The 72089-nt window shown below is 38.4% G+C and overlaps 2 protein-coding genes across 2 annotated transcripts; both read right to left on the bottom strand.

Annotated features, from left to right (window-relative positions):
* Positions 1-21163: 21163 nt before the first annotated feature.
* LOC109111067 (ephrin-B2a-like) lies at positions 21164-40044 on the bottom strand. The gene is made up of 5 exons (XM_042763748.1): positions 39118-40044; positions 32954-33237; positions 26728-26820; positions 26195-26302; positions 21164-25182 (listed from the first exon to the last, which is right to left on the bottom strand). The coding sequence occupies exons 1-5, from the start codon at positions 39228-39230 to the stop codon at positions 24779-24781; spliced, it is 1002 nt and encodes a 333-aa protein (XP_042619682.1). The 5' UTR covers positions 39231-40044; the 3' UTR covers positions 21164-24778.
* A 3495-nt stretch (positions 40045-43539) lies between these two features.
* On the bottom strand, positions 43540-49830 carry LOC109111254 (arginine and glutamate-rich protein 1-A). Its single transcript, XM_042763747.1, has 4 exons — positions 49313-49830; positions 47543-47768; positions 45338-45421; positions 43540-44740 (listed from the first exon to the last, which is right to left on the bottom strand). Exons 1-4 carry the CDS (start codon positions 49594-49596, stop codon positions 44576-44578), a joined length of 759 nt encoding a protein of 252 aa, XP_042619681.1. The 5' UTR covers positions 49597-49830; the 3' UTR covers positions 43540-44575.
* Positions 49831-72089: the final 22259 nt, after the last annotated feature.

Here is a 72089-nt window from a genome sequence, read left to right as displayed (position 1 = left end):
TTATCTCCACAACATGGCAGCGGTGGCAACAACAATACTACAGCGAGGATCAAAGTTACTCCTTTTTTCTTTGCTTGAACATATGGGCGGTGTTATGCAAATCTTCCCACACAGTGACATAGACGTGGGGGCGTGTTTAAATGAGGCGTTTTTAGGAGGGCGTGAACCAGTCTTAACTTTTATAAAGAATATATCTTTGGGTTTGAGACTTTAGTCTTTGCAACTTTAGGGATCTTATCTTTGCTATGTATGCTTGTAACACTCCAAAGAGAAAGGAAAACTTGAAATCATATCATATGACCCCTTTAAAACTGTGGTGAGAACTAACCAGTGCTGAAACAGGGGGCTTCATAACCCTTTAATGTCTTGAAGGTCTGTTCCCTCATCTTGAGTAATATTATTCTATCCCTCTCTTGCCCTCCACCTTTTGCCTTTGCCATTCCTCCATCTCCAGATGACTGTGTCAAGATCACATCAGTTCACCAGACCAAGACTGACATGATGTGCGGAACACTGTAGCATAATATTATAGCCTACAGCTCTTATAAATGCAGTATATAAACTGTGCACAATAATATATATACATTTATTGTGCACAGTTTATATACTGCATTTATGACAATTGTCATGTAACAGTATTACCGAATAGCTAACTATATGCACTGCTTCACAATGCATTCATTCTGAGCATAGCCTGAGAGTGTCTCTCTTCTGCTCTCATTCTGTTTTATCTCTCTCCAAAACCTAAGTGATGGCGTCTTTCTCCATCCCTCTCTCCTCCTTTGGCCCTCTTGATGGTTCCCTCACTTCATCTGTGTGTCGTCGAGCTTCTAGAGTAATTGGTTCTAAGAATGACACCGCTCAACAGAATAACACAGTTCTCCACATGCACAAAACATTCTTTAAGCCATCAGGGAACCATTGATATATTCAGATGAGATGGTACAAGCGAGACATCGCTAGACTCTCCAACGAGACAATGGAGACGCTATAATGAGATACTGATGAGATCTGGGATCTGTGGGGAAACACTGTATTATGGATTATGAAAATGCGATTATTGATTCCATTGAGATTCTGGAGGTGCTGATGTTCAGACACGAAGCGAGTTGAGCTTTATCTGATGAGGTCATTGTTGAGATGATCCTGACAGAAAAAGGTTTCTTTTTTTTCTGATGGCAGTCCCTAATGACTGATAATTAAGTCATTTAAAATGTGTTGCCTTGCAAAGTGCCACATTTCTTTACCCTTTAATTTACTGTTCTGGTGGTTTATCTTTTCCTCTCACCTCAGAAGTGTCACTATTTAGGCTCCTATACTGACTTGAGCTTCCTGCTGCAGGCCCTTGTTTCTGCAAAAGAACTTTCTGAAGTTCTAGTCAGCTCAAATTAGTTATGTTTTCCTGGTCTGTTTCTGGATGATTTTGTGTGTACGCTCAGAGAATATGGTTCGATCGATAAGATCTCCTCTAACTCCATTTACTAATTGACAAAACTTCCCTTCGTTCGGGTTTAGCCACTTGAGAAATCAGTTTCCTAATCCTGAGGCCTGTATATTATTGACAAATGTGTTCTGCTGTGGTTTCACATTCAGACTTGCAGGGGCTGGTTTGATGCAGCCGATGGATTATTTAGAAATACAGTACATATGAATTTGTAGACTTGGCAGTTGAGATGTGTAAAAGAACAACTACCATTGACAGATCTTCATTGTTAACTGTGAGCACTATCAGGATGAAATAAAAATAAGTTTCACCTGATTTGGATAAGAATTTAATGTCTCCCACACAAGGTATCGGAAGATATCTTGATTCAGATGTCCTTATACATTTATAAATTTGGCAGCTGCTTTTATACAAAGTGACTTACACTGATTCACAGTATCTCTCATGCAAACATGCAAAAGTGCCCACCTTTCTGAGGAGCAATGAACCCTGTAGCACTGTAGGGGTGTGTGTGTGTGTGTGTGTGTGTGTGTGTGTGTGTGTGTGTGTGTGTGTGTGTGTGTGTGTGTGTGTGTGTGTGTGTGTGTGTGTGTGTCTGTGTGTGAGTGCGTGTGTGTCTGTGTGTGTGTGCGTGTGTGTCTAAGTGCTGGCATGCACATCAGCACATGGTCTAAAGAAGAAAGGTTCCTTTCATCATCATTAAGTCTGACGCATGCTCTCGTGTCAACAACATCCAAAATCAAAGAGAGTGAGCTCTCATCCTTTTTTCTTCCTTCATTACTTCCTCCATAATCCCTTTAAGACAAGTAAAGCCCAAAGTCTACTTCAGTTTTGACACAAACGCTAGCTGAATGCATAGCTTTTCAAAGTATACTTTACTGATAGTGTGCAAACTTTAATGTGTTAAGTGTCTGTCTTCATGCACATTATCAAATAAAGTTTGATTGTGTGTTTTTGTCATGCCATAAGTGTACTTTGAGCTTTAGAAGAATCAGACTATATGCACACTATGCACATACTATTTGTGTCACACAGTGTACTCAAAACTAATGTCATATGAAAGTTATATAAATGTAAGGACAAACCTTCTTAAAATAATATGTATGGAATGTTCTTATAACTTTATTCATACATTATCATAACATTGAGAGAAAACGTTCTTGAAACAATATTCTCAGAACATCCTTATGATGTTATTTGTACTTGATGGATGTTCTAAGAAATGTTTTCTGTAACCTTTAAATAATATTCTAAGCACAACATAAACATGGACATTTTGAGATTTTTAGAATATTAAAATAAACATTGAAATAATGTTATATTTTGAGTAAAAATTTAAATTAGTAGAACATTGTAAGAAACACTTTTGTAATCTTTGAATAAAGTTATAATCACGACAGTAAAACTGGACATTTTAGAAACATTTCAAAATAATAATGTTAATAATAATGTTTTTTTTTTTTTTTTATAACCAAAACTTTATACCTGAACGTACAGCTCCTTTCTGCTTGAAAATCTGACACAGTATCATAAATATTCATTCCTTAGACTAAAAAAATATATATTTTTAATTTGATGCAAATGTTGAAAACTCTGATCAGTGAGAAAGTAAGAGAGAGGGGTCTAGTTTTTGGAAATCCAATTGCCAGGATTTTCAGGATGGTTTCAGGATTGTCTGATTCTTTGCACACCCATAAAATGCATTATTATGCATTCTTCTCCATCAAACGCTCCTCCAGAGCTCTTATTCTGCTGTGTGAAGTGAGTTAGCATCGCAGTGTGCCAGTGCTGTGCTAACAGAGAAAACCATCAGCATCTGTTTATCATCTCTGCTTGACTTCATCAGTCAAAAGAAAAAGATCAATACAGAGAGAGAGAGAGAATGAGGGGAAGATTGAACATTTTCTGTTCAATTTGCTTCTTCATGTTCACTTATTTTACAGCGCCTGTCCATTTTTTGCCTCTCTCAGCTTCTTTCAGTCCCTGTGTGTTTTTTATCATTAACCTTTCTGTTCTGTCTCTCTCTCTCCGAGTGTCTGCAGTGGGCTCACCTCAATAGCTTTATCTTTCTTTATGTCTTGAGATGAGGTCAGGTACTGAAAGCTGAGCATCATGTTGTTTGAGCCTCTGCAAGAGAACATCTCGCTCAATATCAATTTAAACATAAACACAATTACAAACACTGACTCAGCTTTGGATGGGTTTTGCCAATGGCCCAAATGCACCACAAACACACACACACACACACACACACACACACACACACACACACACACACACACACACACACACACACACACACACACACACACACACACACACACACACACACATGCTGGAATGTGAGGACAGCCTCTTTCATTTGCATTCTGTCACAGGCTTGTCAAACTGATTGACATATATTTTACATTTTCCCACATCATAACATATTTTTGTTATTTCCTGTCGGAATAGGGGCAATGTGACCCAACAGTGCGAATGCATTTGTGTGTGTGTGTGTGTGTGTGTGTGTGTGTGTGTGTGTGTGCGTGTGATCATGCAGTAGACACAAGGAACATGATTTACCCAGTAAGTGTAAAAAAGAGACTACTGTGTGTGTGTGTGTGTGTGTGTGTGTGTGTGTGTGTGTGTGTGTGTGTGTGTGTGTGTGTGTGTGTGTGTGTGTGTGTGCGTGTGTGTGTGTGTGTGTGGTCCTGGTATTCACTACATTGTACTACATGGAATTCAATAGACAAGGATAGCAATACCTGAAATATTAGATCTTTTGGGGATATTTTTGGTCCCCATGAGGAAAACAGCTTATAAATCATACTAAATGATTATTTATTCATTTACCTATATATGTAAGGTTATGTTTAAGGGTAGGTTTTAAGAGATACACTGTACAGTTTGTACAGTATAAAAACAATTACGTCTTAGGAATATCCACATAAAACATGGAAACCCATGACACTCATTATATTAATATTTTAAAATGTATATTGATAATATAAACATGAAGTCAAAAAATGCCAGGGTGATTAAACTGTCCTGATAGGTCCATAACAATGAGAAAGCCTTGTTAAAAGAATGAAATTCTTGAGAATTTTACCCACATGTGATGAGTGCGGCGGGGCCGAGAGCCGTGGGAACGTAGCGAGGCCGGTGGAGTGATTGGGAAATGAGCGACACCTGCTCCACTCACCGGTCTCGAGTCCCACGGAGGAGATTGGGAGGATACAAAAAAGAGGAGCGACGACAGTGAAGGACGAGAGAGGACCAGGCCTGGGTTTTATTTTGTGGTTTGGTTTTTGTTTGTGCGCGGCAGTCGCTTGTGAGGGGCTGTCGCGCTGTTTTATGTTTATTTTGGTTATTAAAGTTTTATTTGAGTGTTCGCCGGTTCCCGCCTCCCTTCTTCCCGTGATTATGGAGTTTTTATTATTACACTGGTGCCGAAACCCGGGAGGAAGGAGGGACGCGCTGCCGAAGATCCCTTGCCGCTGGGGTGAATCCGCGGTGCCATGGAGCAAGGCGTAGCAGTCTGGCGCCGGGTGAACGCTCGAGGCGGTGGGCTAGAGTGAGTTGCCGGGGATGGACGAACTCGCTGCCGGCAGCCCGTGATGTGGAGGGGCGGCTGCCGTCCGTAAGGGAGCGGAGGAGTCGGCGCCGTTCGCCAGGTGGCCGGAGCCTGCTGCCATCCGCCAAGAATGGGGAGGAGCAGGGAACGGGGGACTCCTGCCGGCTGCCCGAAATCGGAGGAGCCGTCGCCGTTCACCGGGCGGCGGAGGAGTGTCGTGCCGTCCGCCGAGGGCCGTCCAGTGCCACCGCCAGGCACCGCGGAGGACTTCACACAGCCGCTGGAGGAGCGCAGTCTCGGGAGTACCCCCCCGGCCTGAGGGAGGGGTATGTGACGAGTGGGGCGGGGCCGAGAGCCGTGGGAACGGAGCGAGGCCGGTGGAGTGATTGGGAAATGAGCGACACCTGCTCCACTCACCGGTCTCGAGTCCCACGGAGATCGGGAGGATACAAAAGAGGAGCGACGACAGTGAAGGACGAGAGAGGACCAGGCCTGGGTTTTATTTCGTGGTTTGTTTTTTGTTTGTGCGCGGCAGTCATCCGTGAGGGGCTGTCGCGCTGTTTTATGTTTATTTTGTCATTAAAGTTTTATTTGAGTGTTCGCCGGTTCCCGCCTCCTTCTTCCCGTGATTATGGAGTTTTTATTGTTACACCCCATCATTAATTTTTTTTTAATTAAATATTTGCATTATTAATATTATTATTTCATTTTTTATTACAATAAACAGCCTTATTAATACAACTTTATTGAAAATTAAGTAATATATGTTTTTTTGTTTTGTTTTTGTTTTTTGCCAACACATGGCTTTACATGTTGATGATGACTTAAAAGAACTGTTGAAACATTTTTTTTTTTTTTTTTTTTTTTTTTTTTTTTTTTTTTTTTTTTTTTTTTTTTTTTTTTTTGAACAGGTTTGTTGACAAACTTGCGGAAATGAGTCAGACGTCACGTTACTAACTGTCTTCAGTCTCGTCTCTGTTGTACAGTTGACCCATCTGTTGACAGACCTCTCTCTCTTCCTGTACCTGTGCCCCAGGGGACCACCGTGTCCGATCAGAATCTTCCTCACATCTCGAGGTGTTAATGTGAAGGGTGACAGCTGTCGGTGACCTCTGACCTTTCCCAGGGTCCTCTGTTCTGATCTCCATAACTGTGTCGATTTCTCTGGTCCATAAACATGTCAGTTTTGTGTTTGTATGCTGTGAGTACAACCATATGCACATCCGCATCTAACCTTTGATGCAGCCTAAAACAGATGCTAACAGGTACAACAAATTCTGTTAACCTGTATGATTTTTTTTTCTTAAATCCCTTTTCTAAAGAATCACAGGAAGGCAAAATAAAATAAATAAATAAATGAAAACAGAATGAAAAAGTTCCAGTTTAATATGAATCACTAAAATTCCTAAAATTAAAACGGATATGAAATTAAAGCCAAATAAAAGTATTTAAAAAACTAATACAAATGACAATAGAACATTGTAATAATAATAAAAAATACAATTAAAATTAAAAATAAATAAATAAATAAAATCGTAAATACTATAATTGTGCATAAAAAATGCTAAAAAAAACTTTAATTTTAAAATAAATAATGAATTTGAATGCTATAATAATGAATTTAACTAGCTGCTAATGTTATGCAAGCCTAAAACTTGGGTAATTGGAAGGGAGACAGTCTTGAAAAAGTCTTTTTTATTCATTATCAGATCTTTTTACAGTCTTGAAAAGTTATTTTATTGAATGAATAGTGATGATCTCTCTTGATCCATTACACTGCTATTATATCTTATGTTTTTGAGGAGTACTTTTGCTCTTAACATAACAAAATAATGGGTGATTTTGTACGTGTTGTATTTTCCATTTATACATTTTAATCCCCGAGTTCTTCTCTTCATGTTTCATCTCTTCAGGTTCTCCAGTCATCTTTCTGTTCTTCCGTACTTTATCCGTACTTGACAGAGGTAATACAGATGTTGTTTAATCTCTTTAAACTTGGGTTTGGGATTGTTTGCAGGTAGATTAATGGTAAATCTTGCTGTTAAGTGCAAGGCTGTCTTGTAAGAAAATCCTTCTCTCTGTTCGTTCTGTTGGTGTAGGATCACAGAGAATGTCCAAAACAGCCCAGAACAGAAACTGTCTTGTTCAAATTCAAATTAAAACAGCCATCATGGGGTCTGCATACTTACCTATAGTAGGTGAAAATCAGTATGTGAAAACAGTAGCATGAACAAATTCACAGTATTCATAAAACAGTACCCATGAGAAGCGCCATTATGATCTACTACTTCTGGCTAGATGTTGAAATGTGCATCCAAAGGACGCCTATCTATCCCATGATGCCTTGTGAATGGCAGTGACACTATTGATGCTTTGCATGTATCACATTCATACTACACACATTCATATTATAAAGAATATACTTTTTTAACAGTTGCAAGGTAATTATTTTTTCAAAAGAAGTACCTACTAAGAGGGTATGTGATTTCAGATGCAGCCAATGTTTTTGGTGCCACCTGTGGCCATGAAATTACACACTGTAGCTTTAAAGGATAGTTCACTCGAAAATCATTTACTTACTCTCATGTCATTCCAAAACCACAATTCTGTTATTTGGAACATAAAGGAAGATATTGGAAAATGTATTTATATTTTTGTCTCTAAAGTGGAACTGAAACTATTTGGTTGCCAACATTCTTCAGATTATTTTCTATGTTCCACAGAAAGAAGAGCGTCATACATGTTTGGAATGACATGACAATGAATACAAGATGACATAATTTTCCTTTTTGGGTGAACTATCCCTTTAAGAGGGCTCTATGTATTACTCAATCAGGAAAATGCACATATGCTCCTGTCGCCTCCCTCATGCACCATAATATATGGCATGTTTGAGTCTTTAGCACATGCATATTTTATTAAATTTCTAGCTGCATTATGAGAAACTATGTAAACGGTTCCTGATCCACATAAACTCTTCTCCAGCATAGTAAAAAATTAAAGCTCTGAGGACCACTGCCATAAAAGTCTGATAGATCTCATACTGTGTGAAGATCTTCACATTTTGAAGACAATAAATACTGAACATTCACAAACCAAGAAGCCAAAGTTAACTGAAAGCCACAGAGGCAGAGGATGTGCCGTGGAGAGAGGAGACTTATGGAAATGTGTTTAGTCACACTTCAGTCAGCTTTAGACAGAGAGATGATGGAAGCTACACAACAGCAAATGTGTGTGTGGGTGTGTGTTGTAGACAGAAGTAGAGACAGTAGTAACAAACACTGCAAAGGCAACGACAAATGCATTTAAAAATGGGAGTGGATCACATAAAATTATCTTTCTGTGTGTGTACAGAACACAGGAGTCTCAATGGGTCATAGTGATATAGCAACGTTTTGATCTCTCGTGATCTAAACTTGACACAGATGGGTTTGGTTCAACTATAAAACTCATAAATCAAAATATGAGGCAGAGGTTGCAACAGCAGTTTATAAAGAATTAATCTAATTTGAACTGAACTAAAGCTGAATTAACTGCATTTAAGGTGCTATTGTTATGCAAACCTAGACTTTTGCAGTGCTGTTACTTTAACAGTCTCAGCCGTTCCATAAATTTACACACACACACACATGCTCCATTTTCTGATAATTTTAACAGTATAGCTGCACATAAATCATATGTCATATTTGGTCTTTTTCTGAGATCAGAGGTCATATAAACACAAACATACAAAAAAAATGTGGAGATGGTTACCATTGTGTGTGCATAACATTGTGTGTGTATTTCTATAGGGAATATAATACACCTGGCCTCTGCAACACACCTAAACCCTCGTGTTTATAGTCACTAAAAAATAAACACATTTAATAGAGCTGTCTGTCAAAATGAACGTTTAAAGTTTTAGAGATAACAAAGATATTTTGTGTAAAAGTCAAGAATATGTCAGGCACATCATCTAAACCCAACAAACGAAGATCGGTAATCATTCATACATCTCTGTTGGACTTGATTTTACCCCAAACATCCAAAAATGCAAGTATTTAGTTACTGGACTGAAGTACAGTCATAAATGAGTCAAGGCAAGTGTAAATGCATAGGCATGCTTGGGTTAAGACTTCTAAATAATCCCTAGTAATATTTCTAGTGATTACACTTATGCAAGTGTTAAATGTAATGTAAATAGTGTAAGTTTATCTGTCATTTTCTCAATCGCAATATTAAAGTATTTTATTTTTATATTTGAATTAACATTTATTAGAGTCTTGCACATGACTGTGCGCCGATGGATGGATGGATGGATGGATGGATGGATGGATGGATGGATAGATGGATAGATAGATAGATAGATAGATAGATAGATAGATAGATAGATAAATAGATAGATAGATAGATAAATAGATAGATAGATAATCTGTACAAATCCAGTGTATTTTTCAGATACCCTACACCCTTCTGTGATTGTATCAGATGAGAGCTTGATCAGTCTTTTTTTACCACAGTAAAGCAGAGCTTAGGACTGTAAACGACTTTAATGAGTGTTTTCTCAAAGACAACGTAATGTGACACTGGCCCTCTACCTGAAGGGTTCGGGGTGAAAGTGTGTGTTTGGGGTTTTGAATGATGGTGCATTTGTGCGTGTGTGTGTGTGTGTGTGTGTGTTACTGAACACAGCAGTTAGGTGTAGCGTTACACCGCTTTTCCGATTATTGTGACAGGTTCCCACACACTCCCACCAGTTTGATGAGTCTCACACACCCATGTATCCCTCCACCCCACATACACACACAAACACACTACAAATATGTTGCTTAAACTGAGGTTTGACTGTGTATGCTTGAAATGTCCTAGTTCAACGTCATTCTTACATTTCAGGAGTGTTCTGGGTCGGACAGCAGATATGTCGTCCTATCTTACAGCTACAGGCTGTTTAACTCCACACACACATTCAGCATTGTCCTGTTGTCATCATATACCTGCATATGTGTGTGAGTGAGTGAAAGAGGGGAAGTCAGAGAAGAGAAAAAATGTTTTCATCAGCTTGAGTGCTGCTAGAATAAACCATGCCATAAGGTATACACACACACACACACACACACACACACACACATGGTTATTTCACATATAAAAGCCTTTTGCGCATCCATACGAAAAAAGACAATGGAGACTTGTTCTCTTTGTTATGAGAGGAGATTGTTATCTCCAACACAAACACAACCACTGATGAATGTATATTAGGATGAGATCAGCCCATCCACCTGTAGTATGAAACAGACAAGTGTGCTGTAGGGCTGCTGCCGAACAGAGACGGACAAAGAAAGACACACACACAGAGAGAGAGAGAGAGAGAGGGAGAGAGTCAGTATACTATTATATATTTTATCTGCCATATTACACTGAATGAATGCAGATAGATAGATAGCTTTACATGAGGAGGACTATTTTGCGATACACACAAGTAAAATTAATAGGGTGACTGTAGATTAATAGAGAGACAGTTTTCTGTACAGCTTTCCATGTAGAGAACTGACAGTTTGGCAGCACAATATAGTTTAAAACTCTAACTGAAACCATTGCTGACTTTTGTTGTTGTTGTTGTTTGTTGTTTGTTTGTTTTGTTTTTTATTAAACCTCTTTAAACTGAAAATGTTTTAAAGCTGCTTTACAGCAGAATCTGTCTCTATAGTTGAGTTTACATAATTAATTCTGCTATTTTCCCCGATAATCCATATGAAACTGCTTTGACACAATCTGTATTCTATAAAGCGCTCTAAAAAATAAAGGTGACATGATTTGATAAAAATGTAAATCACATTTACATAGCATGTCTGAATATTATATACATTTAATATACAATTATTTTATGCAAATTAAAGCCATATTAATTTTACTATTCTTTATTCATCTGTAAGTGAGATCATAGATCTCTTTAATGTTGTTTATGTACACATGTGAGTTAAATTACAGAAATTATATGTGAATAAGAGGTATATTCACAAGTTGAGTGCGTTTTCACTAATGAATGCATGTGCTTTTAAATTGGCCCAATCGATGGGATGACAGCTGAAAGGATGAAGATCTCCCAGTAGACTAGATTAGTTTAAAAGTGCCTGTCGGCGGTTGGTCTCAAACTAATGCAACATAAGGCCTCAGTGATCGATCATTAGCAGTCAGAGATATTACATGCTGCTCCATTGATTTACAAACGCCACAGCATTTTGAAGCATGTGTGCATGTGCATGGAAGAGACAGACAGACTGAGAGACAGGCATCATTTATATGTTCATTAATGCTGTTACACAGTGTCCTTACCAGACATGATTAAGTGACAAGCAATAACATTAACAAAAATGCATAATATACTTTTAAAAGCATAAAACAATTATTATGATGAGAGTCTCTATTAAAAATTGTTAAAATTTATTTGTCAGGATCATATATCATAAGGGTCAATGTTTCAGTGACATCTTCAAGAGATATTCTTAATTCATCTGTCAGTGTTGAATGAGCTGCATGTCTTTTAGAAATGTGTTGTTGAAAATATTTTATTTTATAGAATTTGCCAGTGAATAAGGTTTCTCAGACTGCAGGGGTCGTGACATCAGCTCTTTCACTCTCATACTGTAAATGAAGAGCTAGGACTTGAGATTTTCTACACAGAAACAGAGCGAGAGGCAGATGCTTCTATGAACACATAAATTACTGTGCGAAGCATTCAGACGTGGATGATCCTAATTCCTGACCACAAAGCGTTCTCTCTCTCACACACGGGGTGAAATAAAAAGCTCATTATATTCATGGACCTGAAGGTATGGCTGTATTCTCTCATCTCATCTCAAGGCTGTGAATATTAAAGGATTTCCCTATTTTATTTCTTGCTCTCTCTCTCTTTTACCCCACAGGCTCTGAAGTGGAAATAAATTGCAATTACACCTATCCAGTTTCTTCTCCCTTTCCTTATTATTTCATTTTCATAACAACAGTTTTTGTCCTAGTGTTAAGTCTAATCCTCACAAGCTGCATGCACAATATTCATCTGTGTCTGTGTGTGTGTGTGTGTGTGCGTGCGTATTGGCTATTTACGGAGACTCTCCATAGGCGTAATGGTTTTTATACTGTACAAACTGTATTTTCTATCACCCTACACCTTAACCTACCCCTCACAGGAAACTTTGTGCATCTTTAGATTAAAAAAAATAATAATAATAATAAAAAAAACAACATTTAGTATGTTTGTTAAGCCTTTTGAATTACAGGGACACTGGAAGTGTCCTCTTAAACCACTTTCATATTGTAAAACCTATGTCATACCCATGTCATTATACAAATTTGTGTCCTCATAAACCACCCAAACCAGTGAACACACACACTCCTGGGGTGGACTCCACAGTCCTGAGTGTACCCATGGCAACAAGAGAGGTGTAAGACCCACTGCTGAAACATAGCCGAGGGTCTCGTTTGAGTGTGTCTGACTCTAAACATGAGAGAGAACACTGTGAACATGATATGATATGTTTGTGTTGTAAATCATAAAAATGAATTTTGAAGCAACCCACTGACCATATGAGAAACTTTGAGCCATCTTCTAAGGTATGTGTGTGTGTGTGTGTGTGTGTGTGTGTGTGTGTGTGTGTGTGTCTGCATGGTTGCGTGTCAGGGCTCCATGCATCAGTAACGGTGTCTCATTAAGGCCAATTTAAAAGCAGCTGCTTCAGTTTTACCGCTCAAGTCTCTTGATATAGCTAACACCCGTTTTAGCTATTAAGTGGCGTTTCTCCAGCCGAATTTATAATGCTGGTGAGATGGAAATAAAAGGAAAATGTACACGACCCTATAGATTGAACTCAGTGCTTTTGAGATGCTATCTAAGCACTGAAATGCAAGCTAAAGCTGGGAGGCATTATGGCTCTTTACTGTAAAGCTACTCATTTTCCCCCTTTTTTTCTCCATCTGTATCCATTCACTCCTGTCTGCATATATACGTGTGTGTGTGTTTGTATCTTAACAATACTCCCCACTGTGAAACTGGCATCTAGAGCCCACATTACATACAAACACATTAGCATATATTCTGTATGAACCAAGTGAGAAACAAACAAAAAAATAAACAATACGTTCTGAAAAGGAGCAATATCAAACTTACTACAATAAATAAAGTAATTTAAGCTATGAGCAATAGTGTCCTTGTAGGCCTGTGAATGTGCTGTTGATTTTATTTCATACAGAAGTTCAATTAAAAAGGAGGTAATACTAAGTAACCTTCTTTTTGACACAGTATTTACTTTCTGTATTTTATCTCCATCATCAAAAACAGCTCCAAATGAACCACAGTAGAAATGACCCTTCGCAAAGACCCGTCCCCGTTAGTTACTGCTGCTACGTCAGATAAGCCATGGCGATCTCTCACGCCATACATCATGTTCTCACATAGTGAAAAATACATAGCAGAGCAAAGAGGACAATGACAACGTGCCCACAGACAAGACAGAGCAGGTTACTTTGAAACAAAGTCTCGGCTTTCAAATTTTTTCATTTTTTAAATTAAATTCAAACAGTAAATACTGTTTTTTGGCAGTGACAGATCTGTGTAGCGCCTCAGTTCAAGCGACACGTGAACTGATCATCTCTTCATCTTTATTAGTTATAGCACAAAATAATCATGAGTGAACATGTGGAAAGATGCATCAATACACACCATTTTTCAAGTTTAAGTCCACCGATATTAATCTACTCTCTTGTCCGGTTTGTTTGTCAGACAAAATGGCAGATTTTCTATTATGATTGGTCAGATCACCTGTCAATCAAGCTTCCGGCAAGGGGTCAATTAAGGGCCGGTCACACTACAATTTTCAATCCATTGCCTTTTATATATACACATGCAAATGTGGGAGACTGGAAAGGCATGTTCATGCAAAGAATTTTCGCATTTTGCTGCATTCCAAAGTTCAAGTTTGGTGAACTCTTCGTATCACGTTAAGCAGTGTGACCAATAGAAGATTGATACGTCATGGTGTGACTTCGTAGCAGAATTAAAAGAGCATAAATTTAAAAAAGTGGAGTAGATTGTATATTTTTAAGTTTTGGATTTATTATTATCTGTTATGTGTTGAATTTAAGTTTTTAAAAAGATGCTGCAGAGTGTGATGTCATATCACGACAGTTGCAGTGTCTGAAGAAATTTCGTATGCTTAACATTTACTGTGACCGCGGCTTTATCTGTTGCATCTCCTAGCAACAAACCGCAGTGTTTCATTTGAACAAATCGCTTGATTAAATGATTCAATGACTTGGTAGTAAAGACTGTGGCTGCATCAGAAATCACATACACTGTGAGTGGGTACTTCTTATGATTAATTATTCACTTCTGGACGGCTAAAAAAGTATGTTTTATGTGTGTAGTTTGAATTTAATCCAGATGTACAACATACACCCTGTTGCCATTGTCATGTGACGTAGTCAGTTTTGTTTTACGAATACTGTGAATTCGGACGTACAACATTTTTACATGCTATTATTCACCTACTATGTAGTGGGGAAGAATGGATATTCGAATGCAACCCGTCACTTGTTTCATTCTTGAATGAATCTGTGTTTTTGAATAAATCAGTTGAATGAATTATTGATTGACTTCAGACATTCACATGTCGCCACTTACTGGTGTAATGACAAAACCTGCAGAGAGAGTCTGAGACAACTGCATTTTATATAATGTTATATAGTATAAGTTCATAATGTAAATAAGTGTTACTTTTCCTTAAATTTTTAAATACATTTTGATGCAGATTTATGCAGAATTAATATGATTTTGATGTGAGGTAATTTTAGAAAAATTGAGCTTAATTAATTTTGAATATAAAAACCTTTCTACATTATCGATTTTTACTTCTAGAATAATTTAATTAGATGTAATATAATACAGCATTTGAATTTAATACTGTGCCCTTGGATTCCCACATTTAGATCTTTCACAGGTGTCCTTTCATTCCATTAGAGTGTAATCTAGTATCATCATCTTCAGAATTCTCTCTCTCTCTCAGTCTGTCTTTTTCTGGCTAATGTCCTGTTATGATTCTTTAACCAACAGCCCTCCCATTGTTGTCCTCTCCTCCTCTCACACTCATCTTTCACTGCGTTCCCTAGCTCCGCTCCCCTCTCTGTCTCTGATTGTCTTCAGATGACTAGCCATGAGAAGACAGACTGACAGAAGTGTGACAAGAGTATGATAGTGATGTCCATGACAACAAGAATATGAGAAAATGTAAGTTAATGGTTCAAAGTACCAGCTTCAGACATAACAATGCTCGTTAGTAGTAGACTAAAACGTAAACTAAAAATATAGACTAAATGGAAACCTGATGTAAGATCTGAAAGCCAAACATTCCTATTTTTAACTTTTTTGAATAAAGGGAGAATAACAGTGTGCAGATCATTTTTTCTATTATTTGATGTACCTTTTGATCTTGCACCTGGCCAAGACTTTTTTTTTGGATGTGCGTACTTTGTCCCTTTCTTTCTGTCATGACCAATGCCACATTGTCTGAACATGACTCAACTCTTAAAGACAGGAGGAACCAGAGCTAGAAACACACTGTGGGGAGAGACAGAAGGTTTCAGATTAACTCAATTAAACATGACCATGAACAAACCAGGTTTCATTCTTTCTGTAAGAATTACAAATGAATCAACAGTGAACTTTCTCACGCCCACTCTAGAGGCAGAAGATGCAGAGTCATTGACAGATAATAGTAACAGGGTTGATAAAAGCAGCTGAGCTGAGAACAAAAAAGTGCTCAAAGTGTGCTTCTACCTGTATGGCAGAGCATCATTCATCTCTAAGATGCATGATACTATTTAGAATATTGTTTATTTCAGTTTTTTTCTTTATGTGTGTATACTGGGTTATACATTTTTTAATAAATATTTTTAGTTATTTTATGTATATACATTCAATATATGATAATATATGTGCTCTATATACATTTACACTAAAGTGATATTTTTCATTTTTATCATGCAGGTGTATTTGCTGAAATTAGTTATATATATATATTACAACATGTCTTCTCATTTGTTCTGACCTTCACTGACTACTATGACTAAACTGAAATTTCTCGTTGAGCTGCCTGGTGCACCTTCATTACAAATTAAGAACTTTTCGCCAAGTTTCGGGGTAAAGTACCAGATGGTGGTTCAAGTACTGCTGGCATCCCACCCGACATTAAAAGAAAATTAAATCAGTAAGGAGAATCTGATCAGAAAGGCCCATGTGATCTTAATGAATCCCATTCATTATTATATACATGATGGTATATTTATATCACATACATAAGTTGTTAATTTAGATGAACTTCACATGACCTTCCATGACTCTCACATCCAGAGAGACACTCCCATCTTAGTAAAAACCAGAGATCCCAGTCCCATCTGAATCAGTGCATGAAATCACAGATGTCCTCTTTTCATATGGTTACTCAAACATTATTTGGTAAACTAATCCCATCTGAATAGTGATTATGTTTAGCTTTATTGTATCGTTGATTAGTGAATCATGTTCAGACTTGCTGATGTGACACGGGTATCAAACACAAACACATAATGAGGCACATTATGGTAACAGTTTTCAAGATCCACAGCTCTCCACACATCAAACATATCTCACAGACAGTTTACTGAAACTGGATTTAGATGAATCGATACAGTTTTGTTAATGAATAATGTGCTTAAAATGAGGAGCGGACAAAAAAGTATAGAAAATATCCACAAAAATACTCTTTCATATGATAAATAGTCTATAGGACTGTGTGAAGAGTTCACACATACACAAATTGACTGTAAGAATCCAACAGGTCACTTTTAAAATAGAGTCCACATGATCAAAGTCTTTAATACTATTTAATCACAGAGGCAAGGAGCTAATTCATCAATTTATATTTATATATGCAAAGATCCACCACCGTTATTCCAACAATGCAAATGAGCGGAGAATCAGCGTGTTAATTCAGATCTTTTACACTCAAACCCCAGTGTGGCCTTGAATCCCGACCTCAGCTTTAGTCACACATGAGGGAATTCTAGAAATAAAAATGATTTTAATAAATCCATAATTCCAGCTGAATATGTGCGCACTGGGGGACAGACAGGCAGAGCGCGTCCTATGCGCTATTCGAGCAGTAGGTTGGTCTCACGGGGGTTTTAGAATCCGGTTTTATGATTATTGTTGTGTGTGTGTGTGTGTTCATGCATCAGCTAAAGTTTCGTCACATCAAGCTGAAATGTTGTGATTGCTATGACAATGCTTTTGATGGACAGCTCAAAGCTTCTTCAGTGACAGCTGGAAGTGACAGAGGGTGGGGTATATATTGTGACACGCCTCCTGAGAGCTGTCAATCACATTGATTGGTAGGCCTCAGTAAGCAGAAGCTCTCTAGATGTTTGGCCGTTTGACAGTCCATGACAGTGGAAGTGGAGCCACTGTAGGAATGAGGACAATAAACAGTGTAGTTATTTACTAATAAGCCCAGACGAAGTCTGTGGAGCTTTTCACATTTTCTGCACTGGCTTTGGGGGAAATCTGACTTAGAAAAAAAATATTTTTTACAGACATAAATCACATAGAGCCATTTAAATATTCATATTTTTTATGTTTTAAATATATACACTATCATTCAATAGTTTGGGGTTAGTAACATTGTTTTATGTTTTTGAAATAATGCTCCCAGTCTCAATGGCTGCATTTATTTGATTAAAAATACAGGAAAAGCACTATTATAGTGAAATATAATTACCATTTAAAATAAATGTTTTCTATTGTAACATTACTCCAATCTTCAGTGTCACATGATCCTTCAGAATTCATTCTAATATACTGATTTGCTGCTAAAAAAAACATTTCTTATTATCATTGTTGACAACAGTAGTGCTACTTCATATTTTTGTGGAACCTGGGATACACATTTTTTCCAGGATTCTTTGAGAAATAGAAAGTTCATCAACATTATGATGTTATACTATGTCTTTAATATCACTTTCGATCAATTTAGTTCATCCTTGTTGAATGAAAGCATTAATTCCCCAATCCCTGGCCCCAAATTTGAAAATATGAAATTATGTATAGTATGTATAATCTGAATCTGGTGCTATATTGTCATACTTACAAAAATCATATAAAAACAAATAAATAAATAAAAATAAATCATGCATATTGGAATCATGTAGAATAATGGAATGGGCCTCCTATAAGCTTCTACACTGTAAAAAAAAAAAAAAAAAAAAAAAATAGTAATAAATAGTAAATAAATAAAGCAAAGATTATTTGATCATGTTTCACAATAAAATAGTTTATTTTTCTACTTAAATTTTACATTAACTCATTGTTTTACTTGCTGTCCTCAAATAGACTTTTAATTCCGAGTGAAGTTATTTTTTATTTATTTTTTTATTGTAGTTATACAATAGTTCATTGGCATTGGCATTAGCATTCACCAGTACTAATCTTTCAAGGGAATGGTGTAATTGCACAAAGTTACAAATTTGAATGAGCTGTTCCCCTGATCCTATGGGATTGACTTTGGTTTTGTATTTGTTTAGTCATATTTACAGACATTCATCTGTCAGCATACTTTAGTGACAGATAATCATTTTCACATTGGCCAACCTGAAACTGCACTTGCTGCAATACAAATACTGATCCACACACACCCAAACACACCCAGCGCACCTCTCACACAGGCCGTGTGTTTTAACACACTCTACATTTGTCTCTTCTAGAAGAGGGCGTATGTGTGTGTGTTTGTGTGTTGTCATGTCCAGGCGCACAATAGCAGTTAAACAGGCTCAGGATTCAGAGTGAGGTGAATAGTTATAAATAAATACAGCCACGCTCCACGCTCCACTGATTCTTTTCTCTGTTATTGATTATTCATGCAATGATGACTCTTGTCAAGTGGGGAATTTTGACATTGCCTACATGTGTTTAGTGTAAACACTGACAAATTGTTTTGTTATGAACCATATGTGTATGTAACAATCTTTCTATTTGAATCAGCATATTACAAATATTGTGTTTTGGTGTCATTAATGCTGTCTGCACTGTACTTCTGGTCCTTTCTGAGACAATACAGTCACTGTTTCCCAATTCACATCGCATTCATTCATTCAGTCAGTCCTGAGCTATCAACACATTCAGTGATAAGAGAACTAGACACTCCTTGAATGACAAATCCCAGTGAGAAGACCTCTGGTATTAATTCAAATACAAAGAAAGAATCAACGTTTTGAAACAATAACATTATTATCTTTCTCTCAGTTTGATGTTTGTTCTATGTATTCTTCCCCACCTGACGCTTTTCTGGAACAAAGATTAAAAAAGATCCTAAAAGAGCCAGTCGCAGTAATCGGCACAGATTATTTTCGAGTGGATCTCTAGGGACTCCATGCTCTTTCAAAGCCACAGCTTCATTTTTTTCACTTATCTAGGCATATCCATATAATCAGAAGTATGCTAAATGAATGAAATGTGTAACGTGGTTTAACAGGAACAGTTTCGCCCAAGATCAAGATAGTTAAAACACGTTTCATCTTGTTTGTGACACACAGACGTGATTTCCAGAAGCTTCAACTAGTCATTGATTTGAGGCACTTTACTAACTATATGTGAACCTTAAACTCATAACCTCTTGAAAATATTCCCTTTTTCTTGACAAAAGTAAGAGTAAAAACCTTATAAAGATCTCTTTAATTCTTTATTTTCACTTCAAAAAGGAGAGAAGATATGGATGAATATGTAGAGAGACAGAAAAGTGGTGAAGAAGCTCTCCTGAGTGCTGGAGGAAGTGCTCTGGGGAGACCACCGTGTAGATACTCCAGTGCTTCGCAACATGGAAAAACAAGAAAGAGCACAGGACCACAAAACTCAGCGTGCATTCAAAGAAACGAATGTTTGTACAGCCTGAGCGATGATCTTCAGATAAACTTGAGGAGAGAGAAGGAACACATTGAGTATAATTCCTCACTTCCTCTTTTGTTTCCCCTCAAGTGGTAAAGCATGCAGATGGTACACATCAGATGAACTTTGCCTTAAATAATGACAATAAAAGTAGGTCTGCTTAACGTTCTTCCATTAGGTTTTGACATTTGACAATTGCCACTAAAAACCACAGAGGGTAATTATATTGATTTTCAGAATAATCGTGATCTTCATTTGAATGATTTTGATTCTTGTTTCTTATACTGTTTTGAATGGTGGCACAACCCACAACTTCTAAATCTACGACTTCACGGCATAGAAGATATATTTGAACTCTAAATTGAATGTGATAACCTGAAAATTTCAGGTACTCTGCTCGATAATCACAGCTTGACTACTGTGGTCTGAAACGCCATCAAATGACTTCTTTATCAGTTCTTTTCAGAAAATCAAAACCATACAGTGCAACCCATGTCATCCGGTTAATGAACACATGACTCATGAGTGATCCTTTTTAGCGGATTTAAAATATAAAGCTTAACCAGTGTGGTCTGATTCACAAACAGTTTCTTTTCAGTGAATCAAAAACCTACTGTGCAGCCAGTGTAGTCAGATTTATGAACACTTTTATATGAGCCAATTCTTTTTAGTGAATTTAGTGAAGCGATTCACACTCTTTTTAGTGAAGCAAAAATATACCGTGTGCATTTTATGAACAATTGACTCTTATGAGACAGTTCTTTTAATGAATCATTCAAAAACTTTTTATAGACATTTTACTTTTTTGTAGCTTACTCTGTAGTTTATAACTCCAAATATAAAATGTTTATGGATTCATAATTTTATAATAATTGTACACATTTACACAGCTAAAATATGCCCAAATGAATCGATAGCCTGTCCTTAACTGATTCTTTTTCTTTAGAGGATTATGAAGCACTCTGAACTTCTTGAACCTTTTTCTTACTTAATATGTTTATGGTTAAGTAAAATGATCAGAAGTTGCACCACAACATTGTTAACAGCTTATGAACCAACCTCAAATGTGTCTGGGCAGGTTTTCATTCATGAATATCAGAGAGAGTTCATTCATTTCAGGAAAGATGGTGAAAAATTAAGTCTAATTGTAAACGGATGAACTCCACCTGACACAACGTGCCGAGCCACATCGAATAAACATAAAAGAGAACCGAAAGTTCCATAGGAAAAACATTTTATTGAAAAACATTTTCAGTTTGTAACAGACTGGTGGAATGTGTGCCATTTCATTTCTATATCTTTATAAGGTTGCACGTCCTGACCAGATCTTACTGCGAGAGAAGGATGGGCGCATGGGCCATCGGGAAACGATAGCGACAGAAAGATAACAGGAAATGGAGAAGTTAGGGAAAAACTCAAGTGATAATACTGAGGTTGTGTACAAACTGGGTAGAAAAATCCAATAGAAAAAAAAGCAAAAACAAAGAACTAATTAAATAAATATCTATGGTACACACGTATGGCACAAATATGCAGCAAGCAGTCAGTTTGGCAATTCTTTATCTCATTTTCGTTTTTAAACCAGATCACCATGGGAACAGTGCAAAAGGGTTGAGTGGGAGGGGTCTGACGAGTGCTAGCTAAAATACATAGCAAAAAATTCCACTTCTATACAAAACATCTTACTTAAGAGTTTATAAAAAACAATTTATTGGGTATTCATCGTCAATATTTACACAAGTCATTTACCAAAAAAATTAGTATGCTCTCTTTTAACTGAAGTGAATCATGTTTTTTTTTTTTTTTTTTTCTTAACTTTTTTTATTTGCTAGAAATGTGAGAATAAGGCTATCGTAACAACCGGGGATCCATATACAATACAAACAATAACGTATATACAGCCTCTCACCTACAGATGTACGGTGCAAAAACTAGAGTCTCGTGAACTCAGGGTGACCATACAAGCAAGGCATTTTACAGTGGCCCGAAGACACTTCTCCCAGCGTTTCGCAAACCTTCCGCCCACATCGGTGCAACATCTTACGCTACTAGTTAAGTCATACCGCTCCTAAAATGCAACGGGAATGTTTGCAACCTGCTTGCCAGGACAGTGTCTTCGGATTCAAAGAAACTAAGGAGATTGTCATATTTAGCCCATACAGGACAGAAACCGAACAGCAATATGTTTGTAGTTTTTGTGGCATGTGTGTCTTCTATAGTTTGAAACAACTGCTCAGTCTTCAATATGTAGTTGTGTGTGTAAGTGTTCATGTTTCACAGTTTACCTCCAACCTACAGCATAAAAAAAAAAAAAAAATAATAATAATAATAATAACACACCGGGTTGTAGTGTTTTTGTATGCTGTATTATTTCATTTAATTTTCAGTGGTTAAGAACACTTTTCCATAGGTGAACGTATATCATCTTTTTTTTCTCAATTGTTATAAAAATAAATAAAAATTGCATATTTGCAGATTTTGTGGCCTCTTACAGAGGCACAAAGCTCCGATCACACAAGGCTTGGCTTCTCAGTGAGATTCAAGAACCTCCATGAACAAATGAAAACAAAATGGATGAACAGTTAATGTGCGACTATGGCAATCCACAGTCAGTTTGTGGACATTTTCAACTCTCAAAGTCCACCTTTGGTGACCAATTTTGATTTCAATGTAAGAAACAAATGAAGATAACTGTCTGCAGGCTGGCATTGCTCACAAAGGGTTTCGCACGAATGACGACACACACACACAAAAGGGGTTACAAAATCCTCTGGGAGCTGCGGGTTGTGGGATACTCTGGCCTCTGCTTGGCGACTTCCTCTCTAAAACGCACGCTAAGTCCACTTGTGACCTCCATCGATCATAATGTGTTTTTTTTCCCCTCCAGAAACCTCCCACAATTGGAGCCTGAAAGATCCCATTTCATGCAATTTAGTACATTTAGCCTGCGCTCGTTCTCATCTGGTATGCTCACTAACCCACGTCTACTGCTTTCCTTCCAGATTAAGGGGCCTAATTTCGACCCAGAGCACATCTGAGCTTCATCAACAGAGACAGGCAGGCCAGAGAAGTTGGTTTAGTCAGGACTCTGTTAAACGTGCCCTTCCTTTGGTCCGTTTCTGGCCCTTCCCTCTCATTCCTTTCGGCTATTTTAAAACCCAACATGCTGTTTTCCCTGAGGGCTCCTTCCAAAGCCGCCCCTTCCCTGGCCATGAGCGCATGTGCTTTTTGTGCGGGTATGTGTGTGTGTTTGTCATCAAAAGGCAGCTATTCGTGTGGGGATCGATGGAAAAAGCAAACAGCGAGATGGAGAAATATCTGTCAACGTAAAGGAAAACTCGAAGCTTGCATAATGTGCAGATTCACCATAAATTATTCATATTCTTGATGTTTCACACCAACCTGTCTGTGTGGTATCATAAATAAAGTCTACATGCACTCTTTCCGACCCTTTTCATCTACAGCTAAACAAATCCATAGAGAAATGCTAATTAATTCTTTTGTTTCATTAAAAACTAAACAATTATATCTTAATGTCCCTGTGCTGTTGAGCATAAACGTAGCGCACCAGTTCCTCTTTTCCACAATCTGCACAGGCTACTGGTGAACGACAATGTGTGTGTGTGTGTGAGGGCAGAAATACTAGAATAACAGGAACTTTTGCAGCGACATGCCTGGGGAAGGCGGCCATTTTGTGTCAAAAATGACAGATTTTGCTATTACGTCTTGAGTAATTTGCTCCCTGCGATCTCTGTCTTAATGTGTTTTCTTGAGTTTGTACTCCACGTGGGAAAGGTGGTGAGGCTTTCAAAGTGCTGCTAAAGTGTTCATGTGGGTCCTCCACCTTCCCAGCAGGCAACAGGGGAACAACTGTACCAAATATCGACGTTCTTTCCTTCCTTCCTTCTTTCTCTGTTTGTCTCATTTTTCCAGCCCTGGCAGCAGACGTATATAAAAATGAAATGTGTGTATGTGTCTTCCACGCTACTAAACAGCACATAAACCAGCACAAAGGGATCTCTATGTCTTCTACCAAACGAATCTGCAAGTGGACTGCACTGGGAATGACAAAAAGAAATGCATGTGAGACACAAAAAAAAAAAAAAACATACAAAAAGACTTCAAGTAAACATCGTGAGTCATTTTGTAGAGGTGAACAAATGTGGAGAGCTAATGTAAATGAAAACAGTACGAGTGAACGTGCAAAAACAGATGATGTCCATTCAAATGTCCAACAGTAGGCTCCGGAGAGCTTCCTGCTTCCTCGATAAATCCACTTCCTGTAGCTCTGGTCAGTAGGCTGCATTCACTTCCTGTTTTGAAACGGATCAGCCAATCATAGTTCATAGTTCTTGCTGTGTGATACTGTCATGTCACTTCTCTTCTCCATCTCCGTGTGGTGTGTCTTTAAGGGAGATGATGTAGTGGAAAAAAGAGGAAAGATTCATTGTCTTGACCTCTCTTCTCACGGCCACCCCCTCAAACCCCCTCTCCCCCGCTCGTCTGATTCACACACACTCCCTCGTACACACGCTATAGTATTCGTTGTAGTGCACGTCAGTCACCCGGAGGGTTTCTGTTTTCCTTTTTGTCATTTTCTATTTGTTTGTTTCGTTTTTGCAGGTGCAAGAGCAGCAAATCAGGAGAGTCACTCCACCATCAGCAACATCTATACTGAGAGTAATAATCAGCAATATTGTAAAATAAACAAGAATAACAAAAAAATAAGAGGGGGCAGAACGAGGGTGAGCTCAGGTGTCGATTCCGCCCACAGGGGGTTCTTCGAGGGCCATGTGGGGGGTTAGAGTTAAAATGTCCGAAAGAAGCGTGTCCATTTTCACACTTTATAATAGATGTTTGCTGGGCTTTGCGGCGGCATTTCCTGTACGATGTAAACGGGGTGTCCGTAATCGCCACTTACTTTCTCGTAATGTGGGCAGAAGACGCTGTCAGCAGTCCGAAGCGGGATGATGATGTCACTCGGCTCCGAGCCGTTGTTGTTGCCTCCACTGCCACCCCTCTTGGGAGTGGCTAATGTACTGAGTGACAGCGTGGTGGCGTGCTGAGGCGAGTGTTTGCGATGGCGTCGTCGATACTTCAGCAGGAGGAATACTAGCATGATGATGATGATGATGACAATGACGCTGGCCGAGGCGATGCAGGCGAACAGGGCAACCTCTGAGCCAATGACTGAAGACGATTTATTTCCATCTCCCTTCTCTTCTCCTTGTTGAGACGCATCTAAGATGGAAAAACAACATAAACTTAGCAAAAAAACAACGAGCAACTAGTATTAAGGACTATGACGATAACTATAACAATAATGATAACTACAATATAGTTTAACAATCGTCCACTGGTCTGGATGCTAATATTGTTATAGTTATCTTTTTTAGTCATCGTTCTTGGTGTGAACGGGCTTTCAGACTAGAAAGGAAGTGGAAGGAAGAAATTAAAAAGATGCCTTAACACTAAATGAAACATCTTTTATGTGTGGTGAAATAAATTTACATGTATTTATTAAGCAGACGCTTTTATCCAAAGCAACTTCCAAAGGAGAGAAAACACAAGTGATTGATCATAAAAGAGCCGACAGTATTAGAAGTGCAGTGAAAACAAATTTCAAGAAGAAACCAGAGTACAAAGCTTGAGTAGCAGCGTAAGTGCTGTAGAGAGAGAGAGGAAAAAAGATAATTTCTTTTAAAAAGAATTGCCTTTATCTAAATGGTTTAAATGAATTTGTTATGTGCTTGTGGAAGCCGTCAGTTTTCTGAAAGACATTTTGAACTCAAAAATATGTATTAGGATAGATAACGTCTAAGAAACACTCCGTGATCATGGAAAGCTGTGGACAGAGTGACCTTGCACGGCTCTGGACTCCAGTGAGTTTGTATGGAATGGCCCAGATGAGTCTGGCGGAACAGATGAGCTGCTAACACTCACACTCAGGCTGTTTTACAAGTGGATTATTGTACCTAAGACACTCCACTCAAATGACTTTGATTTCCATATGCTTCAACGTAGAAGGAGAGAAGCTGAATTCTAAAATGAATGCGTTCCAGCAAGTCCGTCTTGCTCTGTCACGTTAACGATTTACTTGTCAGAAGGATTTTATAAGAACAAATCAGTGTGCATATCCTTGTGACAGAGGACTGGTACTTGCTCAGCAAAAAAGGGATTAAAAAGCAGAGAGAATGATGAATCAGTGAGCGTCCCTTTACAGGTGTGTGAGGTGATAAAGTGTGCGACGTACCAGGCTTGTCAAGTACTTCATTCGATTTGGTCTCCTTGCCCCCTGCGTCGGGGTGTTTGGGAGGGTAACTGGTTGGGTATTCTTTGGGGGAAATGGGATCGGAGGGGTCTGCAAAACATAGATAAGAAACACATTCATCACTCTGATATATGTATGCATTTTCATGTGGAGAGCTATTACTTTCATGCTGCTCAGCGAAATAAAAGTGTGCGTGTGTGACTGATAGCGACCATGAGAGTGTATGTGTGTTTATCATTAAAACACAAGCAGCCATGATTAATCTAGTGACCTTCAGCTTGTGTCTGTATGTTTGAGTGAGAGAGAGAAATTCAGTCGCTTGTGTTGGTGGGTGTGGCCTATGGTAATTACTACAGATTTCACTGGTGAGGTGATTTATGAATAATTGTCATTAATAACAGTGCAGGGTCTGCAGCGGGTTTCAAGGGATTTGCTATTGTTCTACACCCTCGTGCCCACAGTAAAGCAGCTATTAGACACCCACACACACACATGACAGTTAAACGATTACTCACTTTGTCCAACCTTCATGATGATTTTCATCGATTTGGTTTTACACACCCCTCCTTCCTGATTATCCAGTCCTTCCATCGTTCCATTAGATGTAGCTGAAACACAGTTACAAAAACAAGATCTTTAGCAACATGATATCAACTTGTGTTTATTATATATAGAAATACATAACTGAGATTGATCAAAGAGGGTACAAGCTATTTAGATGATGTAACTGCAACATTAACACAACTAATGAATATTCATGCAGTCAAATCTCTGTGCAGAAACCTCATAAATCATGTAACCAAACTTTTAGTAGTCCTAGCTGTGCCATTTATTAATATTATTATATTTTATTTTTTTGCACTGGCCAAAATTGTGTTTGTATTGGTGTTGAAAGATGAAATGGTCAGAAAGTGTGCCATTGCTCTTTAACAATTCAATAGGAAATAAGAAGGATTAAAGGAATAATAAAAAGCTGATTTTGTTTACAAGTGAGGCAAGGGCCTCTAGCACCAGGAGTGGTTGTTAATAATTTAGCGAATAAGGCACAGAGAGAGAGAGCTATTAATGAATGTGAGGTTTGGAGCGTGCTTAAGAGCGTGTAGCGCTTTAGCCACAGCAGATGTTTGTCAAGAAACAAGTGTACAAAATAGACTAAATAATTTTAAAAGAATAATTTTTGAGCAGATTTTGGACTTGCTTAAAAAATGAAGTGAGGAAAACTAGTTTTCTAAATGCAATTCGACTTAACATTAACATGAATTTGAACTGAATTAAGTCGTTTGACGTCATTATCTGTTGCTAAACAAACTATCAGCAGTATTCTGGCCACTGGGTCCTATGTGGTCTTGTAACCGAACAATGTAGCTATGCCAAGTGCATGTGTGTCCACGCCCGGCAGGCTTGCGGTCTATTGGGTCAGTAACACAGAGCTAACGAGCTGCCAAGGGCTTAACGTCTGGTCAGCGTCCAGAACAATGTGGCCTGCATTCAGAGAGAGAGAGAGAGAAAGAGACATGGGAGGGATGTTGGAGTCTATGAGGCGCCTGTCCCCCAGTCATCACTTTTTTTCCCAATGCTTCCACTTAGATGAAGTGGATGGAGTGAGTGAGTTATGTGTGCGCCATGTGATGGATCTTTCTTATTCTGTGTTTCTTCTTTATTTGTTTGTAAGGACTGCAGCATGACACCATCTGACTCTCTCTGTTGCTTCTTTGACCTGTGGCTTTTTAGTGTTGAGAAGAACACAAGCTCATTACATGTAAAGCTTCTGAATGGCTTGCGTTCCTTTCAGTGTGTTCATTTCATAAATCTGGCAAATGAGCCTAAAAACGCACTCATTAAAGCAAACTCATTGCTTAAACAATAATCACATGATTATCTCACATTGCAGGTCAACAGTATACCATCACATGATACACACAGTTTATTTAATTTTAGATGAAGTGACAAGTTGATTAGAATACAAAGATACCTGTGTGGAACAGGTTTGGCCTACACTGTGAAGGCCAAATTTCCCCAAATGGATAGTAAAAACCTGAAACCTTCATTGTGGAGAGCAGCAAGAGGGCTCAATGAAAAAAAAAAAAATTTAATAAATAAGCTAAATACTTAAATTGAAAAATAAGGCTGAAAATGTTGTGCATTGATAAAAGAATAATAATTTAAAAAAATCATTAGAGCAGTACAAAAACAATACAGGCCAGAGGAAAGTGCCCACCATTATAGAAAACACACAGTAGTGTAGTAGTAGTACTGCTGCAGTATTTATTGTATAGCTATGAGTCATTTATAAAAACAACAGTAGACTAGGTTATGCTCCCAGCTAAATAAATGTGTCTGTGCACTGCATGTGGACACAAAAACCCAATATTGACACCAATACCTGTTTGGTGAAACCCTATCAAGCTCAAACAGACTGCGAGATATGTAAAGTCCTGCCATGACAATAGGGAAACCAGTGGGACAGGACTGGAAAATGACACCATGCAACAGGCATTAAATGCTTAGAAACTTTTGCATAGAATTATATTTAAACATAAAATGATTTTGTTAAATAATAACAATAATTATTATCATTAATCTTATTATTATTATATTAAAAAAAAAGTCTATTAATACCTTGACTAATGCTTTAGCAATACAGGTACTTGAATATGAATGTGAGTTGTGATGATGAGCTGTAGCTGTTGTTGTGGAGATTGACCTGATCAACATGGCGTCAGGGTCACAGAGAGGTGAACAGCACTCAGGCCAATAATGAGAGCTGACACACAACAATACACACACATACAAACATTGTACATCTACTCTTATAAAATATGGCACGGCACCTCGAAATGCCTTCACTGGCTTTGAACAAAGCCAAACAACATGTCTCTCTTTTTATGTCTCTCTCTCTCAAAGTCAACAATGCTTCATTGGCATTAGGGATGCACCGAATGTTTGGGAACCTAAATTATTCGGCCGGAAATATCAACAAAACCTCTTTCGTTGTTCGGTGAATAAGCAAAAAGACTTATTCAAATATACTGAACAATGACGTGACACGATCAAATAGAGGGGTGCACTAATGCAACAAACATGACGGCAGTGTAGAAGCATTTAAAACTGTCTGAGAAAGACGCAAAAATCAGTGCAAGCACTGACAGCGAGCGACTGTTTAGCACTGCGTCGCATGTCTTCGATGAGAAGTGGAAGAGGTGGTAGTTGCTGGTTTCTGTATGATGACTGAAATCGCAAAATGCCCTTAAACAATTAGTAAATAAACAGCAGAATGTTGTGTTTTCTAATACACAAATGAATTGCATGTATTCAAACAGCGCTGCATGAGCTCGCGGCACCAGGGTTCTAAGTCCAAAGCGAGAGGAAAAACTGCACTGAAGTAGTGTTATTCGTCAGTTGCTTAGTAACATTTTTATGAATTTTCACAAGGCATGTGACAATGTGATATGTGCAACAAACGTCTTCTCAAATTCGTAATGAAAATCATTTATAAATCTACTGTTGTCAACAAAAAGAAGCACTGAGGTCTTCCTATGGGCTTCTGCCAAAATAAAAGCTAAGAAAAAGCAAATGTTATTATTGTAATTTTACTGTTGTTCTGTAAAATAAAATAAAAAGCATATAATAATAATTACAACAGCTCTATTAATACACTTATTATAGCATTCACACATAGTGTTCAGACTGGGATCTGAACTATTTTCTAATGTTTTAAAAGAAGTCTCTTCTACTCAGCAAGGCTGCATTTATTTGTACAGTAAAAAAAATGCATGCCTGATTCAAGAAGGGGGTCTCAAAAATGGCCCAAAAATATTATTCTACTTACTAATTAATTTTAAATTAATTAAATTGGTATAATGTCTGTTAGAATGTCTGTTAGAATGTAAAAAAAAATGTTCAGTATTAAGTAAATATTTTTAAAGCACATTTTGGCTATTTAATTTATGCAATGGTGAAAAACCGTGTTTGGTATTCGGCCTTCGGCACAGTGTTTCACTTTGTTTGGCTTCAGCTGCGGCCAACAATTTTCATTTCGGTGCATCCCTAATTGGCATGATTGTTAATTTTTTATAATATTGTCAAAGCATATAAAAAACTGAAATTACAACAAATAAAACAATGAAATGTAAAGGAAAGGAGTGAAAAATAGAATAAAAATAGTAAAGACTTTAAACTCAATAAATGACTTAATGTTATAAATCATTTATCACTTATCAGTAATAAATGCCCATCATCATTGGCTTCTACTGACATGCTCGCCCTCAGGAAATGGCATGCTGTTACATAACTAGCTGCTAAGGGGCATCGTTTTAATTTTTCATCATCTGTCAGTATGAGGAAGTCTGAAAACTAATTCAGAGAATGTGAAATTGTCTCTCTCTCTCTGTTTCAGGCCCTGAACCTGCAACTTAAGATACCTGCTAAATGTTTCTGCCAATCCCAGGATACACACGACATGTGTACTGTTGTATTAGATTAGGACAATAGACTGACTTGAAGAATAACCAGTTACAGACACCGTCCTAATTAAAACTGATGAAACAACAATTAAATCTGTGAATGTAAACCTGCTACATTCAGCTTTTTATGCACTACTCACTTTTTTGTTCCTAATGAACTATTATTCTATTCTTAAGGGACTAAATTACTGAACACACCTTTAAGATTTACATGGACGTAGTTTGTCTGTGCTTTATTCAATTATCACATCTTTCTGCACATTGTATTCTTTTTTTATGAAACATTCCTGGTCTCTCTAACTCTCTCTCTCTTGGCATATTTAGATCATGTATCTCTCTTCTGGCTCCCGGCTCGAGGGCAGTCTGTCAGACCAGATCACATCAAACTCATATTCACACACACAATCATATCAGAGTCATCAGCATCAGGCTGCATATGAACAATAGAAGAGCCATTTGAAAGTTTGGCCAGCGCACACCAACACACACCAGGGCTCAACAATAAAGCAATAAAGATGGATGATGACCCGGGGTCAGTGTGAGTGAGCTTTAGCCCAGCTGACCAACTGCATGCTTTTATCACAAACATATTTTGTGTTTATACACAGACATCTGTCATGATGTATGAAAATGTTTAGGGCCTGTAAAGGGTTTTTTTTTTTTTTTTTATGTTTTTGAAGTCTCTTATGCTTATGAAGGCTGCAAAATAAAATAAAAAATTTAAAAACAGCAATACCGTTTTACAATTTAAAATAAATGTTTTCTACTTTAATGAAATGTATTCATGTAATGGAAAAAGCTGAATTTTCAGCAGTCATCAATGTCAAATAATCCTTCAGAAATTATTCTAATGTCATTAGGTGCTCAAGAAACACTATTATCTTATAACATTATTTCTTAACATTATTAAGAAACAGCTGTGATGCATAATATTTTTTAATACATTGTTTTCAGGATTCTTTGATCATCGGAATGTTCAAAAGAACAGCTTTTGAAATAGAAAATAAATAGTTTGAAATAGAATGTTGTTTTTTGTAACGGTGTAGTCTTTTCTGTCAATTTTGATCAGTTTAATGTGTCCTTGTTGCATAAAAGTAAAAAAAAAACAATGAGCCCAACCATTTGAACCGTATTATAAATACAGTGAACAATGAACAATATATGTATATATATTTTTTGACACATTTAAAAATATCTTGCTCAAAAATAGCCGTTTATCGTATTTATGTGAAAAAGCTGTAAGGCCAAGTAAATATCTATACTACTGACCTAAAGAAAAAAATCCTAATTGTTTACACACACACACACGTTTGGCTTGATGAACACATTTATAAGGGATTGAAATCATCTGATTGGTTTCTGAGCAGATCCAATTGATAAAGACAGTGATTAAACAGAGCTATTAGGATTAAACTTTTTAATGAATGACTTATCGAATAAACCCCCTACCACACACAACAGTCATACGTCTCTGCTCTTCACAACACACACACACACACACACACACGCACACACACACACACACACACACACACACACACACTCCAGCTGTACACCAGGGCAATTATCATCTACAATGCAGCAAAATGAACTAATTTCTCTTTCTCCTTTTTCTCTCTTTCACTTTTCTTTCCACAAATTAGAGTTTCTTAAGAGAAACTGAGAGAGAGCAAAATAAAGGAGGAGAGAATTTTCCCAGAACTGCAAAATTGGATTTTCTCCTTATGTTGGAAGTGAACTCTCATTGTGAGGGAGAGCGAGAGAACAGCTCAGGTCTGGGCAATGAGATTGACGCTGTGTATCAAAGCAGTCTCTGTTTGTGTGTGTGCGTTTTATTCCATTTGCTAGATCACTGCATTTCTCTTCCACCTCACCCGCTGTTTAAACCGCTTGCTTTGAGCCTGAAGTGTGTGAGTTGAGGCCAGGTGAGCAGTTATTGTTCTCGCAAATGTGAAAATTCAACTCACATGCAAAATGATACAAAGCGAATACGAGAAGTCTTTTGTGTTTGTGCACATACGTGTTCATGGTCAAATGCCACTCACAAACAGAAACCTTCCATCTCTGGAACTCTGGAACTAACAACTATTCCAGCCAACATAAACAAACACTAGCAAATGTGATATAAAGTGTCATTATTTGCACCATGACTCACTAAAACATTGCTAATGTTGTTCACGCCTCAATGTCAACCTTTCCCGATACTCAAAACCACATAAATCCAAAAAAAGCTAACGTAACTGACCAGAACGGTGCGGCATGGGTGGTATATACTCACATATAATGTAGTAGTCTTTCCCCCTAAAGAACTCCAGGCCCCAAAGGTTTGGACTGAACTCCTGGAATTTGAGCGTGAATTTGACGTCCTGGTCTGGTTTGACACAGTTGAGTAGAGGCGTATCTGCCTTTGTGACCTGGCAGGACTTTAGTTGTTCCAGAGGAACCATATAGAGTTTATAATACTCCACTCCATCCATAGAGCCACCCTCCATGCGTGGGCAAACTATGTCCATCTTATCCCCGATCTGTGGATAGAGCACCAGTCCCTGTCCTGGCACGAACCTTTGAGAGAAAGAGAGATGGAGAGAGAGTGAGACACATCATAGACGATAAATAATATTCGAATGGCTCTCAGGATCAAAAATAGGCTGGATTGTGAAGCACAGTGTTGATCAATGATAAAAAAGAGGATGATCAATTATTTAGCAGTGATTTAAATGATAAAACAGGTTCTAAAGAACTAGCTGGATAATAAAATTGTAAGAGAGTAAATGAAACGATCCTAAACTGCATGCGCAAGTGTTTTTAAGTTTCTTCATGAGAAACCAGAAAAGAAAATGGAGCAGCTAGAATGAGACAAAGGTGTTGACTCACGGCTCATACTTAAGAATAAAGGCAAATAGTCACTCAGATGCCAAGCGCTTAAACAACAGCGCTGTGAAAAGAAAATTATGTCATGAGAAACAAGGAGGAAAAACGCAGCAGTTCGCATCAGGCGACGCTCTCAGCCATCTGCCTCGAGGGACTAGAAGTAGCTGGGAAACTGCTCTGCTGTTGTGTGCGTGTGTTAGACGTGCAGTACGGTAGCTGTCAGGACTATCTGCACGACAGATCTAGCCACGCAAATCCTCTCGAGCCAAACACTGGATTGCTATCTCGCTCATGTCTTATCGCTATGCGAGCTTATTTGAAAAGCCAAGAACAGTTTGCTTGCATATGTGTGTGATGTGTTCGAATATTTGCCTTGGGTTCATTCAAAGGAAGAGGGTGAGACTTGTAAATTCCCAGAGTAAAACATGTTCACACCTTAAAAAGCACACACACACACACACACTTACAAAACCACAAATCTGCTATTTTTTTCCCAAATAGAAAAAATTTACATTTGCAACAGAATCCCTTTCCTCCCTTAAAAATACAGGTTTCAAAAGGGGGGTTTTACAGCAATCCCAATGAAGAACAATTCTTGGTTCAATGAAACTTTCAGTGAACAGTTTTTCTTAGTATGAAGAACATTATAATAATCTGAAGAACCTTTCTTCAATTATAAAGAACCTTTTGTGCATTGGAAATGTTAAAACACCAATAAAGCATCTTTACTTATAAGAGTGTACATTCATATATAGTATACCACATGCTAATTCTATTAACCTCTGTTTTATTGCATTTAATGAGCAAACACAACTGAGCAGTGAAAGGGAGAGATAGGCAGCATGCTAGCTGCTATACACATTGTTGCAGCCCAGCCAGTCATTATCTTAAACCACGGGGTTTACAAGGTCACCCCACAGCCCATACGCACACAATCCGCTATTAAAAGGGTGTTTTACATGTCTGTATTTTACAGGAGCCACTGTTAAAACAGTCTAGTTTTAGTTTTGAGTAGGGAACGGGACATAAAAGTGGGGGTAAAAGTATTTGAACAAATAAAGCCAGAGGTCACACTCATGTTTGTAAATGGCTTTAATCCTTGTCTAAAAGACTCACTTTAACCCCCCAACCTTGGCCTTGGTGATTCTCCTAGTGGGTGTAAATATTCTGGGGCATGTGAATGTGAAAAAGAAAAGGATGACAGAATAAGGGTTTGCACACGTTTAACACAGACCGCTCATTCTGTTAACAAGACTGCAGCTGCTCACAGAGAAGTCATTAAGTCAGAAAAGGCGTGCGTGTGTGTAAAAGCGAATGGTCAGGACATGTGCAGTACATCTAAGGAGACATGGCTGTGCCTCTTAAGGACGTTTCTCCATAATTTCATTTGTGATCCACATTTTCCCCTCTTATATCTCAAGGCATCTGTTTTATCTTTTCTTTTTGTCTTCTTCCCACTGACTCATTCACTTGTGCTTAAACGTATATATTCATATTTGGCAGCATTTCTAAAAGCACTTCAAAATTAAGTCATTTACATAAACTTATAGACATTAAAGCAAAACAAAAGAGAACGTGGTTGATGAGTATAAGACTTTCAGGACTCTCTCTGGCAACTTAGGCATGATATAAACATTTTTCATTTTTTTGGAGGACTTCTTAGGGGACAAAATACAGATTTGCTAAAACTAAAACCAACAAAAGTGTTCCTGATAAACTCTGTTCAACAATGATTTCATATATTTCACTTCAAATGGTGCTTTTGCATATGGATCTTTGTCCATCAGCTTTCCTCTTTCTTTCTTTTCCCGTGTTAATCTCTAGTTGTGTGGGCCAAGCCATGACACAGTGACAGCAGTAGCCTAATCCTGCCCCAATAGGAACACAGCGCTTTAACCCGAAGATCTGAAGCAACACTGGGCGACGGACACATATGGGCGGAGGGAACTTGTTTGACTTTCAATCATCAGACCAATATAGAGGTTCACTGGCCATAGAAAGACGTGGATAGAAAGCAGGGGACAAAATAAATCAACGGACATCTCACGGTTTAATCGCTCCATCATGCTTTGCAACCGAGACCTGAATTGGGTGAGAAGGAAAATTGACCAGAAAGGCTCATTATCCCTTTGTCAGCCTATATCCCTTGATTCTTTGCTGTTTTCCTCATCTATTCATCCATAATCCCGAAAGACCTCGTCTGCTCTCTCCTCAAATTTTAAAGCAACACAAATGCCATTTAAAAATTATTTTTTTTTCTCTTTGTGACAATGACTAGACGTTACACTTTTCCCTCAGTCCCCTTTCTTCTCCTCGCTCTATCCCAGCGGCAAAACAATCCCTCCCATCTGCTAATATGATGACGACAAATTTGGAAAATTATTAACTCAGCATCTAAATCATAGCAGCCTTTTGCTAGCAGTCTATCATGAAGTTTCTGCCCCCTAAACGCAGAAAGGGGGAAGGGGTAGTTATTATTCATGGCCCACTCGCTCCTGGTTCATTCATGCCCTATCTGCATGTGTATGAAGCCATGGATGTGCCCCCATCAGAACCCTGCTAAGCAATGTAATCTTCTAATGAAGAGAAGGGGGGACCTCCTTTGACTGAAAACGTGTAGAGCAGGCTGCTTTTGTTTCTCCTCCTCCGACAAAATGGATTACCAGAAGGAACAAGAAAGAGGGAGAGAGAAGAGTGAGGGGGGAAAGGAGTCTTTACACTGATACATCAGAGGTAAAGCAGTGAAGGGGTAAAAAGCACTGCACACTAGATTGACACACATTTTTGCAATGGGAGGGAAAAAAAAACAGCTATCACACACACACACACACACACACACACACGCTCAGTGACTGTGTATTGTGGGAGTTGGTGACAGTTGTCTCATGTACAGAAGGCCATAGGGAGTAGAGTACAGGTATTAAGCACAATTCTCCCATTACTCAGCACTGATACTTTAGATAAAGGGATGTCCCATAGTGCTGCTTGGTACTCACAAGCATTATGGGATTTCTCTCTAATCTTCAGATAGTAAGCTTTACTTTGTGTTTACTGGGTATTTGTGTTTCTAAAATGAAACTGGAGTCGATACAAGATGGGAGTTAGGTTCTCCTCAGTTCATCTATTATTGAAAAATGAATTCATATCATGAAATCATTTAATGTCAAAGGAAATAAAACAAGCCAAAAAGCAAGAAAGCAAGCAAGAAAGAAAGAAATAAAGAAAGAAAGAATGCATACAAATATATTTGAATGTAACAAGATTCCTGCCATGTCCCAATGTATTGCTCTGTTTATCTTGTCACATGGTTAAAATGCAGCCAACGCTAACAATGCTTTCAGTGCCATCACCATTTAGTCCTGTGCTACAAAGAACTATACATTGAACTGCCCCAACAGAACAGCAGGAATGTGTGCAGTGAATAACTCCATGGAACGCCGGCTTGCCTGGGGAGAATGAGGCCTGCATATTTACAGTGACACACACAATAGAGAGACACGCCACTGGAGGTCACTTCATGGTCGCGCTGGGTCTCCATTAATGAAGATGTCACAATAGTTATCGACATGGTGGTGACACTTCACATTCAGTATAGGTTATACAAATTTAACTAACTAAAATAATTTGTAATTACAATTACAAACTACTCCACAAAAACAAAATTACAAACTAAGTAAAATTACGCAATACTTAGATTTGTAATCACCCAGAAACATAAACGCTAATGTATAATGAACATGGCTGCTTGAACTGTAACAAACGGTGAGGAATCTAAACTACTCTCACACTTTTTGACCAAAGAATTTCCATGATAGATCAAATTTGGATATTTTAGAAATCGTTTGTTTACCATTTGTATTCCAAGTACTAATCTTTGAATTAAAATTTTACTCAAGAGCACTGCATGCAATATTTGGGGAAATATAAACATTTAATTGAAGCTTTAAAAATGTTTACAGAGACGGCCACAACCTTTCAATGACTTTTCATCACTTCACGTCATACTCCTCTACATATATATATATATATATATATATGATATATATATATATATATATATATATATTATATATATATATATATATTTCTCCACTCACTGCAGAATTTCTTACAAATACAGGGACGAACAGTCGCCTTATTCTTCATCATGCATACATACTAACCTTTTTTCTCTCTCAAGACAATTTAGACCCAGCAAAATTTGGAATTGGGTTTTTTAAATTAAGTTACTTCGCTTTTAAATAAACAAACAAACAAACACGCAAATAAATAAATGAATAAATAAATAACGCTTTGTACAATAGACCGAAGATCCTCTCAACAACTCAATCCCGGCGCATCCTGTGCAGAGCAAAGCCTTTTAGGTCAGTTACACTCTTATTAATTAACGTACTTAAGGACGCTTGCGACACTGCCAGAGGACTTAAAACAGCCTCTTTTACCTGTGTGTAGGCAACTAAAGACCGTAATTATCAACACGGGACACCTGTTCTGCGGTCTACCCATGCTGTCCCTTGCCCTATACATGCAGGGGTAAAAGAGAGAAGTCTTTCTCTATAAAAACGGACCGAGAGCCCAGGGTGCATTACTGAACGAGCGTGGAGTTTCTCTGCGAAGCGCTCGAGACCCCTGTGAATTTCAGCCTTACTTGATGTTTCGATGTTTTAATGCAAGATTCAGCGCCGATGTGCTACGCGTGCGCTCATCTTCGCAGTCACTGACGAGAGAGGAAAAAAAAAAAAACCTACTTTACATTTTAGGAGAAAACGTCCTTCAAGAGATTTTTTTTTTAGAGAATTATACACGTGATTCCTCTAAAAAAATGCTTAATCACATCTAAAATTAGAGGGGAAAAATAGAAAAATAAATAAATAAGCCTATATCACGACCAGCAGAAATCAAGAAATCAGTTAAAATTATAATTTGCTGAAAACGGTTTGAATGTATGATTTTCTGTCTGAGGAGGATTGGGAGGCACACATTTCTGAGGTAACGTTAGCCACCGTTAAAGGAGTTGGGGCCTACGCAGTTCAATAAAACATTACTCCTCAGCTGGACATTTAACCAACATAAATCACCGTTTCACATTTGTCTATATAAATATGAAATTACTCTCCTGTGATTTCCCTTAATTGTTTTGTCAAAATAATTTTGTGTCATGAAACAGCTAAGATCACTGTGCGTAAAAATCCTCTCAAGAGTTATGACCTGAGGTCCTGTGGGGCCATTCAAAACTATTATTATTCCTTTTCCCTTACTGCCTCAAATTTACAAGTTAGTACGAGGAATTATTAATTACTGTGAAATGCGACTCATTTTTTTAAATCAATGTTCTCAACCCCTGAGTGGAAACAACGCGTCACTCGCCTCAGCTCGACGATCCACATCACCTGCTGTTCATTTTCATTTACAGTACAGAATGAACGCCTTAACACCGGACAAAGCCATTTATCCTGCTTTACTGGCCGTGATTTGACCAACATCGCCCACTTTCAGGGTCTGAACGTTGCTCTGAAGGAGTGAGAGAGGGTAGCTAAGATGTGACGGAGCTTTGTCGCCTCCAGCACTTACTTGGTATTCGTCGTGTTCCAGTATATGGAGTCCAGGATGAGCGCGCGGGACAGGTTCACCTTGCACGCGATGACTAAAACTCCAAAGTAATATCTCCACAGAGTGTCGCCCATGGTCCGTTACGACCGTTACGGTCAAATTCCGTTTCGCGGGAATTTCTAATTCGAAAAAAAAAACAGAAAGAAAGCGTCTTGTTGGAGAGCTGCTTGTGACAATCCTCAATATTATCCCCGTTCCAGGAAAAAAAAAAAAAGTAAAAAAAACAAACAAACAAAAAAAAAAAAAACACGCTGAATAGGTGCCCGGTTAGAAGTGACCCATCCCGATGGGAAGAGCTACTCCTATATTAGTCCTGCTCGAGATGAGAGAAAGCAGCACTGCGGTCAGCAGGCAGTTTCTCATTCGGTTAAATAAACGACTGAGTGGAACACACTCCGATCAACCGGCCGTGGGGAGCACGTACATTCCTCACACGAAGGCGACCCGTGTCGTCGCCGCCGAAGTGCTGGGTGTCCGTGGAGACATGGAAGTTAATCCCCCCGGTGTGGATAAAAGGCAAAGCAGGTAACGTTACCAATTCCAAATGCGAGGTAATTCCGTTCAGGCAGGCAAATGAGGGGAAAAACCACCGGAGTTTCCAAAAAACGAATGAGGCAGTTTGGAATAGATGAACAAGAATGAATTAATTGCAGCCTATTGGGTGTAACAAAACATAAGAATGACTAGTGAATGAAAATAAAAATAAAATGAAACGATGAAGTCAAATGAAAGTTCTCATGGGTCGACGTGGAGCCCGCACAAGAGCAGAGAACAGCTGCGGCTCGAGCCCTGCGGGTCCGGATTGAAATGCTGTGCGCGTGAATTGCGGGATGCTCTGTCCTCTGCGCGACTCTCTACTGCAAGTAGCTGCGAGCGTCTACAACACGGAATATTTGTCAGAGCGAGTTTTTCGTTGACTCCTCCCACCTGCTCTCTCATTGGACAGGTAGCCGTGGAGAGAAACCTGTCAATCAAACGGTCGCCCGGCGACTGGTCGAGCTATGACAGAATATATCGGACTTCAGGTCGCCAACCCAGATTTCAGTTCGAGGGATTTATGACATTTCTGCATTGCAAAGAGAACTCGTGGTAGAATGTGTGTAATCGTAGCTGTTACAATAACTACACCGAAAAACAGGAAACCGTACTAATAAGTACATAATATAGTACCTACTGTTCATGCATCCTAATCATTAGTACCACTCTTTTTCTTTATTATATTTTATAATATCATTGTTCATTTAAATAATAAATTGTATTGTTATTGTCGTGTTTCAATGCATGCACAAAGGTGGATTTAGATTCCCATATGGCCAATAATCTTAAAATAAAGGCTTTTATTTAGGTTGAGGTCGACAGAAACTGCTGAATGCGTAAGGGGTTTATTCAGCAGTCAACAGCGCCCACTAGCGGCCAACTGAACTGAACCAACTGAATGCGTAAGTACATTTGACTCTTCTTAAATTTGAGTTTGAATTAATAACAGGTTAATTATAACAATTTAGTACTATTTTTCTATTTTACACTGACAAAAAATAAAATCATTCATTTAATTTAAATATGGGTATATGATGATATAGCCTACATTACTCTTATATAACCATGAAAAATTAATGTAGTTCAGCTTTACTTGTCAAATGCAGTACTGTTATCACAAACGCACCAATTTAAATATATATTAAAAAATAAATTAAATTAAAATAATAAACTTTTATAAGTATAAACAGTCATAAAATAAGTAATAGCCTACAAAAGTAATACAAATATGTAATAGGCCTATGTGTTTTATATTATATTATATTATATTATATTATATTATATTATATTATATTATATTATATTATATTATTACATTATATACAGACTGTTTACGTGTATCTACTACTAAGTTCTGGAGAAATAAACAACTTAATGAAGTGTATTTTCGCCATGTCCAGCCAAGGAAGCAGCCTAAAACTAAATTAGGACGCAAGTGTGAAAAGCCGATGTGAAAAGCATTCACTCTTTCGTGTGAAGACTAATTGAATCAGCGTATAGGCCTATTTACTGTTATCGCTGTATGTTGCCCTGCTGGTTTAAGAGACCATCAAACGCACAGATTCCACATCATAGCGAAAATGAACACACCACACATGCTGAATACACAGACTGAATGATTGCTGTGCATTAATGGAGCGGTTTATTAACGTGTTACATCAAAGGCCAATTACCTGATTATGACGTCTATTTGTCTATTTAATAGGGTAGATTACACATTTGTTATTGTGCTACATAAACTCATATTTTGTCAATATAAGCTCTAAATTGCGAGTGCAATATTAAAGAGGCAATCTTATAATTGTTTTTCAAGCACTAGGCTACTTACAAAGAGCTACAAAGTAATAAATTATTTACTTTATGCAAGGGTAGTCTATTTCTGAGGATGCTTCCACACTACCAAACAAAAGCAAACAATAGGACGAGCTAACACAATTCAAGAAGAAGTCATCCTAACGGGGAAAACAAGGAAACGGCGAGTTCCTGAACTATCTTAAAAATAACCAACGCAGATGAGATGTTAAGATATCAGAGTGCCTGGGTAAAGAAGTAAACGTGCGCTTTATAGCATATATTCTTTCTTGACTTTTCCATCAGAACATTTCTATTAGAACAATCACAGTTAGTTAATTTTAACAATCTAATTAAATTAATAACCTTAATCCAAGTGCAAGGGAATAAATACCCTACATTCAATGGAAACATATTAAACCGTTCCCTCTAGATTATTTATGTTATTTATAACGAATTGAGTTTTTTTCTTTTCTTTTTCTTTTTTTTTCTGATTGACATTTACATTTTTAAAGATATTTAGATCTCTTTAGATATAAAAAGGGCCTATATCAGTTAACACATCTCAGCCTAAATCATTTAAATGTTCCCAAAGTCTCATGACGCTCCGTGAATGAAAAACAAACAATGCTTCACCCATTTAAGATAAACTCTGAGCAACTTCTCAGGTCTTTGAAATCAGAGGGTCAGAACGATGTTTATTCAGTTGCACGTGAATAACCTCACTGTCCGCGGGTCCCTCGGAGCGTGATTAAACACAGCAGGTAGGCTGCACTTACGAGAAAACACTCCTGCTGGCCTCCCTACACGCACAAACAACAGCTAAGTATGGGCATTCCCCGCCAAACTCTACGCATCGCTTCTCAACAGATCATAATAGTCGTTATAAGTTATGATTGTCTCTCACTCTGTCTTCAAATCACTAAAAGAACTGTGGAATTGAACGCGCGCAGGGGTCGAGCATATAAACCCAGTTTCGGCGTTACACCAGTCGCTCATCAGTGCGGCACTGTTAAAGCTGGCAGCAGTGACTAATACACACAAGACTGCATCATGCGGGCTCGTCAAAAATCACACGTCTGTGTCACAAGAGTTTGCCAACATTTCCATTAGCTTCTCACACAGGCCACCTGAGAACCCGAGGCAGCGGCCAGAAGTAACCTCGAGCTGAATCTATCAGACGAATCAAAAACAAAACTGAAAGGCAGATTAGGTTATAGGTCTTTAAATCATAAGAAGAAGTGTTAAATTCAGAACATAGAATTAAATAAATTACGGGGCCATTCCCCGAAATGGGTTGGAAAATGAGATTTTAAAAGTAAATTCTTTAAGATTTAAAAATTCTACTAGATCAAAAAAGTATTAGCCTTTTAAAAAATATTGTGCCATTAAACTAAATGTAAACTATTTAATTATTTGTTGGAATATAACTAACTTCAAAAAATATCACAAGACTACGTGTTCATTAGAAAAATAAAGGGATATTTCTATAAACATTTTCAATAAATTGCTTTCTGTTCAAAATCATGGTAACATAGTTAAATATTGTCTATTATTAACTATAAAGTATGATAAAATTGTTTAAAAAATACTTGTGCTTGAAGAGTTCACAACCTGAAAGAATGGTGGTTTTTCATCTTAATTAAAAGGAATTAATTGTAATAGTTTACGCATGTTTTTTTTAGAAACACAAAGACACCCTTTTCCACGGAATGACCTCAGTAACCTTTTAATGAGGGCAGTTTCTTGGGATTATGCTTCGTCTAACACTGATTCTACATTTCAGATGTATTGTAAGACAGTTCAAATATTAATTCATTATACTTTTGTTAGAATCTTTAAATTACAATCTTACCTTTTTTTTAAGTTTAGATTTTACTGTAATTATCATATAAAACAACAAATGGCTGGTGTGTTGCAAAATATATGCAGAATTAAAATAATGGGTCGAATTAAGCAAGAGAGCAGTTACAAATTCCCAGAAGAGAACACTGAGGCTCAAAACATACTCCTTTGTGGTTTGCAGAGAGCTCAAGACACATGATTCAGGCAATGTTGTGTTGATGGGATTTATTGGTCATTACACTAAATGTCCCAGTTCACAAGGAAAGGGGCAATTTCCCACAAGACAAGAACACTCTCTAGCATACACTCATACACCCACACAAACTCGCGCACATACACACCCTAACTAGTCTTACCTGTGATTCCCGATTTCCTTAAGGTACCAACAGAACACTAGACACATTACAAGACTTTGTAACATTGTAACCTTTTTTTTTTCACCAAAATGTTTGTATTGTGAATGCTAATTAAGTTCTGGTCACACATATGTTCTACGTTTCAAAAAAGAGCGATTTAAGTAAGGTGTATCAAAAAGGGCAAATGTTATCTAGGTTACAATGCTATAAATGCAGCTCATATCAGGTGATTATGGGAACAATGGGTTAAGCAGCACGTTTTGAGGTGTTTAGTCTGGGATCTATAAAATACGAAATGCTCTCACACACTCCTGCACATACACTCACTAATAAGCACATAACAAACTTTGTCAATTTACATTTTTCAAAACATTTTTCTGTACTTCCCCCTATGCTTTTAACGCAAGAACAGCAGTTAAACTAAGCTTGTACCAACAGAGCTCCCAAACCACTGATATATATTGACCAACCAGCCATGCACACTCATAAAAACAAATATTTACACTTATAAATTCTTCTTAGCTTGCCATTAAAAAGGGAAAAAAAGGCCCGTGTTTCTGAAGGTGCATCCAGCATAACAGTGTCAAATATCAATACAACACACTGAAAAAAGCAGATGGCAGGTGATCTGCAAGTCTGTGGTGGTGCCTGCAAGTCCGGTTTTGAAGCGTGATGTTTTCCTGGGTTTACGAAGAGTAATTTATGTGAGTAGAGTGCACAGGGCAGACCTCTCTTTGAGACTTCGATTCACTTCAACATGAAGCACACAACCAGAGAGGAGAGGAGTGGAGAGGAAAAGAAGAAAAGCGGAGAGGAGCGGAGCAGAGAGGAGAGGAGAGGAGGGGACAGGAGAGGAGAGGAGAGGAGAGGAGAGGAGAGGAGGAGAGAAATCACTCTGTAGCTTTGAGAGTGAAGGAGAGGCGAGGTCGGGACTTGCCCTTCCCCAATATCATCCTCTGTTCCTCCTTCTGTTGTTTCTGCCTCTCCTGCTCTAGCTTCATGCGTTCCTCGTGGATCTTCCTTTGTTCTTCTACAATACGAAGCTGATCCTCAGCCTGAAACAAACAAACAAACACATGAGCAAAAGGGACTTTTTCAATCAGCCAAGGCAAACAGGTACACTTTAGATGTGTTGATACACTAATACATTTTAAATGTACCTTAATTAACAGAATGGTATGTACTAATGAAAAAAAACTGTGTTTACTGTATTCAGTACTACCATATACATAAAATGGGGGCATTGCCAAGCATCCATTTTAAAAGTTCAGACTAAACATTTCAGAGAGGGCATGTTCTACTAGCACTACGCAAGTGGGAAAAAAAACACTTGAGCATTCAATGACTTCACACAGTGAAAACCATCTAATGTGTTACCACAATAATAGTAGAGTTCAAATCTTATAATGATCCTCATTTCTGGTCTTCTATAATTATGGGGACACTGTCATGCATAACAAAAAGACACTTTTCATGCAGACAAACCTAAACACCCCCCACTGAGAGAGCATGATGTAGAAGAATACTCATTAACTATTATATTTAATTTTTGTTTTGTGTACATATATTTCTCATTTGTTTTTTGTACATTCATATGTTATGTTTGGCTTTTGTTTCTTGTTTTGTTGACAAAATAAACCAGAAATAAGTACCAGCTTAGCCTGAGCATCAGCAATCTTTCGGTTGTTTTCTTCCAAAATTCTCTCCAGCTCCTCTCGTTTGGATTTTTCTTCCTCCTAAAGGAGTGACACAGTGACATGTTAGGGTATGGAGACAAATCCACTGAAATAAGCCCCCCAGTTGCACAGTCAAACACGTCTACACTCGCACAAACAGGTACCAGCCAGTGACACTCACACAGTCTCTCACTCACTCGCCACATTTCACATTCCGATCTGCAGCATCAAATGTCTGAAGCTAACCTCTATGTATGCAACAATGAGCAAAAAAAACCCACCCATGGATGTATTCAGTCACACCTTTAATCCCCACCATGTTTTATGTAAATACACATCCAAAAATCCATTTACGCATTCATTAACATCCATACAGAACAGGTATGTAAAGACAACACATCGACAACTAACGAAGAATCTCATTCGTTTGCAGATGAAAAAGGAAAAAAACAAATCAATCAGCTTGTTCTCTCTCTCTCTATTATTATTGTATATATATATATTTATATATTAATTTATCAGCATCCATAAGCAAAAAGCTTCAAAAGAAAATGAGAGAGACAAAGAAAGATTAACTTAAACAAAGGAGAGAGTGAATAGTAGTGGCTCACCAATGCGTGTATACCTACGCCTTTCTCCTTTGACTGTGTACTGTACCTACACAACTGCTGATTAAAGAGGTGAGTATTTACTGCCTGGTCCCGTGTGTCCCGTCCTGGACAGCGCAGCACCTCCCCTTTAAAAATTTCTGAGCTGCTAGCACGAGCTAGTGCTCTTACAAAGCAACACCACATGCAGTATATAGCACAGTCCAGGAAAATGAATTATGTTAATCATACAACATTACCGTGTGGGGACGTCAGGCTATTAACGTTAAACGATGTTAAAGACTGCAAAAACACAAAGGTGGGATCATTCATTAGATGTGTTTGTTTGAAAACAAAAACAGTGATGTGTTGCCGTCTAAGCTCAGTGGTACAGTAGCGTTGAGTGTGGATGTTGTAGTGTGTGTCTGTGTGTGTGTGTGAACCCATACGGCAGCACTCCTGAGGGAAAGCAAATTGTGAGGACACAAAAGTACATTTAAATCACTGCATTTTAATGACGCCAAAACAGAAGAGTCAAAGGATTTTTTTTTTTTTTTAGAAATCTAAGAAAAAAATCAGCAATTAATCAATATAAAACACATAAGACAGAAATGGATGAGCAATAAAGGGAAGGGTAGAGTGTTTTGTGATCGATGGTGCAAATAAAGACAAAATCATATGTGCAAATACTAAATCTACAACAATACAGATTCATTTAATGGTTCAGTACCAAGGCTACAGATGATGGGCACAAATCTAAAATGTACAGAAGGAGGGCACATATCTAACCCTATTAGTGCTGAGCCGCTGGATTTTGTGTGTGCTTGAGGAATGGAATTAGTTTCTCGTTCATAACTCATTGTGTCTTTACAATTAGAGCACAGTAATCCTCCTTTATGGTATGGGTGGAAGTACAAAATATGGATTTAGCAAATTAACTAGTTAAAGTGCAATCTACAAAAGGTCTTATGTGTTTGTAACATCCAAAACAGCATTACGTCTTGACCTATCAAAGTGTATAATTGTGGATGTTCATACTGAAAGCTCAAGAACAAAAACAGGCATGGTTTGAATGCCGAGTGACCTTTTTAAGAAAAGCGTTTTATTGAAGACAAACAGTTGCATACACTGGTGACAGTAAAATGATAAAAGATATGAGTAAAGAGATCAGGGTAGGGATGGAAAATAAAAGGGGAGAGAAAAGATGGGAAACATAATATTGGTCCATCACAGCCGTGGCAAAACGTTCACTTGAAACCCCCAAGAGTGCGCTAGAGGTGTGTGCGATTCAATATCATTGATGTATTACAGAAAAAGTGCAGAGCTTGTCTGTCAACAGAGTAAATGAGGATTCCATCATCTAATGTCCTTAAATATTAGCGTTCCCTAGACAGCAGCTCAACTGAAGTGCTCCAAGCATATCACACCTTGAAAAAGTTGCATTTTGTTATTCATTTTATTTTCCACCCAATTCATTGAGCTACCCTGCATCCACTGCTATATCTGGGGGGGAAACGATTGTTAAGTTGTGCCACAGCTGCGCGTGTACTGTTTGTGGCTGAGCTCCGCTGTGTTCCGAACGACCGAGCGTTACCTCTCTGGCTTTCTGTGCGTTCAGTTCGGCCTGCCTCTGCCTCTCTAGCTCCTGCAAAAGCTGTGCCTCCATGATGCGCTTGGCCTCCTCCACCCGCCGCAAGACCTCATGTTCGATCTCGTCACGCCGCTTCTCAAGCTCCTCCTCTACACGCCGTGCCACGAGCTCCTCAACGCGCCTCGCCGTTTCCTCCTCAATCAGACGCTCCTCGATCTCCAGCTGACGGCTGCGGAGGACACAAGAAACAAAGGATCAAACATTGAATTAATGTGTTTGCACAATCAGACCAGTAGTTCCCTGTCTTGACAACATTTTTACTGGCCCCCCATTTAAAAATTTAAAGCTAATTATTATTATTTTTTTTAGAACTTTATTTTTTCTGAATTTAAAATAATAATAAATAAAATGAGATACTTTTTAAATATATATATATTTAAAAATTTAAAGATATATATATATACTATTATATATTTTAAATATATATATATAAATTAATATTTAAATAGAATACTATTTTTGTGTATTTGTTAATTATGTTTGTCAGAAAAGGTTACTGTGGGATTTCAATTTTGTATTTAGCTATTTGTTAATGCTTTGGAAAACATATTTAGTTTCATTTCAATATATGAAATGATTTTTCACACATTTAAAATGAACATTTTTAACAAATGTGTTTTGTTTTTTTTTTTACAAAGAAAATTAGCAATTATAGCCATAAATTATTGTTATAATCATAAAAGGAAACTCCAAGATAGTCATAAAAACCAGCACTTGCTATCAAATCAATGCAATTTAACCAGAGGCTCATTTATGTTAGCCAGTTTGATAACCTTTGCTAACGTGTTTAAAAAGCTAACATGAAAACAAACAAAACATGGATTTCTGTGGAATCTGATTCGCAAAATGTGCTTAATTTTGCAAAATCAGTTGTCACAGAAAGCCAAATGTTTCATTCTGTATCGCACAAAAATGCTTTGCTGAACCTTGAAGGAGAGGCAGATGATACTGATAGGCACAATTCTAAAACAAAACCAGTTGTGCATGGCACGCTGTGACATCATAAACCCACATGATTACAAAAGCATATTTCAACATTATTTACACTTTAAGCATGACTAAACCATTAGAGTAGAGCAAGCTGTCACACCTGGCCTTAAGAAGGAACACAAAAGCACAGACACAATACTGAAACAAGTGACCATAACATTGCCCAGAGACAAAACAAAAATCTAACAACAGCAGCCATCACTTGATTTGATTTCAGTGTCACGAAACTTGATCCAGGGCCTCTCTTTGAGTTTTAAAACACCCTGAATGCGGTTACAATGTACTCGGGGTGAAGCTCAAGCCTGGGGCTGCAGCTCTTCTCTTCCTGTTCTTTCACTAGAAACCCCCTTTCCTTCTCTTCCCCAAACCTCTTAACATTATACCGGTGGTCCCCAATCACAAAAGAGAGATGTCAACAATCTGTGATAGATACAAAGACGTATCATCTAACATAGCCAGCAGATCTCAGTGTTGAGATGACCTGATGTGTGACAGCCTGAGAGTCCAGAGTGATAAAAGTTCACTGAATACAGATTGGTTACATGAAACATGTCACTTTTTGCACACTAGCTCAGTATATTAGGTTCTTATCAATATTAAACAACAAAGAGTTTATCTTGAAGTAACGTTATGTAACAGAAGTGATGTTGTCCAGACTAAGTGACATTTCATCGAGACAAGGCGGCCTCTCCATAAATATATTATGACATAAAGATAGCTTACATCTTCCTTTGTCTCTCTATCTCTGCTCTCCTCTCCTCCTCTTCTCTCTTCTGTTTCTCGTCGGCGTTTCTCTTGCTCAGTGTCCGGCCGAAGATGTCGGTTCGGTCGGGGGGTGAGCCACCTCTGTCCCTCCTGCTGCCTGACCTCGAGCGGGACCTTCTGCTCCTCTTCAGTTCCTTTGACCTGCTCCTTTTCTTGCTGGATTTGGATCTGGAGCGGCTCCGTTTGCGGCTGTGTTTAGAGTGTTTGGATCGGGACGAGCTGCGGCTCCGAGAGCGACCCATATTTTGCAGGAATAAACCCGACTGACACCGCTAAAGAGGGTCTTGTGAATGCAGCACGGTCTGCAACGACCTCGTCTAATATTATAAGACGGTTACCTGTATAATTGTTCAATATTTGCCTGTTTAATCAGAGTGTTTGTTGCTTTCTGCTCCAGTGAATCTGCGGAATCAAACAATATGGCGACAGCCTCCAGTCTTCCTTTTCCCAGAATGCAACGGGCTCGTTTCTTTTCGGATATTTTCGGGCTGAAGCCGAGTGTGCTACACGAGGACACTTGATGCGTGAAGGCACTAAAGCTCACTGAAAGCTGCTCTGAGGTATCTTCACACAAAACGCTGTCGATAACTGCAAAGCAGCAGCCATTCCAAACAACTGCATACCTCACAGTATTTTAGTTCTGTACAACGCATTATACAGGGTAAGCAGTTTGGCAAATCCAAAGGTCATAGACGGTCATGCAGAAAAAAATGGTCACTGTTCACATGCTGTCCACATACTGTATGCAACAGAAATAGTATGATCATTATTTCTTTAAGCCATTGAGTGGAATATTGCTCTTATTTATTGAAAACTGGGCAGTATATACTGATGTTTAATTTTTTTATTTTAAATTAGTAAGTGCTTTTTTCATATCTCATCACATTGTGTAATAGGTATATGTGCAACAGACTTACGTATTCTGTTAACTGGGTCTCATCACTTGCGGTTCAATGTTTTGCATATGCTTCCTTAAATATGAAGCAGTTTTAGTCAAGATGCCTTCAAAGTAGATACCAAAGATCGAAATTGGGGATCCGTATATCTGTCGGGGATTTCTCGTGCAGCATCACTGATTATACTGAGTTCTATAGCATTTTGTCCCGCCGCTCGTGTCCAGTGTAGACACGGTGTCGGGGTATGTAAGTAGCCATAGCAACTTATTCTTAACCCTGCTTCAGAGCAGGTTCTGTTTCAGGGTTAGTTTACTTCAGCGCTATCAGCACATGTGTGACCTATCGACGAGACTCCAGTGGGCATGATTGCACACAATATTACATATGATTACAATATGGTTATCAAATATATATATATAAGACAAAAACAATAAAACCCATTATAAACGAGGCATTTGTTGCATCCAGTGGGGACATAATTACTAATTATAATGACTTATACTGTCTTTTTACACATTGCATAGCGTATCACATGCTGTGTAAACATAAAACCATGTCTTCATTTGTGATCTCAGAAACGACAAACAACAAGCGCTACTCTACACAGTTCAAAACTCACGTTTGAATCATCAGTGGCAAATATGAAAACATACTTAAAGACTGTGAGTCAGAAGCTCCAGACTGCCCCACTTTATAGAAACAGACACCGGCATTGTAGGCTACTCTCACATGAAACAGTCCTCATCCTCTGCAAAATGCACTGCACACATCTGAATATTTGGGTTGAACTGTTCCGGTATAGTGAATCACTGATTTCTAGTTGTGTCCTCTTTTGGAAGGTCAAGCAAAGTAGTTTCACTTTCACAACGAAACACACAGTGTCTCCACAACATGGCCTCAGCGGCAACAGTGAGGATAAAAGTTACACCTTCTTTCTTTGCATGAACTTTTGGGCTGCATTATGCAAATCTTCCCACATCGTGACTTAGACATGTGGGGGCATGTTAGAACGAGCTGTTTTAGGTAGGATTGGTTGACTCTTAACTTTTATAAAGAATATCTCTTTGGATTTGAGACTTTAGTCTTTGCAACTTTACAGATCTTTTAGGCACCAAGAGCTCGAAACACTCCAAAGAGAAAGGAAAAATTGAAATCTCATCATATGACCCCTCTAAGTAATATGGTAATAGTGTATTATTTTAATATGTTATTATATTTATTTTATTGTCATATAATAGTTATCAATATATATTACTTATAAAACACTATTATAACAAGGTAATGTTTCTTTTATTCTTATACTATATATTTATTATATTTTATTGCCATCTTACACATCATTGATCTGCATTTTCTGTAATGTATTTCTATAATAAAAATACATATGTGATTAAAAGAGTAAAAAAAAACCACAGAACAAAAGAAGAAGAAGAAAGAAGCAGCATGGTGCGCTTTGTCTTAATGTTTCTTAGCATCTTTTAGAACCATAGAGTTCCATGGTGACGTGTCGATTTGTCGCTCTGTTGAGAATGTCTTATGTGTTAACTGTGAACATACTCTTGAGTTGACTGAACTTACTCCCGGACATGTTTTTGGAACCAGCATACCTCAAGTAAGCAAGGTTTGGGGTAATCAACCGAGAGTTCAGGGTTTATGTGACGTATGTTAAAGGGGTCATATGATGCAATTTACATTTTTCCTTTCTCTCTTCAGGTGTTTAAAGGTTGTTTTTTTTGTTGTTGTTTTTTTGTTGTTGTTTTTTTTAAGCCAAGCTGGATAACAAGCTATTATCTAATGGGCAGGTCCAGACAAAATTTGCAAACCTTTGAAAAATGAGTAGATAAACATCACAAAATGTGTCAAATGTAGCGTATGTAGTTTCACTCTCGTATCGGTAGCTAAAATAAAATTAGACAGAACAGACAAACATGCAAGTTGTATGCAATGTGTGGAACTTTGTGAATGACAGGAATGCAGAGCTTTTTGTGGAGTTCTTTGGGTACAGATTCTGTTTGGATCTGCTAATGGGTAATTTACTGGAATATAAGAATTTAATTGTACAGTCTGTGCAACTGAGAACATATACCTAACAGCTTTGTTGCAACATTCTGGTTAGGTAACAGTCTACCATGCATTCCAGAAAATATATATATATATATTTTTGTTTGTTTCTCAGCCACTTGTTTTCAACAAAATCTTTCTTCTTCTTTATTCTGCTGGTCTTGTTTTAGCACATTTTGTTGGTTTCCTCGAGAGATAAGCTTATCCTAGCTCAATATGAAGACCAGTTCATAACTTACTCTATTTTTGTAAGGCCCATTTGCTGACAGAATGGTCATTCTAAGATTAGGTCCAAGCCCAGTCGAACTCCAGGGGAGCATTGTGACAGGCAGTTGCTTATTCTGAAAAACTACAGGCTAAAAATATTCATCCAGGGCTATTTTAAAAGACACATGAGTAAAGCCATAGTGTCTCTGTTTTAAGAACTTGGAAAGCTGGTCTAGATAAGAACGGGAGTGAGGACTTTCTCTTTTATTTTGGCATGTCAAGAAAATGGTTGGAATTCTGGATCATTCAAATTTTGTGCATACAAATGGTTATCGCTTCTATTTTTACACAAATAGGACAGTTCTGTGTAGGTCTCAGTATGCTATTGTTATATCACCCCATATGACTTACTTACTTCTGTGGAAAACTAAATCCTTTTTAACCAGTGGCTTAATGGCCATAGTCAGGATTTTTGCAAAATAATAATGTAAATTTTAATCAAACATTATCATATGCCCTCAGAACACGACATGAGTCACTTATGATACCTTTTCATCTTTTTCTTTAAAGCTTGTGTCACAGTTAAGTTCCGTTCATGGACTTTGGTTGTGTTTCTTTCATTTCCTGTTCTCCTGTTTAGTTTTGTTCCTTGACCTACTATTTCTTAGTTCCCTTGATTAGTTCATTCTGTTCACCTGTGTCCTGTTAATTTAGTCATTAGTCCCTCTCTTGCTTTTGTATAAGTACTCCACGTTTCTGTTCAGTCCTTGCCGGTTATTGTTTGATGTTAGATGTTGGTTGTGCTGTATTTTCTCCATTGTTTCTTCTGTGTATTTATTAAAGGACTGTTATTTGGAATTCTCCGTCGTCTTGTAGAGCGCGGCCATCCGAAGATGGTCTTCGGGAGAGTTTCACCGCCTTTGTGGAGTGGGTACTGGTGAGAAAGGGATCCCCGTTCACTGTCTGTCACGATGATGAGGAACTCACCAGCCCCAGAGCCGGACTCCGCCTCGGCCTGTTGACCCAGTGGCTCCACCATGGCTCTTAGCTCCCTCCTTTCCGCCATGGCCCGTCAGTCCACCAGCTCCACCATGCTCCCTTGTCCCTCCAGCTTTGCTTTGGTCAGTTGTTGACCCGCCATTGCCTCAGGACTTCACTCCTCCGGCTGCGCCTCATCAATCCGTCCCACCTGCTCTGTTGGGCTCCTCCCTCCCCTCCAGCTTCACCTTGGTCCTCTGTCGCTCCGGCTCCACTGCGGCCTTCCAGATCCTCCCCGACGCCCTGGGTTTATGGCTCTCCATCTCTGGCCCGGGCTCCTATCCCACCTGTTCTGACGCTGTCGGCCGGCTCCCTGAAGTCGTCAGCACTTCCTCCACCATGGCCCCTCCCTCAATCAGCTCCACTGTGGGCCGTCAAGTTGGCTGTGGTATGGGTCCCGCCTGGCTCCTCCTGCTCCAAGTCCCTCTGTCTGATCTGCCATGGTTCTTCCTGATACCTCCTTGTATCCTCCCTCCGTCGTCGCAGCCCTGGTCATCCACCGGCTTTCCTGCTGGCCCTTCTCTGTCACCATCCATGCTCCATTTCTATGTTCTCCTCCTAATTCCGCCTGGCCGGAGGGTGGAGTATGGTCACAGTTATGTTCCGTTCATGGACTGTTGTATCTTTTCCTGTTCTCCTGTTTAGTTTTGTTCCTTGACCTAGTTTTCCTTAGTTCCCTTGATTAGTTTATTCTGTTAACATGTGTCCTGTTTTGGGACACTCTTTTGTATAAGTACTTTTGGGACTCTCTTTTGTATAAGTACTCCCCATTTCTGTTCAGTCCTTGCCGGTTATTGTTTGATGTTAGATGTTGGTTGTGCTGCATTTCCCTTAGTTTCTCCACTGTTTCTTCTGTGGATTTATTAAAGGACTGTTATTTGGAATTCTCCATCTTCTTGTGCTCCTTACAGCACCAACACGTGACAGCTTGAAGCAGCTCGCTACTTACTGCCATTATATAGACAAGCATTGTGTTTTTTTTTTTTTTTTTTTTTTTCTCCTTTTGTGGTCTGACAAAAAGAGGTTCATACAGCATTAGAAAAACACTGGGTTAGAGAATTAGTAGTAGATTATGTAGCACTGTGCTGTATGACTATATTTCTGTACCGCAATGTAAGTTATATTGCAAAATCTCAATCAATTGATGCTTTATGTTGTCACCACAATATACAGTCATGGCCAAAAGTTTTGGCTGTGATGTAAATTTTGTGTTTTGCAAAGTCTGCTGCTTAAGCTGTTGTGGTGTTCATTCACATTGTTTCTAGATTATTGTGTAGAGTGACCAGATGTATTTTAAATAATTGCTATAAGCCTCATTGGCCAAAAAATGAACTTTTCACAAAAAACAAATTTCACTTTTTTTTTTGTTTTTGTTTATCCTGACACAAAATGACCAGCTAACATTAAATGACTAATCATATCAGCAGCACATGGGAAAGTGTGAATGAGTACTAGTAAGGTTAATCCCTATAATACTAATCGGATTGTAAGAGCAGACTGATTGCTATAAAAGAAGGGAAGAAGTGCTTCCAATCATTGTGTTCTTGTTAGCAATGGTTATCTCCAAAGAAACACATTCAGCCATCATCGCTTTGCATCAAAATGGAGTAGCATGCAAGCAAATTGCTACAAAGAATATTGCACCTGAAAGAACCATTTACTGGATCATCAAGAACTTCAAGGAGAGAGGTTCGACTGCAGTGAAGAAGTCTTCAGGATGTCCCAGAGTGTCCAGCAAGAACCAGGACCATCTCCTCCTGAGGAGTCAGCTACGGAATCGTGTCACCACCAGTGCAGAGCTTGCTCAGGAATGGCAGCAGGTTGGTGTGAGAGCATCTGCACGCACAGTGAGGTGAAGACTTTTAGACAATGACCTGGTGTCAAGAAGGGCAGAAAAGAAGCCACTTCTCTCCAGGAAAAAGTCAAAGAACAGACTGAAATTCTGCAGGAAGTACAAGGATTGGACAGCAGAAGACTGGTGCAAAGTTATGTTCTCTGATGAAGCTCCCTTCTAACTGTTTAGGACATCTGGAAAATGGATTGTTCGGAGAAGAAAAGGTGAACGCTACCATGAGTCCTGTGTTGTGCCACTAGTGAAGCATTCTGAAACCATCCATGTGTGGGGTTGCTTTTCAACCAAGGGAGTGTGCTCTCTCATAATTCTGCCCAAAAACACTGCCATGCATAAAGAATGGTATTAAAACGTCATGCAAGAGTGACTTCTTCCAACGATCCATGAGCAAATTGATGATTATCCGTGCATTTTCCAGCATTATGGAGCTCCATGTCACAAAGCAAGAGTGATAAAGAAGTGGCTCGAATATCATTACATTGAAATTTTGGATCCGTGGCCAGGCAACTCCCTGGATCTCAATCCCACAGAGAACCTGTTGTCAGTCCTCAAAAGGCGAGTGGACAAGCAGAAGCCCACAAATTGTGGTCAACTCTGAGAACTAATAAGGCAAGAATGGATCCCTATCAATCAGGATTTGGCCCATAAGCTAATATCCAGCATGCCAGAGTGAACTGCAGAGGTTATAAAGAACAAGGGTAAACACTGTAAATATTGACTCAGTGACGTGACATACAGCCAAGTATGGTGACCCATACTCAGAATTTGTGCTCTGCATTTAACCCATCCAAAGTGCTCACACACAGCAGAGAACACACACACATCGTGAAAACACACCCGGAGCAGTGGGCAGCCATTTATCTTGCGGCACCCGGGGAACAGTTGGGGGTTCGGTGCCTTGCTCAAGGGCACGTCAGTCGTGGTATTGCTGGCCCTAGACTCGAACCCACAACCTTAGGGTTAGGAGTCAAACTCTCTAACCATTAGGCCATGACTTCCCCATTATAGAAACATAGAAAAATAATCTACAAATACTGAAGCAGCAAACTTTGCAAAACACAAAATGTATGTCACTGCCAAAACTTTTGGCAACGACTTGTTATTGTGGCCCTATCTTCTGTGTTCCTCAGAAGAAAGAAAGTCATGCAGGTTTGTGTGAACCATCCCTTAAACATTTAGGCGCTTACCACTAAGGGTACAATGATTTTATGGTTTAAACTCGGTTTCCAGGTGCCCATTTCATAAACTGTCTTAAAAGTTTGTAATCTAATTTCAAGACTGGCCATATCATTGTAAAGTCAGTTACAATAAAAGGTAGATTGGTCTAATTTGAAAAGTGAGATTCATTACCACTTGGTTAATTGCTAGTTTGTCTAGGTAGTTCTTAAGACACAGTCTTAACATAGTCTTAACATGTTTATGCAACTAGCTCCAGGTCATAGGTCACAACTTTGAGCCCTTGTTGTCAGCAAGATGATGCAATGGTATCTGTTATATTTAAAGGGGTCATATGATGCTGCTAAAAAGAACATTACAGTATTTTGTTTATTTGGTGTAATGGTTAAAGTTCAAAAAACACATTAATTTCCATATAATGTACGTTTAAGTTTAAAGATTTGTTTGTGATCCGGACATCACTAGACAAGACAAAACAAATAAAACCCATTACAAACGAGGCATTTGTTGCCTCCAGTGGGGACATAATTACTGATTATAATGACTTATACTGTCTTTTTACGTGTTGCGCTGCGTATCGCTCTGCGTAAACATAAAACCATGTCTGCATTTGTGATCTGAGAAACAACAAGCCCTACTCTACTGCTCAAAACTCGCGATTGAATCATCATTGGCAAGTTACTTAAATATAAAAACTTACCTACAGGCTGTGAGTCAGAAGCGCCAGACTGTCCTTGCAAAGTTTGAACTGCCCAACTTTATAGAAACAGCCATGTGCCAAAGACGCATTGCAGGCTACTGGTTCAGGAAACAGTCCTTATCCTCCATAAAATGCGCAGCACACATCGGAAAATTTGGATTGGACTTTTCTGGAAATACAACTTAACCACTGATTTCTAGTCATGTTCTCTTTTGGAAGGCCAAACAAAGTTTCACTTCAACGAAACACACAGTGACTCCACGACATGGCAGCTGTGGCAACAGAGAGAACAAAAGTTATGCCTTCTTTCTTTGCGTGAACATTTGGGCGGCGTTATGCAAATCTTCCCACATAATGACGTAGAGATGTGGGGGCATGTTAGAACGAGCCGTTTTGGGGGGGTGTGGTTGACCCTTAACTTTTATAAAGAATATCTCTTTGGATTTGAGACTTTAGTTTTTGCAACTTTACAGATCTTCTTTATGCACCAAGAGCTTGTAACACTCCAAAGAGAAAGGGAAATTTGAAATCGCATCATATGACCCCTTTAAAAAAACTTGTACACTCCAGAATTATCAACATCACCTCAGCAAACTCTTCTTGGGTCTCTTCATCATTCAGTAAGGTGTGTTGTTGTAGTTGAAGAGAATTTGTTGAGAATGAGAGAACGTTTATCTGAGCTAGTTCAGTGTTCATGGTAATTTTTAACAGAATAATGTACAAAGTTGTTTAGATTAATAATCCAGGAAGAGTGGGAGAATGATGTCAGCACTATCGAGATGAAACTGCATATTTTTGGGAGGAGTTAATGTTAAAATTAAAGTTTCGTGGGAATTGAGAAAAGCTGTTAGAAAGAGAACATTTTCACTTCCTGAAAAGCAACATAGTAATAGTTGTAGATATTAGCAATTTATTTTCATCTGAGGAAGGATATTTTAGGGGGTTTTCATGTTAAATTCCTGAACACCAATAAACTGTTCTCGATGTTTTAGGAAGTCAACAGTATTATATGGGTCTGACCTGATCAAGCATCAAACTAAATGACTTACTTCCCAGCTGCTACAATAAAAACAACTGCATTTCCTTCCAGTGGAGTAACACAAAAGACAGATGTCACCCCTATCTTAGGCCAGATCACTTGCTTTCAATCGAGCCATTTTTCAATTCTCAAACATATTAACCCTATCTTTAAATGATTAGTTTAGTAGTATAATACCGCTGCTTTTTACCACTCTTCTGACAAGAATGGCCTTCATGCTACTCGAGTTAATGAAAAGTCACTGCACTCTTTCTTTCCCCCTTTTTACTCATTTGATCAAAGGTGTCCTCTCCTCTCTGGCTACCTCTCCTCTCAGTTGGCCGTAGTCTCTGTCTCTTGAGGATGAGGGCACTTTACAAACACAGGATCCCACCACTGGGGCACATTGTCATGTTGATGTCCCAGGGGCCCCTACACAAAGGGCCATTGAGGAGAGGAAAGGAGAGAAAGACCTGAGACGGAGAGAAAGGGAGAACAAGGCACTCAGGAAGAGTTTCTTTAACCCGTCCTGCAGCGTGTGTGTGTGTTGAGGGGGGGAGGGTCATATACTGGCTATAGCTCCAGTGTTGTTGGTCACTGGACTGATCATGGTCACCGACTTCTTAAAGTCTCCTGGGGTCAACTTACTGTGTGTGTGAGGTTTCATGGAAATTCAAGAAGCTTTTCACTCCGACATGCTTCAGTTGCAGGTTAAAATGGTGAACCTGACATAGATTGCATTAAGCTTTTCGTCGCTTTTACTATTCCCCAAACTTCTCATCCTATGTATTAAACCATCATCAAATAACACATCCATATCTAAGTGACAAAATGATAAGTCTTGTCCCAAGTGGTACATTTGATGTGTACTTTTGGTCTTGTGGAGGTTGTTATTTGACATTTTGGGTTGAAGGGTGGCTATGGGTAGGGCTGGGTATCGATTAACTGATGGGAATCCAGTTTGCAAGCTCTCTTTCTGAGAGTCAATTCTGATTTTATTTGATTAGGTTCTTATTCCTTTGAGCATATGTCCATTATAATGTATAATATTTGGATTGCATAATATAAATTGCCTGCCTATATCATGTACAGATATATACTGTATATATATATATATATATATATATATATATATATATATATATATATATATATATATATATATATATATATAAGCTGTTATTTTGAAACTTTTAGTTTCCCACAAAAAAATGTATAACGGTTTCCACAAAAATATTAAGCAGCGTGACATTGATAATAATACAAAATGTTTCTTGAGTACCAAGTCAGCATATTAGAATGATTTCTGAAGATTCATTTGACTCTGAAGACTGGAGTAATGGCTGCTGAAAATTCAGCTATACCATCAAAGAAATAAATTATATATTAATATAGAAAATATTATTTTAAATTTGTAGTAATTAAATTAAATGCAGCCTTGGTGAGCATATAAGATTTCTTTCAAAAACATAAAAAATCTTATCAACCCCAAACTTTTAAATGGTAGTGTATATATTAATTTTCAATGTATTTTATTAATGGACTCATATGATGCTGCTAAAAAGAACATTATTTTGTGTATTTGGTGTAATGAAATGTGTTTATGTGGTTTAAGGTTAAAAAAACACATTATTTTCCACATACTGTACATAATTATTTCTCCTCTATGCCCCACCTTCTGAAACGCGTAGATTTACACAAGGCTCATCTCTCTGAAAAGTGAGGTGTGCTGTGATTGGCCGAATGCCTCAAGCGTGTGATGGAATGTTACGCCTCCTAACATATTGTGATGCCTTGTCCAGCCGGAGCGACAAGACAAAAACATAAAACCCATTATAAAGGTGATATAAACATGATTTCTAGTTGTGTTTTCTTTTGGAAGGCAAAAACAAAGTAGTTTCGCTTTCTCAACAAAACAGCATCGCACACCACGGCCTTGAGTGAGCAGAGGCCGGTGGCCTAAAGTGAGCCGCAGCCGGCTTGAGTGAGCAGAGGCCGGAGGCCTAGAGTGAGCCGCGGCCGGCTAAAGTGAGCCGCGGCCGGCTTGAGTGAGCAGAGGCCGGAGGCCTAGAGTGAGCCGCAGTCTAGACTCTAGAGTGAGCCGCGGCCAGCTTGAATGAGCAGAGGCGGGTGGTTTGAGAATGGTGCGGCAGGCAGATTCTACGAAGGAGCGTACCTTGGTCTTGCAGCAACCACATTTGACGACCCCGGGCTGAAAAACCACTTCGTCCACGGTGAAAGCTGATTCAGCGATCCACAGTGCAAAGTTGATGTATTTCCTCAGCGACCAGCACGGATCAGCTCCAGGTATGACAATATTGTCCTCTTTTGGAAGGCCAAACAAAGTAGTTTCGCTTTCACAGTGAAACACACAGTGTCTATACGACATGGCGGCGGCGGCAACAACAATACTACAACGAGAATTAAAGGTACACCTTCTTTCTTTGTGTGAACATCTGGGCGGCGTTATGCAAATCTTCCCACATACTGACGTAGATATGTGGGGCGTGTTAGAACGAGCCGTTTTAGGGGGCGTGGACGAGTCTCAACTTTTATAAAGAATATCTCTTTGGATTTGAAACGTTAGTCTTTGCAACTTCACAGATCTTATTTATTCACCAAGAGCTTGTAACACTCCAAAGAGAAAGGAAAATTTGAAATCGCATTATATGACCCCTTTAAGATATTTCAGGACAGAGACATCAATCATGTGATCATTTGAATATGGCCAGTAACTTTGCAGAACACACTTACGGCCATATAGCAAAACAATAAAATCAAATAGCAACTACATAAAAACCACCCACAACATCATATAATTGTGGCAGTGAGTTTTGCATGGAGGAGCTGTAAATTTTCTTAAAAAATTTAAAAATGTAGTTAAAGTGCTTCTCAACCACTTGCAGCAGCAGCAAACAAATATGCAATAATCTGTTTCTTACATCCTCCATTGTTTGGGTTGTCCCACTCCATCACTGGTGTAGCCAATGTTGTTATGTCTCAAACAAACAGATTGCAATTCTGTTTGGTGCCGCTAGTGACACACTTCACTTTTCATAAGTGTTACAAGTTTAAATGCGGATCCAATCCATTAAATCCATTAGATGTGGAACCAAAGCCTCTCTCATTGTAGAAAGAAGTAGTTTGTGAGCTCTCTGTCAAAGAGCATAGAGCTCTGAGACCCTCTTTCATAATAAATAGCTATATAGATGGAAGGCTGTGACAGGCCAACCAGAGGTGAAAGGTCATTTGTGCAGTATTGGATTGACCTGAAAGCTGATCAGACACAGATAAACTGTATAGGTCTGTCTCATTCATTCCTTCTTTTGGTGAGAAGGAGAAACATTTCTGTGTGCTTATAAAAAAAAAAAAAAAACCTTCTTTTCCCCCTTTTCTCTTCTTGTTAACTGTTTAATCTCTACTAAGAGATCGTTTAGAAAAAAGGGAGGCAGAGAGACTTTGGCAGCACAGGAAAAAGAGCCTGAGAAAGTCCCTGCAGGAAAAGAGCCACATCCATCACGGCTCCAGACCTCCTCTCCTCATCTCACTCTCTGTCCCATTCTCTCTCTACCTGATCTAGAAACAATGGTCATTTCCTGATACTGAGTCTTGAGACTGGAAGCTGGAATGACAGAGTGAATAATCATGTGAGAGAGAGAGCGTGAGAGACTATTCTGCAAGGAAAGAAGCAAGAGGCCCTAAAGCTGACGTCACCTTTGTGTGTGAGCGTGCACACGTGTGCGTACATGCATTACTTACATCTGTTTTGATGGTCAGAATAATTTATTAACAGAACTGTACAAACATCCACATGACAGACCAAACAGTGAAAATCATTACTCATTTGTAGGGGTTTCTGGATAGATCCTATGCTATGTACAGCTATGAAAGATACTTAAAACACTCCTGGAAAAGTAATGATTTTTTTATTAGCGAAAGTATATTTTCCTATTTATTCTCTGCTCTAACATTTCATAGGCAAGGTTTTATAGAGTAAACTTGCTCACGTGCCGTAATGATAGCTGATTTGTGAGTTAATAAGTTGTTTGAATGAATCTATTGAACTGATTCACAAATCTGTTTGGATGATTCTATTGTGAGTCAGTTTGAATTACAATGATTTCTACATGTCCTCATCCAGTAATCACAAATGTATGGAGACCCTAAAGTGACATTTGCAGGGAAAAAAAATCTCAAACTGTCATGAAACAAGTAAGTGTGCTTCTGTGGGAAAATGCCTGTTACCATGGGGAAAAAATAGACATACATAAACCAGATAACAGTAACACATGAACACACAGACTTTGTCTTGCATTTGGAAACATATTTATAGAAGTGTCAGTTTTTTTTTTCAGCAAATGTCATTTTAGAGGCTCCATGCAAATGACTGGAAAGATAATATACATTCATTAGTCAAATTTTGAAATATTTTGCAGCCTTGCAAATAAAAATAGTCGTACTTACTTTGTTAGTCATGTTCCACAAGAAAACTCTGTTTCTCAGTATTCAAACATCAGATTATACATATTATAAAGGTGATAGTTATTACTGAAGAAGATTGTAAAGGTCTTTGAACATTAGAAAACTGGATGTGGACAATGAATACCATTACACAATACTGTTAGCCTCATTCCCTGCAAAGACCCCCTTAGGACCCCACCACCCTCTTACAACAAACACACATGCACAATGAAAGTCCCTCATGTTTGACTGATGTCCTGTTGCACAGTTAGATGTGATTGATCCATTATATCCATCACCCCAGCTGTCTGGAGCACAGTTTGGCATTACCCCTTTAGTTTCCACTCCCATTTTCATGCAGCGTGTGCATGTCACTGTCACTTACCGTCCTTTTGTTTCTCACCTCGTCCATCTCACTGATGCTCAATAAATCAAGCTTTTAAAGTGGACTGGGTTTTGGATTTGCACATGCATATCTGCTCATGTCAAACACTCATATGAATATCGTTAAGATCTGAGAAGCTGTTTAAGGCTGTGTATCTGTAGGTGTATGTTCTTGTTAAACAGCAAGTCATATGGTATTTTAAAGTGTCCTAATATTGTGTTGGAGTGCCCTACAACAAGTTTAAATTCATCTAAGGTCAAAAAACATTGTAATTTTCTCAGAATATAAATTTAATATTAGAGTCATTTGCCAATGATTTCGAAATGATACATTCTAAGCAAGTTCGGAGCAAACCCCTCCCTTCCATAAGCCTACTCTGCTCTGATTGGTCAGCTGGCCAAGCCTGCTGTGATAGGCACAGAGAGGAGTCCTTGAGCCATTTAGCCAGCGCTACCATTAACATAAAACAATATAGTGCTCCAATCCGTTCTTATAATAATGACATAAAATACAAAAACACTCTTTGCAAGCGATTCGTGCCCACAGCTAAAGTTTAGCTGCTAAACTGTGAACACTTGGTGGATACGTTAGCTGAGTTCTAATCCAAAATATATATGTTTGAATAACTACTGCTCGTGTCTTAATTTTGAATAACGATCACAGGCGACAACGCAAGACGCTCTGTCATTAACTTTTAATCAGAATGGCAGAACATTTCGTATTTTATCAAAAGTTACCCAGTGATGATAACAAGCAAAAGATTCAAAAATATAATGACTCGTTTTGACTCTCTTTTGAGGCTTTATTTATCATGCTTTTTGATTAACAACTTTGCGTATTGTTTTCATTTAAAGAGGATGATAGAAAAGAATGAAAGATTTGGGGCTAATCGTATTGCTTACATTTGCAAAACATTATTGGAACGTTTAAACTAAGTAGTTTTATCATATATACAATCTTTTTTTCTTTCGTTTGTAGATTTCAGGTTAAGCTCTGATCAAGATACAAAAATAATTTGTCTATTCATATCTCAATGAAAATCAGGTATCTGTATGCGTGTCATTTCTGGGAAAGTTTATATTCTAAAAACTGATGGAAAAATATAATTCTAAAACTAAAATTCATGCAAAATATACTAGGTTATATAGGATTTTATTTAATTTCTTACATGTAACAACATAATTGTGTTAAGTATTTACGGTGTCTGAAGAAACACACAATGTACAAACAAATAGAACCACACTGCTACACAAAAGTATGATAAATGAAATGATGATAAGAATATCCTCATTGAAAGGGCTTTAAAAAAATCACATTTGAAATTGGGTTAGTACCACTTTTATCCCTGGTTTATGATTCTGATTCATAAAGCTCATTCTGATTCAGATTCTGATGATGCTTCAGAGCAGGTAAGCACTGAATTGCAGTTCCAAAGAGGTTGAAACAAAGTGGTGCTGTAATGTTGTAATGCGATGGGAAGTTGTTTAGCATCAAGTAACAAATGAATATGTATGTACATATCATTAATGTGTTTTGTTTTGTTTTGTTTAGTCAAGTCACCTTTATTTCTGTAGTGCTTTATACAATACAAAATTGTCAAATCAGCTTCACAGTGATAAACAGGAAAATAGCAGAATGAATTATGGAAGCCCAACTATAGAGACAGTAGCTCTAAAACAGGGATAGGCAACTCCGGTCCTGGAGGGCCACTATCCTGCAGAGTTTAGCTTCAGCCCTCATAAAAACTCACCTGCCTGTATCTATCTAGTAATCCCGAAAACACTGATTGCCTTGTTCAGGTGTGTTTAATTAGGGTTGGAGCTAAACTCTGCAGGACAGTGGCCCTCCAGGACTGAAGTTGCCTATCCCTGCTCTATTGGATTGTTGTGGTGTGTTTAATTAGGGAAGTCAGTTCAGCTCAGGTGTTGGTTCTGATCAGATGGGGCTGCACAATGAATCATATTTTAAATGTAATCATGCTTCTGCTCAAGCATATTATGTGTGTTTGTTCTGCTGTGTGTGTGTGTGTGGGGGGGGGGGGGGGGGGGTTGTGGGTATATGTTTCAGAAGAACAGGTTTACACTACTTATTGTTTTTTAAAGACGTCTCTTATGCTTGCCAAGGCTGCATTTGTTTAATCAAAAATACAATAAGACAGTATTGTGAAATATTATAAATATTGTTAAAATTGTTATATTTTAATATGTTGAAATACAATTTATTGCTGTGATGCAAAGCTGAATTTTTGGCATCTATTTTCAGTGTCACATGATCCTTTAGAAATCATTCTAATTTACTTACTAATTTTTACTTGAGTAAACTAAAAAGAAATTATGAAACAAAATTCTAATGGCTTTTTGTCTGCATGGAATCTCAACTGGTCCCTGAGTGAGCTGTTCATGCTGTGGTCTATTTATTGACGGCTGAGGTCAGGTGTGATGGACAGCTCTATTACGACAGAAAGTCCATGTGACACTTACATTCTAAATGGAGGAGTGAGAAGTTTCACCTTCTATCACCTCACAGTGACACAGAGCTGCTTAGTGCTGACTCTCACCACGACAGTCTTTTGATCACTTTAAAGCATGCCCTTTAACCCACAGCTCTGTCGTCAACTCCATATTATACATGATCTAAAACAAGAGGTAAGCCATAAGTAATAAGTCTATAAAAAGTATCATTAAAGATAGAGGAATCATTCTACATAGTACAATAGCAGACACAATACTACTCAATAAGGCCACATGAACTGAGAAGCTGACAGATTCAAAAAGCTAAAAAAAATAAATTGAAAAAAAGGCCAGAAACTGTGAGCTGAATGGCTCTTTCAAGTCGACTTATTTAGCAATACCAGTGAATTATTTTCACAGATTTTGTTCATACATCAAAGAGCACACAGGTCAAAGGACAGTGCCAACATGATGGATGCAGTATGTCTGGGAATTTATTTATACTGCCTTACGGAGCTCTGCACATGACATGCAGGGGCAAAAAAAATACCTCAGAAGATCTTGACCTCAAATTAAGAATCTGTCCCTACAACTTAATAATTTATTTCCCCATTTAGTTGAATCATGGTTACTATTTAACTGAATTAAACATTGGAATGAATTATGGTGCTTTTCCACTGCGTGGTATGACTCAGCTTGGCATGGCTCAGTATGGTACGGTACAGCTTGGCTCGGCAAGTTTTGTGTTTCCACTGCAGTTTAGTATCGCTCTAGAGAGGGCGGAATTATTCACGTTGTCATAGTTGCACCGCCTCTACTGCCATGACTCCTAAAAAAACTTTTTTATTCCGTGTCGCCCCATCAAGATCTCGCTGGATCCGCTCCTCTGCTATCAGCGAGAGGAAAGTCTGTACTTCCGCAACAGACAAGAAACTTTTTGGTTGAAAAGATGCACTCGTTCAAAACAGTTGTATTCGATCGTTGGCTGGTTGTGATGATTTAAATCTAGCAGTTCTTTTGTGTTTGTGTCACAAGTTTGTGTTTCTGTTCAGTGACGCAGGTAGTGACAATTCTCTCCGGTCAATCTGTGATCAGCAGAGTTTACACATCACGTTTTGGTAATGGTACGGTTTACTTGGAACCTCAGCTGAGGTGGTACTAAAAAAAGTACCAGGTACAGTACCCAGTGGAAAACCCCCCAAAAGTGAACCATACCGAGCCGTACCGTGCCGTACCATGCAGTGGAAAAGTGCCATTACTACAACATTGTCACGACTTACCTAAATGAAAAAGAGGGAACAATTTGCAGGACCCTGTACTGAATACCTGAATAAGGCATGAGATACTTTGGCTGATATTTTGGGTATTTTCAGTGTGTGAGCACCTCTGACCTCCATGATCTCCAGTATGTAGGTGGCGATTCATGGGGTGAGACAGCTGCTGCCTCTCTCCCTCTGTGTGTGTGTGTGTGTTAAGGGATAACAGACTCAGTATTATTTTCTTATGATTTTGTGGTTTTATTGAATTGAAATGGATAATAATGAATAGTTGGACAAACACATCCATCTAAACTAGAAATAAGTGGGTGGTAATGGTGACTTGATGTTGACCTGAATGTGACCCTCAGTCACTCTCTCCTCCCTAAACTGGGCTCATTTGAATGGAATGCTCACACCCAATGTTCCCACGTATCTGCAGCAGATAACAGTTTTATCTCTTCCAGTGCAACACACACACACACACACACACACACACACACACACACACACACACACACACACTACATCAACACCTGTTCAATCGAATGTGCCATGCTAAAATGAGACACCTCTGACCAACACAAGTGATAGAGCTTAAACAAATTCACACACAAATTGCAGGTAAGAGTTTCTGTGTGTGTGTTTAGTAGGGTCTCCTCTTGCCCTCAGTATCTTAACATCCTCAAAAAGCATTTTTGTTAATAAATTTTAAAGATAAGTATGGTTCATCTTTAGTGGATGACATGCCTGTTGTTTGTAGCTCAGTCAGTTGCTCACGTTCCCCATCTGGGCGTCACACACTCTCATCACAGGTGATCTCTGCCGTCTGTTTCCACCAGTTAAAGTTGCTAAGATATTTAAAGTACAGAAATGGCAATACACTGACACTCATTCACACACATATATTCAGCAAGAGTGCCTTGAGGATAGAATGAAAAAAATGATTAAATTGTACAATAGATTATGTTCTTCGGCAAATTTAAGTGCACTCAACAAACGTCTTGTTACTTGTCGGCTATACACAAAAATCGTAAAAAATAAAAATGAGCACAACATTTTACAGTATAAAGTCTGCTATAAATGGGAAAATTTATGTAAGAAACAAAAATATATTTGTATTTGAGTATGAAAATAGTTTAAATAAAGAAGACCAAACACATTTTGGGATACAATTATCAAATTGACATCATTGCTGATTACATTTGGAAAGGACATTCTGGTCACACAGAACGCTTTTTTGTATTCCACTAAGTTTTTCTATGTAAACATGCTCTAGATGGGCAAGTTAGACTGCAATCATGTCTTGCTTCTTTTGCATGACAAAGCATTCTAAAATGTGGTGCTCTAGTTAAAAGCAATTAAACTTTTAAAAACGTTTGGACACCTTGTGTTTATTTTCATTCCACTGCCCTTATTTTGTGTTTTTACAGTGTAAGCATGGCAATGTGGGATTTTTACATTTGAATCTTAAATTGAAGGAAGCCTGGTTTGAAAGTATGGAATTTATATATATATATATGAATCATAGAGAGCACTCCTAAGGCTGATTGCATTAATTCCATTCTGATTGTGACAAAGATTATTTAAAGGGGTCATATGATGCGATTTAAATTTTTCATTTCTCTTTGGAGTGTTACAAGTTCTTGGTGCATAAAAAAGATCTGTAAAGTTGCAAAGACTAAAGTCTCAAATCCAAAGAGATATTCTTTATAAAAGTTAAGAATTGTCCACGCTCCCCTAAAACGTCTTGTTTAAACACGCCCCAACATCTCTACGTCCGTATGTGGAAAGATTTGCAAAACACCGCCCAAATGTTCACGCAACGAAAGAAGACATACCTTTAATAGGGCTTGGGCGTCGTGACGTCATTACTTGGCATGGCCGCCATGCTGATGGCTTCCTTTACCGCTACTCGGACTACTGTGCAGTGTTTAGACATACTCCCTCTCAGCCGTGTGTCTTAATTTGATTAATTAAAAATCTATTTCAAAGAGATTTCAAAATTTCATGGTAAACCGTTGCTGTATTGTGGGGTGTAATAGCGGTGTAAATTGCCCTTTGAAAAAAAATGGATTAACTTGCCACTGCTTTCCTGCTTGGAGGCGCGACCACGGAGACCAAGTGAGGTATAATATCTGAATATTAATTTATATAGCTCAAGTAAACACTGAAAATAAGGGAAATTTCCTGGGCTACTAATCCAAAAAACCGGAAAATTTCTACATTCATCTTTCTGTTGCTGTCCCTCTGCTGACAGCAAAAATTCGTACTACAAAACTGCTGCATTAACTAAGCGAGATTGTGAAGCTATGTCTAACGTGACTTTGCTTACATTGGTGTGAAATCCTGCTCTCACAACAACCACGCTGTTATCTTAAAAAGGCCAATATCACGCTAAGGTTGCTTTCAAGTAACGTTAAGCAAAACGATGGTTTAAAAATATCTGTTTTTGCTGGAAGGGCAACTGTGTAGCAACAGGACAACAGTCCGATGGAAGGGCTAACGGGATATTTTACAGGAAAATACTACAACGGGAAGACAGCGGGAAAAGAGCTCAAATACATGAGAACCCCGGAAAAAAACAGGAGGGTTGACAGCTACTAACTAAACTTTTGAAACACATAAGTTAGTTAAAAGTACGTGTGAATGGTTGTTAGCACTAACGGTTACTAAACTAGCAACTAGGCGGAGTGCCGTTTACCTTTGTCCGGATTACTGTATACTGTTTTGCCGGCTTTATGATCTGCAGCTCCTTAACCCATCCATTTGTGAACTGCACATGAGACTCCAATGACTTGTAGCTTCGGAACTGTTCTGAAGTGTAGGCGCTCACAAAAAACAAACAAGGTAGCCGAAGATATCTGTAATGCAAAAGTGCGGCAGCAACTCGTCGTCGGTGCTCCACTCTTTGTTGGGATTTTCATATTGATCCAAACCGTTAATAGTGCCGATTTTGTCCACATACCGATCCCTGGCATCCCTACTTAGCGTATCCCTGTAAATCCCACAACCTTTTCGCGATTTTAACATATTTTTTCTTTCTCCCAACTATTGTTTCTTCTCGTTCGACTTGCTGTATGTTTACATTCACGACGCCATCAACATGGCCGCCACGTCCCAGAATGCAACGCGGCGCCCAAGCCCTATTCTCGATGTTGCCGCTGTCGCCATTTCATTGAGAAGCTGCGTGTTTCATTTTGAAAGTGAAACTACTTTGTTTGGCTTTCCAAAAGAGCACGATATCGCTTCGTCATGCTGGTTGCTGAGGAAATACATCAACTTTGTGCTGTGGATCGCAGGATCAGCTTTCACCGTGGACAAAGCGGAGTCCAGCCCAGGGTCGTCACATGTGGTTGCCACAACCCCCGGCTGCTCCTTCGTCGAATCCTCCGGCTTTTCCTCGTTATAGCCACTGGTTGCCACTCACTCATGTAAGTAGGTTTACATATGTAAAGGATTTTGATGATTCAAACGCGAATTTTGAGCAGTGTAGAGAAGCACTTGTTGTTTGTCGTTTCTCCGATCACAAATGCAGACATGGTTTTATGTTTACACGGCGCGATATGCAACACAACGCGTAAAAAGACAGTATAAGTCATTATAATCAGTAATTATGTCCCAACTGGATGCAACAACTGCATCGTTTGTAATGGGTTTTGTTTTTGTCTTGTCATGCCGGTGTTCTGACCGGGACACGCCATAACAGTATGTATTGAGGGACGTAACATTTCCGTCAGACGCTTGAAACATTTGGCCAATCACAACGCACTGGATAGCTAGCCAATCAGAGCACACCTCGCTTTTCAGACTGTTGAGCTTTGAAAAAATCGACGTGTTTCAGAAAGGCGGGGCATATAGGAGAAACAATAATGTACAGTAGGTGGAAAATAATGTGTTTTTTTTACCTTAAACCGCATGAACATATTTCATTACACCAAATACACAAAATAATGTTCTTTTTAGCAACATCATATGACCCCTTTAAAAAGGAAGAACCATTAGAAGAACCACAAGCACTGTGGCAAATTATTTGTTTTGTGATCTTTATTTCAGAAATAACTGTATGAATTGCACCATCTGCTTTATTTTCAGTCGACGTCTGATTTGATTTGTGTTAGCAATGTGAGACTGAAAGGCTGAAGACTGAAAGTCTTGCTGAACTTTTCTGACCTAAGGAAACTGTCCAGTCTAAAATAGTTGTGTCAGTACTATCTAGTGAGTTACTGTAAGCACTTAAACAGTTGAGAGTGGTTATGTTGTGGCAGCAATTCCGGTGTTTCTGCTTGGTTATCACAAGGAAAGCCCCTGCACAAAGGTGGCTAACACACACGGGCAAATACACACACATGGTCATTATAGAGTGTGCATTTTGTGCACAAGTTAAATTTAGGTATAAGTCCTTTGTCGTATGACGTTATTGAAGCTCAGGAGTAATAATATTTTATATATTATATTATATTATATTATATTATTATACTGTTCAATTGGTACTTTTTTTTTGTTTTTTTTTTTTTTTATTTATGATTTTTAATTTTTTATAGGAGTTTTTTTTATGATTTGAATTTTATACTTTGCAGTTTTTTAAACCTCCCCAATTTTATACTTATTTCCAAGTACATATGCTAAGACATCTGTTAAAGATGTCATTTAGAAATGTGTAAACATCTGATATACATCTTAAAAGGCTGTTGTTGTTTTTTTTTTTTTTGCTACTTTTTCAGATGAAAATATGCACACTGAATAGATCTGTGTGCAAAACATCTTTGATGCATCTACTCAGAACTTCATAAGATAGACCTACCAAGCACCTTTAAAGGTTCCTCCAGCGATCAAACTGAAGAACCTTTATGAGTGCTAAAGTAAATAGAAGCTTTCTTCACACACACCACACACACACACACACACCACACACTTGCTCTCATCTATTGTTTTCTTTTTGCTATTGTTTACAGCTGCTTTGTGTCGTATGGTGGGAATCTCCTGTACGTAGAATAGAGAGCGGGGGGAAAAATGACAGGAAGGGAAAGGGACTTCTGTCATTCTGTGCGACCATCATATGGCCCATGTGCTTATTTAATTACTGGACACAAGCCAAAAAGACAAATGGAGAAAGACAGTTTGAGAGAAAGGCAGAGGTGTTGTGTGACATGATGATAACAAACATGCACACAGTATTAGACTGATTAAAATACATGCATGCAAAAAATCTAAGTCAGCAACAAGGGAGCACAC

This window comes from Cyprinus carpio, chromosome A9 (genome assembly GCF_018340385.1).
Source record: "Cyprinus carpio isolate SPL01 chromosome A9, ASM1834038v1, whole genome shotgun sequence".
NCBI lineage: Eukaryota > Metazoa > Chordata > Actinopteri > Cypriniformes > Cyprinidae > Cyprinus > Cyprinus carpio.
Note: the sequence above shows the minus strand (reverse complement) of the source record. Positions and strands in the feature narration are given on the sequence as shown.

Bases quoted from the DNA above. Each gene is read 5' to 3' on its own strand.
- LOC109111067 (XM_042763748.1), bottom strand. From the start codon at position 39,230: ATGGGCGACACTCTGTGGAGATATTACTTTGGAGTTTTAGTCATCGCG. The intron at 33,238-39,117 runs GTAAGTGCTGGA...TTTCTCTCAAAG, and splicing joins TGGAACACGACGAATACCAA to GTTCGTGCCAGGACAGGGAC. The intron at 25,183-26,194 runs GTACGTCGCACA...TTTCCATCTTAG, and splicing joins TGAAGTACTTGACAAGCCTG to ATGCGTCTCAACAAGGAGAA.
- LOC109111254 (XM_042763747.1), bottom strand. From the start codon at position 49,596: ATGGGTCGCTCTCGGAGCCGCAGCTCGTCCCGATCCAAACACTCTAAA. The intron at 47,769-49,312 runs GTAAGCTATCTT...TGTCCTCCGCAG, and splicing joins ATAGAGAGACAAAGGAAGAT to CCGTCAGCTGGAGATCGAGG. The intron at 45,422-47,542 runs GTAACGCTCGGT...TCACTCCTTTAG, and splicing joins ACGCACAGAAAGCCAGAGAG to GAGGAAGAAAAATCCAAACG.